We start from the raw sequence: 72,089 nt of genomic DNA, 5'->3' as shown, positions 1-72,089 counted from the left end.
CATTAATTACACCAGTTTTTTTCTTTCAAAACCATATGTGCAGATATAAACATTAAGTACAATATGTCTAATTTTTTTGCAGCTATACACATTTTTTTTGAATTCTTTCAAAACCATATATGTAGATATAAAGATTAAGTACACCATGTCCAATAGGTTTTCTCTCTAATGTTAGTGTGTATGGTGAAATGGTTATCAATGATAGATCTATAAAGTACAACCAGTTCAATAAGGGTATAAGAATAAGTTATTCTCGTGAAGAAGGATCATGTTAGATAATACAAGGGAATTTGATCAAAATAGGAAGACAATCGCTAGATTGTTGTCTAACTTTCAAAGAGAAGGTGATGACAAATGTTATTGTCCTTGCAAGAGTTGTAATGACTTAAAGACAAGAATAATCATAATCAAAATAGCTAAGAGGCATTGTAAGGATAATGGTCACATTAAAGGGGGGTTTGATTATTATCAATTGGTAAGTTGTTTGTTATATCATTTTCACAACTAATATACATATGAACTATTGGAAGGGGGTTTGATTATCACATTGATGGGGGGTTTGATTATCATCATTTTTTATATAGGTTGATCTCTTTAGGGTAGAATGTGATATGGACCACCACATCTCGAAGGAACATGGAGATGTGAGTATTAATGAAGCTAAAGATCATGATCCTATGGAACATGATGATCATGTGCCATAAATCACATTTTAAGATGATGGTACAAATGGATTGATCCATGACACATTTGGTATTGGTGTTGTTGTTGTTGTTGTTGTTGTTGATGATGATGATAATTATGATGAGGATGACATTGAGGCTGTCCATGATATACCTCTACTTGAGAAGGCAAAAATGACCCTTTACAAAGGCTCCCAATCAACTCTTCTGTCTATTTTATTATTTTTGATGAATTTCAAGGTTATGAATGGTTTATCCAACACAATAATATCACATATGCTAAGGTTTGTCATATACATCATTATAGTCAATAAAAGGTGAAACATGTACCATTAAGATTGTTTATACCAATGACTTATATTTTTTGTTGTAGATTGATAGGTGATTTTTTGTTACCACCATCAAATGTTCTCCTTCGCTCATACTGAGAATTATGTGCCACTATGAAACACATTGGAATGAAGTATCAAGCAATAGAGGCTTGTCCCAAAGATCACATTATTTATTATAAAAAATATGAATATACAATAGAATGCCCCAAATGCCATACAAGTAGATATCGAGATGATCAAGTGACAAAAAAGGTGCCTCGCAAGGTTCTTTGTTACATCCCCATTATTCCACATCTTAAATGATTGTTCAGGTGTAGTAACTTGGCACAATTTATGGATTACCATGCACACAATAGAAGTCAAGATGACATTATTTGAATGCTTATGGATGGTTCAACATTTATGGACATAGAGGAAAAGTGACCACACTTTTAAAAGAACCTTGAAATCTATGGCTTTCTTTGGCAGTTGACGGTGTCAATCTATTTGGAGAGATGCAATTTTTTAACTCAGTGTGGTCTGTTTTTGTTATCAACAATAACCTTCCTCCATGGATTTCAATAAAGATAGAACACATAATGTTGGCACTGATTGTTCCAGGTTTATAGTTAGCTACATATAATTTTAAGTCTTGAAGTGAAATGAACACAATAATTATTTGATGTTGTCCATTCAACTAGGTAAGTACCAAGTGAAAGATATGAATGTATATATTGCACCTCTTATCGATGAGTTGCTAGTGTTATGGAATGGTTTCACTATCTATGATGTCTCTAGACCAATTGGACAAAAAAAATTCAATTCTATGCAATGCTTGTGTGGACAATTCATGATGCCCTAGGGTTGATACATTTATTTGGTATGTCATGGCAAATTCTAGTTATACGCAATAATTCTAATTCTAAAAATTAACATATTTAATCCAATTGTATCATTATCTTGTAGGTCTTCAAACAAAGGGAAAATTCACATGTCTAATGTGTGGTCCAAAGATGAAATCTCGTCATTCCAAAAATTTAAGAAAGGTATTTGATGAGTATAGACACTTCCTTCACATAAATCACAAGTATCGAAGTACCAAAAAATATCTTTTCAATGGGAAAGAAGAGACTACATCAAAGCCACGAAGAATGACACCTCACCCATGTAAGTTGGAATATAATAGAACTTGAGGTAGTATCACTCCACCTCATAGTTTATGTTTGAAAATTATATATTTTGATTATGTTTTGTTGGCTAATTATGTAATTGATGAGCATAAAGGTTGTCAAGGCATCACTGACCACCTCCCAAAGGGACTAAAATGTTACCCTAGAGAATTTAATAGGCTTCCCTACTACGAGTAGCTGCAAATTGTGCATTTGTTTGATACTATGCATATTGGAAAGGGTGTAATAGAGAAATTGTGGAAAATATTGGATGGAAGGCGTGACAAAGAAAAAGTTGTCAAAATCTGTAGTGACATTCATGATTCCAATCATGCAATGAAAAATATCGTTGGATCAAATAGCAATGGAGACCAAGTAATGCAAGTGCCCTTCCTTGGTTATTAATGGAGCAACAAAGTAACGCCATAAAAGAAGTCATACGAAAAATTTGATTTCCTATAGGATTCACTGCAAATAGAAGCAATCTCATATTAAAGAAAAGTGAATTTGGGCCAGGGTTGAAAACACGTGATTGGCATACCTTCACCAAGGTAAGTCACAATATTTTGTATTTACAATATATTTGTGAAACTGCATTTAATATTCATTATATTACGTTAGAAAAGAATGAAATGGTCAGTTGACAATTGTTGCACTATGTGCTACGTAAGGAAACTTGCAACAAAAATATATAATTGTTTTCACATAATCCATAACAAATTTGAAATATATATGCAATTAAAATCCTCATGCAAGAGAATACAAAACATACTCACAAAAATGTGACACAAGATATACTTTGGGAAACCCTCATTGAGGGTAAAATTCAGCCTCCAAAAGCATTCATCACCATTTATTATTAAGCAAAAATACCATTGTGATACAACCATGGAAGCCTTCAAAGAAATAGCCACAACCAAGAAATCCATGTGAATAAGCATGAGTCCACACATCCCACGGCATGCTCCCAACCTTCGCAAATGCTCCCTTGACTAACTTGTCAAGCCTTGTCATACTAAACTCTTGTCTTTTCATCTTTTCATCTCGTCTCTACAACTACCCTTGTGGCTACTTATATAGTAGCAAGTCCCACGAAACCACCAAGTGGTATTACATAAACCATGTGCTACCTAACCCATTGAACCCACATTTAATATTGGAAATTTAATTCTTTTTCCTAATATTAAATATGTACGTCAAATATTATCACAATATTACAATACAAATCATCAAGTATATCCCATGTGAATCTTTACATGTTGCACATCCACCTAGGTGATCCTAGGTACAAAATTCCATAATAAAATAAAATGATATAATATAACAATATTATGCAATGTGTGCAACACCCATAATCTCAACAATCTCTCACTTGTTGTATACATTGCATAGGGTCAATTCATAGCCACATAAATGAAGAAGGAAACAATCTCTCCTATCACATCCACCATCATGGATCAAAGTACACTATGTGCTCCATCCTAGTACCTGCAAAAAAATCAAAGTATCCAACATCTCAAATATGAGTGGTGCCACCTCCTATTATGCCACTACCACTAGACATACATAGAAGTAACTAATTTAAACCTCTTTAAAACATTTTAATTGAAATCATTCACATGCATCTAATCCATCTAATAAACATGAAAGTAAAAAACATGCATGAAAATAGATAACACAAGATTTGGTAACCCAGAAACCCTCCAAAAATGAGAAGGTAAAACTGAGGTGGGGATGACACCCACAAAGTATCACTGTAGCAATATGTAATTGTTCAAGGTTACAAAGTTTGACCACTTCCAATGGTCTAACCTGTGAAAGGCTTGTCCTGTTAAAGACTTTACACCCTGTTAAAGTGACCTGGCTAAAAGATTTACAAGCATCCACTTGGAATGCTACCCTGTCAAAGGATTTACAATCCTGTTAAGGATCTACAATATGGATGCTAAACCAATATAGCTGCTAAGCCAACCTATCAACATAAGATTTCCATTCTCACAATACAATGGTTAGAAAGTATGGAAGAATGTCTTGACCTGATCACTTGCAATCCTCAATTGCTTATTCCAGATCCTTGTTTTGCTTTGACTGCTCTGATCCTTTCTTGATTTGATATGTCACTCTTCGTAACTCTAATACTCTATTCTTGATCAACTGGATTCTGCAATGTTGCTCTATTCTTCACTAAGTCTTTTCACCCTTATGCACTTTGCCATAAGTCACCCATACACTTCTCACTCACACACATACAATGGGGTATTGTCTTCCTTTTAAAGATTTCAAAGACTTAGGTTTAGGTATGAATCTACGATCCATATTTACTCTTCATTTCCCGCTCAATTCATGCACTTTTCCTATTGCTTGTATGCCTTCTCCACTTTTTTAATTGGCTGCATGCTAATTACATAGGTAATGTAGAAGATTTGATCTTATCTTCAAGATCCTTTGAGATTCATCCTATGTCGGCTCCAAAAATGGTTTACATCTAAGTTTGTGAAGATATAAACTCATATGTTGATTCTGTGTTTCTCAGCACTTACTAGTTACTGATGCTCGACACATATATAAATTCTGTTTCACTCGGCTCCTATAGTAATTTTGCTTCACTCGGCATCTATACTCTACTCGGCACCTATAGTGACTCGACATCTATAGTGACTCGGCACTTGAACTTCTCTCAACACCTAAAGTTCACTCGACACCTATTGAATTCTTTGGCTCAACACACACTGTAGCTCGACTTTTGTATTATACTCGACATCATCTTGAGAATTTGGTTAAGTGTGTTGACACTCAAATGTCAAAACCAATTTGAGACCAACAATATGCCCCTTTGACATGAGTGGAAAAAACACTTAACTAAGTATTATGAATTTGATCTTTATGAGTATATTATATATTTTGTTCAGCATATCTACAACTCTTCAAAAGCTTGTTCAAAATTTTGTATACCTCAAAATCTTGTAACTCCCCTTGAGCTGTTGTGCCAATTCTGTAACCAAAACTCTTATGCTAAATTTGTCTCATGCTGATGTATCTAATACTCTTTGCTTTCTTATGCTGAATTTGTCTCATGCTAATGTATCTGATACTCTTTGCCTTGTCTGCCTTATCATTCTTTTGCCTCTATTTCTATGTACCCTATTTCTGCTCTTATTTGTACTCTCCCTTTTTTTCTACTCCCCTTTCATATCTTCTTGTAGTTTTTTTTTGCATCCTTTTGGTTGTATCTCCTTATTACTTCCACAAAATGTGAGTTTGAATATCTCCCCCTTTGGATATTCATTATTACTTCATTCAAAGAATGTATTATTTTTATCTCCCTTATTCTTATTACATGCACAATGTTCATATCTCCCCCTATAGCAAAAATGTATGTCTCTCCCATGCACATGTATATCTCCCCCTTTTTGACACTTATGTCAAAGGGTCCTAAGGATGAATAGAATATTTAGCCAAAAAAAATTTATTTACCTCCATGATCATCTTCAAAGAAGCATCCAATTGTTCAATGCTATTTCCAATGATTTGTGTTGGATGGTTGTCTTTGCTGCAAGATGTACAAGGCCTTCTAGTGCAGAAAGATTGGGATCTTTCTTCAAAACATTTTTTGCATAGGCCTGTTCCTTATGTAGGACTTCTAGATGTGGAGTAATGGAGGATTGAATCTACATTAATTTGGCCTTAATATTGGCCTCTTCTGCTGTCCATACAACTAACTCTTTCTGTGTGTGAAGCGTTGTTACAAAATGCTTCTCACTCTGATCTAGATCTTTGGGTAGCTGTGTGCTAGAAATCTTGAGATTTCGTTCCAAGCTTAGTATCCTTTGGCTAGTTTCTTGTGTGAAATGTGATGAGTGACACAATTTGGAGTACAATGAGAATACATTCCCAAGTATTGTTTTCACTTTTTCAATTTTCTTAGTCAATTCAACTTGTGAAAGTGCTATTTCACTAGATATCTTTTCATTGACTTTCATTTGAGACTTCTTTTCTGACCATTCTAATAACTTAACATTAGTTTCAAGGTCTTCGTTCTATACCTGGTCCACTATGTTGGACAATTACTCCATGATGGGCTAGGTTTCATTAGGTACTTGCAAGTTGAATGCATCAAGAAATATGTCTTTGATTTCTACAAGTGCTTGCTTCTATCTATACTCATTTCTGAGCATCTCTTGTTTCTTCCTTCTCTCAAGTGCCTCTTGCACTTCATTTATCATTGCTAGGTTCATAGTTCTGGAGTCATAACTAGGTATGATTATTTCTTCATCAAGTGCAGGGTTTCCATAGTGCCCTTGCAACCTTGGTTGAGCTCGAGCTTGGTGCTAAGATTTGCAATGGTACTACATCAGTGCTCAACTTTTTGGTAGGAGTCCCCGAGGTAGGCAAGTTCACTAATGTTTGTATTGCCTCCTACTCCTTAGGGGTTTTCTCCTCTTCTCTACCACCTTGATCAATAATGACGATTTGAGGAGGTGCACCTTGGCTTTGTGCAATAGGAACACCTTGTCCACTTTGTTCCTTGGCTGGCTCCTCAGCAGTTGTTGTCACTTTTACTGTAGAATCAATCTTAGAAATTGTATCCTATGCTTCTTGCTCTTTTGGTTGATTTGTTGTAGCTGTGGGAGGTTGTGAAGGTGGTTCTTGTGTGTTCACCTTCTCCCTTGTGATTTTTGCTATAGCCTTCTGCAACTCTTCCACACTCAACAAAACTGGATTTGTACATAGTTGTGATTACAATGTAGTTTGGTGAAGGATCTTTTTGAGATCCTCTATAGTAAGTCGATTGATTTTCTGACCTGGAGTGTTAGGAACATCCTTTACAATTATTGTTTTTATAAGTGTTGTATGTGGAGGACTTGGTGGTGGCAGTTGGATGTCTTGGACACTCTGTTCTTCTTGCTGCTCTTCAACTATTGCCTCTTTACCCTGTGTCTTCTCCACTGTTTCCTCTTCTTTTTCTTTCTCTACCTCTTCATCTTTCCCATTTTCCTCTTCTTCTTCATCATTCCTTCCTTCAAATGGGTCTTCCTGCCCTTCCTTTAGAGTTGTCAATCCATAAATCAATTTCCACATTTGTGTGGACTTTTGCACAACATCTTCAATTTGGTTTTGCAAAAATCTAAAGGCTCTGTATTTTGGTGCAAATTTGCTCCCATGTTTCTTACTAGCCTTAGTTATTTGACCTTTAGTTAGGTCTGGCATCACATGAGCCAATGTTGACTTCCTTATTTCCTTTTCCATCTTAAGACAACAATGCCATTTATTTTCAACTAGTGAGGTCACCTCCTTAGGCATTGAGTTGTCTAGTTCAAGTGGGGTGGCCTTGAACTTAGCCATCATAGTGTAGATGGACTCTTCCACTATGTTTTGTTGTTCCTTTGACAACTTATTGAAATCAATGGTCTTTAGACCAATTAGGTCTACATTAACTCTAATGTTATTGCAAACACTTTCCAATTTAGATGTGGTAGAATGTCTTACCATTCTGAATTGATCTTCATCAGACTCTGTCCTTTCTTCATCTGATTTAGGAGGTGCAACATACTTTCTTCTCTTCTTTGGTTCTGTAGACCCTCCTTGCTCTTTTTCCTTTTGTTTGTCCTGTTCTTTTGCCACCTGAGTTGTAGCCCTGGTATCTGCCCTTGTAGTTGGCTTGGTTGGGCTTGGCTTGGTTGGTTTCTTCTTCCCCTTTTGCTATGCAACTAACTATTTTTGAGCTTTTCTTTTCTTTGGATGAGCCTTGGGTGCTTCTTGCTTGGCACCTTCCTCCTCTTCAACATCCTCCCCCATACCTTGGGTTAAAGCAAGTGGTCCTTGTCCTTGTTCCTATTCATCATCCTCAACATCTTCACCTTCTTCTTCTTCTGCTTCTTCCGCAATGCCCTCACCAAATTTGGCCTTTAACTTCCTAACAAGTTTATCATTTTTTTTCAACGTGGAGGTAGTCTTCAACTCCATATCCACTTTTGATCTCACCACATCATAGGTTCCAAAATGTGGTGTATCCTTGTCTATTTCATCTGCAAGTAATGTAGTTATTACTGCTACCGCTTCATCTATGTCTATTTCATAACCAAGAGGTCTTAACCATCTCACTCTTGGTATGGCAACTTGAATGTATCTGTAATGAATATCTACAAGAAAACATACATCATTTACATGTTTCTCTAGTAGGGAAACTAGTATTCTTAGCCTTTGCTTCATTGACTTCTTGAAGTCTTCAAAATAACTAGTAATTAAGGTCTCAAAATTAGCTCCCATCTGCTTTATGTATTCATTAACTTGAGCTATTATTGACCTATTAGTTTTCCACGCAACTTTTCCAAAAGAAGGAAACTCATTCTGAACATAAAAGAATATATAAATCAAAATATCACCAAATTTGCATTGGGCTCCCTTGGTTCTCCTGATAGCTACTAGATTTTCATTAATCTGTTGCAGTTGCAGTTTCGCAAGATCATAAGTATGATCCTTTTTCACCAATTTATAGCCTACATCCACTGCAATGCATGGCATGATGTTAAGTCTGCTGGATTGGTAGAATTTGTGTGCAGTAAATCTGACAACAAAATCAACTATAGGGTCTTGAATGGTATCAATTGTCATCCCTCTCTTATTCCACTTGGCACCAATATTTTTCTCAATTGTTTCCTTTGCATCACTCGTAAGTGTCTTCGACCGATCTAGGGTTGGGTACCCTATCACTCTATGCACAATTCTCTTTGTGATTTTCACAGGGCCATCCTCCTACCATAAGCTTCCATCATGTATTCTATTGAGCACTAGTTTGATCCATTCAATCTTGAACACTGTAGGGAATTCTCGAGCATGCGTTAAACCCTTGTTTTCAACAATTTTGTACTCTTCTTTCAACACTCCATTTTCACACAATCTCTCATAGGCTTCTCTCATTTCCATGTCTCCTACAACTCCAACCTTGCAATTGTAGCATCTCCTTACATCTTGAACCATAACAACCTTATGACAGATAGGGCTCTAGCTGGGTCATTTTTATATGATACTTCTAGTATTGGGAGGAAATTAGGTTGTTTCACCTCATTGGACACAAGTTGGACTTTGAATGGTTCCTTCTCCTAAGTTTTCCTAGAGCTACAAGCCATTTTTGCAATCTAGGGTTTGTACGCAAAAAAAAATGAAATTGCGTAGCTCGACACAAACATAAATACCTCAAATTTGATGAAATCATACTGAAATGCTATTGAAATCTACTTAGACACTGGATTCTCTATCGTGAGGTCATTCTGCACTCTTTCTTGTCTTCGCTCTTTGTTCGCAATGAGGAAAAATGATTGAAAATGCAATAATATACCCTATTTCCATTGCATTTAATGCATAGTGTGTTTACAGCTGTCCACTCGGCTTCTTAAGGATTTTTGCTTTACTCAGCTTCCATTAGCTTTTCAAAACTTGACATCCATAGGAGTATAACTTACTTTGACGTTAACTCGACATGTACTAGAATTTTACTCGGCTTTTGAGGGCAACTTGACAACACTTGTGACATCTTAAATTTTTTAACTTTGCATCTTTAATCATGCTGATTTCTTCTTTTCAGTACTTATTTATTCAAGAACTGATGTATGATAAAGCTTTGTAAATCAGTCCCTCATGCCTTTTCTTTTCTTAGTTTGATGAAGTGTGATCATTTGACCTATTAGGTGAAGTGATCCCTTCATTTGATGTGTTGCACCCATCTTTCTTCTTCCATGTCTTGTTCATTTCTCCTTTGATGTGTTCAACATCTACCTTCTCTTTACCTTTGTTGTTCTTTGAGTTGGGTGCCTTTAACCTTGTTGGGCAATTTTTGGTGATATGACCAGTCTTCAAGAAACTAAAACATGTGGCTTGGCTCAGTCATCTATTGTAGTTCCCTCTGAAATGTGTTCTTATGCAATTTTCAGGAATATGTCTGTATTCCTAATAGTAATGACAGTTATACCTGGTGTTGTAGTCCCAATTGCAGTGATGTCCATTATTTGCTCTTGTTGGTTGATTTGGTGTCCACGTAGGCTTTGGTCTGCACTCAAAAGCTCTATGTCCATACTTCTTACAATTGTAGTAGTGACCTTAAAATTTTGGTGTTCTAATAGTCTTAGTCCTACAATCATGTGCTTGATGTCCTTGCTTTTTGCACTTATGACAGTAACCCACATTCTTAGGTTTGTCATACTGATGGGCATTCTTGCTCCTACATACATTAGAGGTATGTCCCTTTTTTACCACATAAATGACAAGTTGGTTTAGTGTTCTTACCTTTATTGCTCCTTTCTTTTGCAGTTTTGAATGACTCTCCTTGTTCAATGCTGGTGTAACCAAGTCCTAAAGTATCATTGCTAGCCCTTGGTGATTTCAGTAGCTACTCAAAGTACTTGATGGCCTCATTGGGTTTGTTGAAACTCTCTACAATTTCCTTCTCTCTTTTCAAGTCATTTTGCAGTTGTTCATTTTGCATCTTCAATGTAGAGATCTCAATGTCCTTGACATTCAGTTTGTGATTCGCATTCATCATCTAGCTTAGGGTGTCTAGTTGCATTTTTGAAATTCTTGCAAGCTCAATGGACTTTTCTTCCAGTCTGTTGGCAAGTTTTATCTTGTCATCTTCTAGCATAGCCTTATCTTCAATGGATTTTTCTTTTGTTCAATCACTTCACAAAGCATCATGGCTTGTGACTCTTGTTCAAGCTTTAGTGTTCTGATTTCTTCTGCTTGAGCTCTATTCTTCTCCATCAGGTCTGTTATTGCTACATCAAACTCTTTGGAATCTCCATTTGAAAATAGTTTTGAGGTATCAATCTCCTCATACTGTGTATCATTCTCAACTATGGTAATGTCTCTTCTTCTCTTTAATGATTTTCTCAGTTCTTCTCTGGCTTCTTCCAAGGCATGTAAAGAAAGTTGTATATCAATTGCCTGATTCTCTATGATCTTTCCAAGTTTGTAGACTTCCATTTTCAGATATTTTCCCCAAGCTATAAGGCTCCTCCTTGCGAGAACTTGGCTTTGAGACCAATTGTTGAATTTACAAGTGGGAAGATTTACTTCTTGGGGGGGGGGGGGGTGAATCAGAAGTAACTAAGTTTAATCTCTTTAAAACCTTTTAACTAAAATCATTCACATGCATCTAATCCATCTAATAAACATGAAAGTAAAAGACATGCATGAAAATAGATAACACAAGATTTGGTAACCCAAAAACCCTCCAAAAATGAGAAGGTAAAACTAGGGTGGGGATGACACCCACAAAGTATCACTGTAGCAATATGTAACTATTCAAAGTTACAAAGTTTGACCACTTCCAATGGTCTGCCCTGTGACAGGCCTGTCCTGTTAAAGACTTTACACCTTGTTAAAAGTGACCTGGTTAAAGGATTACAAACATCCACTTGGAATGCTACCCTATTAAAGGATTTACAACCTTTTTAAGGATCTACAATAGGGCTGCTAAACCAATATAGCTGCTAAGCCAACCTATCAACATAGGATTTCCATTCTCACAATACAATGGTTAGAAAGTATGGAAGAATGTCTTGACTTGATGACTTGCAATCCTCAATTGTTGATTACAGATCCTTGTTCTACTTTGACTACTCTGATCCTTGCTTGATTTGATATGTCACTCTTCGTAACTCTGGTACTCTGTTCTTGATCAACTGGATTTTGCAATACTACTCTATTCTTCACTAAGTCTTTTTACCCTTCTGTACTTCGCTATAATTCACCCATACACTTCTCACTCACACACTATGAGGCCTCACCCCGACCCATTATAGCCTAGATGTTTTATGTATATTTTGATATTTGAGACCTTGATATTTTGACAGACTTAAACAGATGGTGGTTTTTCTTATCTATGGATTTGATACTATAGTAGTGTCTTACATTGCTATGTGCACAAAGAAACCTATTATTGCATAGGAAATGTTCGAATATATTTGGGTGTAGTTTTATGACATGATATTATCAGATTTTTATGTAATGCAAAATGCTAGTGTAAGGATGAATAGTAATTTGATTATGATGCTTATGATCTACAAATTTGGATACCTTAACATTTTGAGTGGAATAAATTGAAGGGGTAAGAAAGGATATTTAATTTGAATTATACTCATATGGATATTATTGTTATTTACATTTACGTTATGTATGTTTATTTGATTCCTTGGACTATTGATGCTCGAGTTTGATGTGTAGGAAGAGGAACCCTGGAAACTTAACAGGGAAACAAGGTATAGACACATGTTTAATGACTCTGCCAAGGTGAATCTTTGTAAGATTCGTAAACCTCGTTGTGATGTGCTTATTTCATGAACGTGTGATGTATGTGTGTGGTATGTTTTTCATGTGTAGATTTTGAATGTGTCAAGGGTGACATTTTAGTGCATTTTGTGTGTGTCACTTGACACTTGTACTTGTTATGTGAAATGACATGTTATTCGTCAATGGATCATGTGGCCACCTTGTTCCATGTTATATGCCTCAATTGAGAAATTTGATTATTGCCTTAGTTAGAAGAGGACAAGGTTATCACCTTTGGGAAAAAGTTGAAATTTGAATTACCTAGCTTAAGGAGGGTCATAAAGTAACTTTAAGGTAAATTGTGATTAAAATTAGCCCTACCCATGTTAGTACTATAGGGTAGGGAGCTATTAATGACCTCTATGGTGTCTAGTGGACCTAGGAGACCCCATGAAAATGACATTCTTCATTGAATCCGAAAATAAGAGGGTTATAAATAGAGGCATGGCTAAATTCAACCTCACTTGGCCACTCTCTACCTTTAGAGACTAATAGGGTTGGAAGAAGGAGGAGGGAGCTCTACCACAATTATTCATTGCCTTGCTTGGAGGAAGGTTGGTATCATGATCCATAAAGCTTCTTCATTCTGCATGTAGATTAGAAATGGTGTTCTTCATTTCATGATGGGATTGTGGTGTCTTGTGGTGTATTTGTGAATTGCATGTGGGCAGTGTTGTGTGAGTCTTTCTTTGATTTTGTTGTTTCATGTTATATGTCTTGTGAATTGGGTGTGAGGCATCACTCACCCTTGGGAGGGAAGAGATGCCTGGGGTGAAGGGGTTAGTTGGGCTCACACATGGAGTTGAGGAATTCCCCCTTGTGTGGAGATGATTGTATATGTTCTATGGAATGTGAGTGATCTTGCTCACTTGCATCTTGGGAGGTATAAGGAGGTATGTAGAAGGGAGGATGTTGATTGCCCCGAAAGGGCATTTTGATATTGAAAGAGATGTGTATTTTGTGAATGAAGGCTATGTAAATCCTCCTCATGTTGAGAGCGCACCTTCACCCTATTCTTGATTCATTTGTTGAATCGTTGTGCAAAGCCTTGGGATGGGATGTGTTGAGAATATATTGTGTAAATCCTATCAATTTATTGTGAATATGTATGGCATGTGAGTGTGTCGCATGAAACAGTTTATGTGTTGTTTCCCCGAGCTCGGTGGGTGGCCTCCTTGAGGCCTAGGGTGGGAGGTGAGCCTCCATGGTTCCTATTTTTGTCTTTCTTTTGTAGATTTTCATTTGAAGAGATGGAAGCTTGGTGATCATGAAGTTCATAATTTACATGGGTGAAAAGCTTTTTGGTGGTGTTGAAATGGAGAAGTGAACTCCACCTTATGATGAACATTCATTGTAATGTGATGTGTTGTTAGTGGACTCATGTATTTTCCATTAGAAAGATTTTGAGATATCTTGTTGTGAGATTTTCTATTGTGTGTAACTTGATTGAACATTTCACCACCTTTGTTCTTATTATGTTGAATAGTGAATTTTGAAAGGATCATGCAAGAGACTTTTGTTGCCTTATCTATTTTTAAAATTTGGATCTTTATAAAAAAAAAACATAATTAGTGTCATGTGATACTTAGGAAGAAGGGTTTAAACATTACCATTTGATATCTTTATTCCTTCAACTTCATGAAAGTAATGTCATGGCTTTGATGATCAGTTTGAAATTTGAATTAGTTATATGAGATGCAATTGATAGTAATGATTTGAAGTTGGCTTAAATATATGGACTTGGATGACATTTGAGCATTTGAATATTCAATGCAATGAAATTTTAGTTCAAAACTTCTTGTGTTCCTTTCTGAATATGGTTTCTGTAGCAATATGCTAGTTTGCTTCATAGTAATATTGTTTATTAGATTAGAATTTGTTAATGTATAGCATCATAATAGATTATCTTCAAATAAATATTAACAGCTATTGAGAATGCATGCTAGACAAATTAGCTAAGCTCAATAAGTCCTGTAAATGCATATTTGCATTCTGGAAACTGTATGGGTAAAGAAAAAAAAAAAACTCATCTCATTACAGTCTAATAAAATAATAAGCCCTGTATTAAACAATAATATTTTGGATTGCCAAGTCAAGAATAAGTCCCTTCAACAATCCTCCTATTTAAGAAATGTCAGAGTTAGCTTTCTTTTTTATATGACTCTATGGAAAAGGTATGTGTGTTTAATAAACAAGAAAAGCAAATGAAAATTTTTTAAAAAAAATTTAAAAATAAATAAATAAATAAATTATATATATATATATATATATATATATATATATATATATATATATATATATATATATATATATATATATATATATATTATAATCACTAACTGACCTAACATAATAATTAAGTGTCTATTACTGACTATTCCCTCTCACAAAAGCATGGAGTTAATGCAAAAACAAAAAATATCAAACATGGGTATAACTTGGACAAGACTATCACCTACCTAGCTGACCATTCTAAGCACCTTTTACCAAGCAAGTAATAATTTAAACATCTATATATGTACCCATCCCACCTAGGCAAAATATGCTTGGCAAGCATTTAAGCAACTTTTGAAAAAAACCTTGACAAGGATCTGACATGTGTCAAAAAACCCCCCACTTACTTTAGGCGCTGATATCCTTGGGAATACATATGGCATTAGATAAATATTTTCATTTACCCATGCAATTATGCCTGACAACAACCTTGGATTTTGGTGCAAATTCCCTTTCTCCTACCTAGGCGACCAAGTAGATGGTTGACTTGGGAAATACAAATCCAAGCAATAAATAAAGGTGCAGACATGTTAGATTTGGCAATTGGCATTCCTTGTGCCAAGATTTAGGAAGCTTCCTTAAGGAAGACTTAAGGGGTTGTCATTTCAGAAAAAATTAAATGCATAGCCTCTTTGGGAGTGGTGGTACCCACACCCACTTGCTCAACAAACCCTAGGCGATGGGGCTTGGAGTCCTTCCTTGTTTTATTTCATTTGATTTTATTTTTGATAGATGTGACTAGTACCTAGGCTAATTTACTAGACAAGGCTTTGAGACAAAAAAATATACAGTGGTTATTTCTAAATTAGTTATAGCTATAGATGAGTTGAGGATAGTATAGTTTCCTTAAAGATATTAGGTCAATATATAATTTATTTGTTTTCTATTTACATAAAATTAATATAAAATTCTAAGAGGTAGTAGTTAAAATAAGATATTGTTAGCAGTAGGATAAAAGATGCGTATTAAAATTAGGTGGTTAGATATAATATTTATAGTAATGATCAAGTTATAATGATAACTAACGAATGAAATAATAATAATGTCAATATCAATTTAATGATTAACTTAGCACTCGAAAGCAAAGGATTCAATGTTGAAACATAATCTTGAATTACCCCTTAGGCCCCTATCATTATGATGTCACCAAAATAAGCTCCACTTGAACATCCAATAGTTCGTGTTTAGTACAAAAGATTGAGAGCTCACAACCATTGCACCATGCATAGTGCAGCATTTAGAATCTAACATTCTTCTTTCCTCTTAGTTCAAAGTATGATTGCGTTATTTCTATCACTCTCTTAATAAAAATAAATAAAATTTATTGGTTATGTTCTCACCTTGTAAAATCTTGGCATGACACACACATACAATGGGGTATTGTCCTCCTTTTAAAGATTTCAAAGACTCAGGGTTAGGTATGAATCTATGATCCATATTTACTCTTCATTTCCTGCTCAATTCATGCACTTTTCCTATTGGTTGCATGCCTTCTCCACTTTTCTGATTGGCTACATGTTGATTACATAGGTAATGCAAAAGATTTGATCTTATCTTCAAGATCCTTCGAGATTCATCCTATGTCGACTCCAAAAATGGTTTACACTTGAGTTTGTGAAGATACAAACTCATATGTTGATTCTGTGTTACTCAGCACTTACTAGTTGTTGATGCTCAGCACATATAGAAATTTTGTTTCACTCAGCTCCTATAGTAATTCTGCTTCACTCGGCATTTATACTTTGCTCGACACCTATAGTGACTCGGCATCTATAGTGACTCGGCACTTGAACTTCACTCGGCACCTGAAGAGCACTCAGCACCTAACGTTCACTTGGCACCTATTGAATTCTTTGTCTCAACATGCACTATAGCTCGGCTTCAATATTATACTCGGCATCATCTTGAGAATTTGATTAAGTGTGTTGACACTTAAATGTCAAAACCAATCTGAGACCAACATAAATAAAACCCACGACAAGTTCCAAACCCATACAACAAGTGTTATGTTATTGACAACGAGGGTATACATGTTGACCCTAAAAATATATAACTAATTAAAGACAAGCTTGCTCTAAGGAATGTCACTGAGTTGCATGACTTCTTAGGGATGGCTAACTTTTGTCATAAATTTGTGTTTGGGTTTTCACATTTATCTTGGCCTTTGAATTAGTCTCTATGAGGAGGAGTGCAAGAAAAATTCAAGTGAACAAGTGCTCAACAATAATCATTCAAGAGGTTAAAACAAAGGTCATGTTATGCACCAATTTTATTCTTTACAAATACAAACTAATGCATCTGAATATGCCTTAGGATCAACCTCATCCTACATAGACATTTGATTGCCTACCATAGTGAGACATTTTCTAATACAATGCATAGGTATCCCACCTATGACAATGAACTATATGCCATTGTTTAAGCTCTCAAGTAATGGAAGCATTATATATTGGAAAAGGAAACAATCATCCACATATATCACAAACCTCTTTAATTTTTGCAAACACAAAGCAAATTGTAGAATGTTAGGCACCAAAGGTGGCCAACTTATCTTCAACAATTTCATCTCAACATTTGCCATAAGAAAGGAAGCACCAATAAGGTATAGAATCATGTGTTCACTAAATAGAGACTTGGGCTCACATGTATGGACATGATAATGAATTTTATGATGTATGTACTCAACTTGAAGAAGGAAAAAATGTGAATGATTACTATTTGCAAGATGGAATGATTCTCCACCTTGGCCAAATATGTGTGCTTGAGGTAGAACATAATAAATTGATATGGGAAGCTAACTATAGTAAGGTTGTAGGTCATTTTGGAATAGGTAAGACTCTATTTCAAAGATATTTTTATTCACAAAAAATGACAAAAATGATGTGATAGCATACATTCAAGCTTGTACAACATGTGCCATTACAAAGCCTGCAAATTATAATCTTGGTTTATATTTACACACTTCCTAATCCATAAAAAAACTTTAGCATTCAATTTCTATGGATTTTATGTCTGTTTTTTCTACCACTCGACATGGGTGTGATTGTGTATATGTTGTAGTAGATATATTTTCAAAAATGACAATCTTGGTGGCATGTACAAAGGAAATCTTTGCAGAAGAAATGAAAAAAAATTCTTTGAGCATGTTTGGGTTCATTTTGTGCTACCAAGAAGTGTTATTTCAAACAAGAATAGTGAGTTTCTTTGTAAATTTTGGTCTTCATTATGGACAGTGATGAACAAAACAACAACAAAGTCTATTGCATTCCATCCTCAGACATATGGTTAAACAAATGTTGTCAACTGAATGATTATTCAAATTCTATATATGTATCATTCAAAACATCCTTATACTTGTGACGAGAACCTCTCATATGTACACCATAGCTACAACAGGGAAACTCATAGTTCAATTGGCCATAGTCCAGTTGAAGTTTGTCTTAGATATTATTCTTTAGCTTTAATAAATATTTGTATACCATTTATATAACCTGGATTGGTACTATGCTTAGATAAGGAGAAGGAAAACACAACATATTTTATTAATAAAATTCATCAATTACAACAATAAGTTCATAAAATTTCAGAGTAGACCACTAAGAAGTATAAATAAAGGCACAATAAGCATTAGACTCCTCATAATTTTTTAGATTGGGGGATACGTATGGTTGCATTTTTATAAGGAACGATTGAAAGGCCCTCATAAGAAGCTTTACCTCTTTGCTATGGTTTGTATAAGATCATCAAGAAAGTTTGTGAAAATCTGTTTGAACTCAACCTGACTATATTTTTGGGTATTCATTTAGTTTTCAATGTAGAACTATTGAACTCTTATTTCCCTCCATTACTAGACATTAAAGATGTTGCTAAGTAAATCAATCACACAAAGTTGAATCCATGAGTTTTTAATCCACTTCAAAATGATCAACTTATGGATGTTATTGTGAAGAATTTGAGGAACCAAACTATCTATTTGTACCATATGATGAAAGCATGATAATTTGTTCATCAGGGCAAGTGGTTTGTGCATGAGAAAATCTAGCTTCATTTTACACATGCAAAAAAGTATGGATGAAATGGAGCCCATTTCCTATCAAGGGGGAAGGAATGATCATAATATAGTTCAGGATGATGCATAGGATGTTGGTAAAAGAAAAAATGGGAAAAAACTGAAATCTATTTTTCAGTATTTTTTGTGCTTTGGTATTTTGCATTTTTGGGGGTCTCTTTGCTTAAACCTTCTGACACTAAATGTAAAACTCTTGGAGATATTTCCAGTAAAGCTAACAGTTCACAATTTCAAGCTACAAGTAGAAAGTTGTGACTTCTACAAGTAGATCTAATTTTTTATATAATATTTCATATTTTTTTGTAGTTTTTACAATTTATTTTATAATTTAATACATGAACTTTTTCATTTTCATTTTTGGGAGATACTAGTGACCCTTGGATTGCATCAAACTTTGTATTAAGTACAATTTTAAATAGGATGGATCACTTTTTGGCTTTCAATATCTGTTGTTGAATTTTATTATTTTCAATTAAATCACAATACCATAGGTTTCATATCAGGTATTGTAGTCTACATTTTTAATTTAGATTAGTGGTATTATCTAGAGCTTGTTTTATCTTATATGTCACATCACACTTGATTAACTTGTCGAAGGTTGAGGTTCCTCAGATAATCTTCTTTTAAGATGCACACAGTTGCAAATGGGAAAAAACAAAAATTAAGGGGATAGAAGAATCCTTCAAGACACTAGTGGAAGAGGCATTAAATAAATAGTGTGAATAAATGATGGAGCAATTTTCATGGATGCTTAAAAAACAAGAGACAGAAGCCAAACGAGGGAATTCAACATTTGGCAGGCAAATCCCATCAAAACTATAGGTAAATTTTGATATCCCAACTTTTCACGGAAAAATTGATGCAAAAATTGTTAATGAGTGATTGTCCAAATTAGAGAGGCAATTTTGTGTTAATAATTTCTTGGATATTGAAAATATCACCTTTACCCTCCTCAAAGATGAGAATTATGTGAAGTTGACGTGGGAAGTTCACATAACAATTAAAGAAGCCAAAGAATCCCAATATGGACATGATCCTTTTGTGTTATTTGATGATAGACCCACATGGGAAGAATTTGTGGAGTATATAAAACAAGAATATTACCCAAAAGAAACATATGAATAGAAATATATGCAAAGGAAACTACTCCAATAGAAGAACCAATCGGTTCAAGAGTACACCAAAATGTCTCATGCTCTCTTTGTGAACCTTGGTATCAATGACTCAAAAAAAATCAAGTTTTGAAGTATCAAAGTGGTCTTCATAGATACATTCAAACCAAAATGGATTTTCTTGAATATAGAGACATTGTCTAATGCTTTCAAATATGCATAAAAAATTGATGAGAAGTTTAAACAAAAATGGAGGAGGGAGAATTCCATGAACAACGAATAGAGAGGTGAAAGTATTAAGCTTGCAAGAAAACAAACATTCAAGGAACCATCTCCAAATTTACCAAAAAAGAATGTTAGGATAAACCACAGACATAAATAAAAACTACATGCAAATATAACCAATAACAGAAAATAATAGAACACGCAGAAATGAACACAAGGCACCAAGATTTAACGTGGTTCACCCAATCCTTGGGCTACGCCCACCAAACAACAAGTCCGATCTTATTACAATCCAGTGATTACAACCTGATTACAATCTGTAATCCCTTACAGCTCAATACCGCCGCAAGAACCAATTTCGTATCACAACATTATGAAAAATACCCAACCCTAAGCCCTTTTATACAAGTATTAAACCGCTTTAGGGTTATAACATGTCGGCCATAATATGTCGGCTACCATGTCGGCTACTGCCCAATTTTTTTTTTTTTCTGATCAGTCACCACAATCTAACAATCTCCCACTTGGGGACTGATCAGGATCCACACTAAACAACAATCTCCCACTTGGAGACTGATCATGTAGCAATACCACTACCACATGGGGCTCCCACTGGATCAAACCATCCTGGACTCTACTGTTCTTTTATTCATGTTCAGTCTAAAAGACCAACCGAAGCTGAAGAGGAGTTCAACTTCTCCCTTGTTACAACCTTTGTCAACATATCTACTGGATTGTCATTGGTATGTATCTTCTCCATCTTTAACTGTCCATCCTCCAAAACTGACCGAATGAAATGGTACCGCAACTGTATGTGTTTGGTCTTAGAATGCAGAGCTGAATTCTTAGCAAGATGAATGGCACTCTGACTATCTGTGAACAAATAATTATCCTTCTGAGGATGTCCCAATTCTTCCAAGAAGAACTGAAGTCATATCATCTCTTTGGCTGCCTCTGTAGCAGCAACATACTCTGCCTCTGTAGTGGAGAGAGCATTAATCTTCTGTAACCTAGAAACCCAGCTCACGACTGCCCCACCAACAGTAAAGACATAACCTGTAGTACTCCGCCTAGTATCAATATCCCCAGCCAAATCTGAGTCAACATAGCCCTGTAAATCAGTAGTAGAGCCCCCAAAGTGTAAACACTTATTGGATGTTCCTCTCAAATATCTGAGAATCCACTTGACAACATTTCAATGCTCAAATCCTGGATGACTCATATACCTGCTAACGACTCCCACTGCATGTGCAATAACTGGCCTAGTGCATACCATAGCATACATCAAACTTCCTACAACTGAAGCATAGGGTACCTTGGACATCTTATCCTCCTTTTCTTGTGTCTTGGGACACATCTCCTTAGTCAATTTCAAATGACCAGGTAAAGGTGTGCTGACAGCTTTAGCATTCTCCATAGAGAAACGTTGCAACACCTTCTCAACATAATCAGGTTGAGATAGCGTCAATGTTCTGTTCTTTCTATCTCTGAAAATTTTCATACCAAGGATTTGTTTTGCTGCCCCCAAATCCTTCATAGCAAATGCATGTGCTAATTGGCGTTTCAACCCCTTAATATGATCCATGTTAGACCCAGCTACAAGCATATCATCAACATATAAACATAAAATAATGTAGCTATCATCATCCAACCTCTTAAAATAAACACAGTAATCTGAATGACACCTATTATATCCATGCTCATGCATAAAACTGTCAAATTTCAGATACCATTGCCGAGGTGCTTGCTTCAAGCCATATAAACTTTTCTTCAATTTGCACACTAAGTTCTCCTTACCTTTGACCTCAAAACCCTGTGGCTAAGCCATATATATTTCTTCATCCAAATCACCATGAAGAAAGGTTGTTTTAACATCCATCTGCTCTAAATGCAAATCTTTAGTAGCCACAAGACTTAAAACAGTACGAATAGAAGTCATTTTAACAACGGGAGAAAATATCTCATCAAAATCAATTCCCTTTTTCTGTGCAAATCCTTTTACAACTAACCTGGCCTTAAATCTTTTCTTACCTCCTTCCTCTTCTTTCAACCTGTAAACCCATTTATTCTGTAAAGCCTTTTTACCTGCAGGCAACTTGCACAAATCCCATGTTTTATTTTTCAGCAAAGAGTCCATTTCATCTTTCATTGCAGACTCCCACTGAATCTTAGTATCCACTTGCACAGCTTCATCATAACTTTCAAGCTCACCAACATCAGTAAGTAAAATAGAATACAAAGAGGGAGAAAACCTTTGTGGAGGTCTAATTTGCCTTGTTGACTGTCTAACATTCACTGGTGTGTGTGGTATTTGTTGTTGCAGTTGTTGCACATCATGAGGAATGGCTGGAACATCAACTTTTGGAGTATCATCCAGCACTACATAATCATCTTCTTTCTTCTCATGTTGCTACAATAGATCTTTGTACAACACTTTCTCATTGAATATGACATCTCGACTTCTAATAATTTTAAGATTTTCAAAATCCCAAAGCCTATAACCAAATTCATTAATGCCATATCCAACAAAGACACATTTCTTTGATTTAGCTTCTAGCTTGGTTCTATTTTCAGAGTCTATATGAGCAAAAGCTTCACAACCGAAGGTCTTGAGAAAAGAATAACTCACCTTCTTACCAGTCCATGCTTCCTCTGGAATACCACAGCCCAAAGGAGTAGAGGGACCTCTATTAATCAAATATACTGCAGTATTGACAGCCTCCACCCACATGTGTAAGGGCAACCCAGCATGCAACCTCATGCTCCTTGTGCGCTCCATTATAGTCCTGTTCATGCGTTCAGCCACTCCATTTTCCTTTGGAGTTCTTGGAACAATTTTTTGTCTACAAATACCATTAGTGGAGTAATAATCTTCAAATTCATGACTGCAATACTCACCACCATTATCAGATCTGAGACATTTTAATTTCTTACCAGTCTTATTTTCAACCAAGCATTTCCATTTCTTAAAAGTTTGAAATACATCAGATTTCTGTCTAAGGAAATAAACCCATACTTTTCTAGTTGCATCATCAATAAATGTAACATAATAATGAGAGCCACCAAGGGAAGATACCTGGGCTGGTCCCCATACATCTGTATGCACAAGCTCCAATTTCTCCTTTTTGTTTTCCTTCCCTGTCTATACAAAACTCACTCTCTTTTGTTTTCCATACACACAACTTTCACAGAAATCCATATTCACACATTTTAGACCTGGTAAATTTTTTTTTGAATGAAGTACTTCCATACCTTTCTCACTCATGTGCCCAAGTCTATTGTGCCACAGCGCTGTATCAGAATCTACAGCAGCTATTTGTTCTCCCTGCTCAACTGCAGTAATTGTTTCTGAATATTCATTTTTCTCTGAAACAATCAAAGTAGAAGGAACAATATGACCTGTACAAAGATATAAGGTGCCTACTTTCACACATTTTTCTACTACAAGGGAACCTTTTGAAACCTTCCAATTTTTATCATTAAAAGTAACTACACAACCCTCATCACCGAGTTGCCCTGCTGAAATTAAATTTCTACTTAGTTTTGGAACATGTCTTACCTCATGTAGTAGCCAATGATTCCCATTCTGCAACTTAATCTTAATTTTTCCCTTTCCAACAATCTGACAGGGTTCATTATCCCCCAAATAAACAAGCCCAAAATCCCCTTGGACATAATCAATGAAATAACCTCTAGGTGTAGCATGAAATGAAGCACCAGAATCTAAAACCCATGAATCATCAACACTCTCTAAAGACAGAAGCAAAGCATCCTCTTCGGATTTGTTACTTACCACATTTGCCTCCTTGTCTCCATCTGATTTATCTCCTTCATTTTTCTTTCGATTCCAGCAATCTTTCTTTTTGTGCCCTGGTTTCCCATAGTACTAGCAATCATTTGGTCCTCTCGATTGAGACCTCCTCCCCTTTGACTTTCCTCTTGATTTCCCACGATTTCCAGAGTTACTTCCTCTTTCAGTCATTCTGCCCCTGCTTTATGCATTTAAAGCACTTCCTGATGTAGATCCACTTGAGGACTTTCTACAAGTTTCCTCACTTAAAATAACACCGATCACATCATCATATTTTAGGGTACTAGATCCAGGAACAAAATTACTCACCGCCATTACCAAGCCATTCCAGCTTTCAGGCAAAGAACACAAAATCAAGAGAGCCCTAATTTCTTCATCAAAATTGATACCCACAGAAGATAATTGACTAGTAATAGTATTAAACTCATTTAAATGATCTGCAACAGATCCACCTTCTGCCATTTTCATATTAAATAAACGCTTCATGAGAAATACCTTATTTGAAGCGGAGGGCTTTTCATACAGTGTCGCTAGGGTTTTCATCAAATCTTCTGTCATCTTTGCTTTTGTAATATTAAATGCCATCGATGGTGCCAAGCATAACCGAATGCTTTCGAGTGCCTTTCTATCCAAAAGATCCCATTCAACCTCTGACATAGTTCCCTGATTCTTGGCTTTTCCTTCCAACGACTTCCATAAATCCTTCTGATATAAATAGTCTTCCATTTGCATCTTCCATAACTGGAAGTTCTGCCCATTAAACTTGTCAAACCTCAACTTACCCTCATTTGCCATCGCTCCCACTCAACTGTGAGACTCCCACTTAACTGTGAGACTTTCCTGTAGAGGATAACTGAAAGACAAGCTTGCTCTGATACCACTTGTTAGGATAAACCACAGACAGAAATAAAAACTACATGCAAATATAACCAATAATAGAAAATAATAGAACACACATAAATGAACACAAGGCACCAAGATTTAACGTGGTTCACCCAATCCCTGGGCTACGTCCACCAAACAGCAAGTCCGATCTTATTACAATCCAGTGATTACAACCTGATTACAATCCGTAATCCCTTACAGCTCAATACCGCCGCAAGAACCAATTTCGTATCACAACATTATCAAAAATACCCAACCCTAAGCCCTTTTATACAAGTATTAAATCGCTTTAGGGTTATAACATGTCGGCCATAATATGTCGGCTACTGCGCTATTTATGAAGTATGTACAGTACTTTCCTGATCAGTCACCACAATCTAACAAAGAAGACACATAGTGTGAAAAAAGAAGGGAAAGAATCATGTATGAGGTGTGAAGTCCATAAAAATCCCTCTCATAACACTAAAGGTTGCAAAACTATAAATAATTTAAAGATGGGACCCTGTGAAGAAGCTATTGAACCCAATTTTATAATTATGGTAAACAAAAGGAAGATGGACAAATTATTGAGGCTGACCCATATATCACAGTGGCTTAGGATGATGAAGATAGATTGTTTCATTCATAAATGTGGATAGGAAGAAAGGCTTTCCATTTTATTGTTGATAGTAGTAATTAAAAGAATTTGATATTTGGTGAGACTATAGAAAGATTGAATATGAAAACAACACCACACTTACAACCATATTTTATGGGATGGGTGAGCCAAGGCACAAGGATGAGATATTCAAGTAAACAAGAAATTTTGTCTATTATATTCCATAAAACCATTCAAAGATGAGGTGATATGTGGTGTAGCTCCTCTTGATGTGTGTGATATTTTATTAGGGAAGTTATGCTTGTATCAATGACATGGGGTGTATGAGTTTAGGCCACAAAGCATGGCAATCAAATTGGGTGGACAAAAGTACTAGATATCAAAGGTAAGTCATGCACACTTTTCATCTTTGATTAGCGCAAAACAATATAGAATATTTATAGCCCAAACTGGTACATTTGTGTTATTAAATTCCTGTCTTGAGAAAAAAAGAGTGTAATTCCCATTCTGTGATAAACATCACAACAAAACAACAAAGGTCAATGATGCATATTTTAACAAAATATTAGAATGTGTTTGAGTTACCAATAGGAGTACCCTCACATTGCCAATTTAGACACTATTGATTTGATACTAGGAACTCCATTGCCTAATGAGATAGTAAATTGGAGGTCAATGTTTGAAAATGATGAGATAAAAAGGAAGATACAATAATTTATTCAGAAAGGACATATCCACCCAAGTACATCTCTTTGTGGTAGGGCAATTGTTCTTGCAAAGAAAAAGTACAAAACATGGGCAAACTTTTTCACTAAAATTAATTTGAAATATGGGTACCATCAAGCACCAATTGATCCAACAAATGTATGAAATATTGGTTTTAAATCTAGGAAGGGACTATTTGAATGGTTGGTGATTCCTTCTGTCCTCACAAATGACCCAATCACATTTATAAGGATGATGAATAATGTATTGAGGTCATTTAATGATTCTTTTATAGTTCTATATCTAAATGACACTTTGCATATTCAACAAAACTTAAGAAGAACATTTGCAACGTGTGGAATAAGTATTTTCTACCTTGAAATATCGTGGACTCTATGCAAACAAGGAAAAGTGCTCTTATGGTATGTAGTGTATTAAATAATTAGGCTAAGTTATTGATAGTGTACACATTCACGTTGACCTTGAAAATATACAAGTAATTAAAGACTAGCCTACTCTAAGGAATCTTACAAAGTTGTGTACCTTCTTGGGGTTGGCTAACTTTTATCGTAGATTTATATTTGGGTTTTCACATTTTTCTTGGCCTTTAAATTAGACACTAAAAAAAGGAGTGCAAGCAAATTTCAAGTGGATAGGTGCTCAACAACAAGCACTCAAGGAGTTAAAACAAAGTTTATGTCCTACACCAATTTTATCGCTTCTTGATTTAAAACAATCTTTTGAAATACAATCTGATGCATTAGAATATGTCATAGGAGCAATCCTCATGCATCATGGACATCTGATTGCCTACCATAGTGATACCTTTTTTGATACATTGTGTAGATATCCCACCTATGATAAAGAATTACATGATATTTTTCAAGTTCGCAAGCAATGGAAGCATTTTATATTGGGAAAGGAAATTATCACCCACACATATCACAACCCTTTTAAGTTTTGCAAACACAAGGCAACTTGTAGAATGATAGGCACCAAAGGTGGTTAACTTGAATAATTTCATCTCAACATTCTCCAAAAGAAAGGAAGCACCAATAAGGTAGAAAAATGTTTGAGAAAGCCCCCAATTGCACGAATAAACATGGTGTTAGAATCTTGTGGTCACCAAATAGAAACTTGAGCTCACTTGTATGGACATGATAATGAATTTCTTGATTTATATACTCAACTTTTGGAAGGTAAACATGTGAATGATTATTATTTGCAAGATGGAACACTTTGCCACCTTGGCCAATTTTGTGTGTCTGAGGTAGAATGTAAAAAATGATATGAGAAGCTCACAATAGTAAGGTTGTAGGTCATTTTGAAATAGGTAATATTAACTCCATACTTCAAAGATAATTTTACTAGCCAAACATGAAAAATGACATGATAGCATACATTCAAGCTTGTACATCATGTATCATTGCAAAGCTTGCAAATCATAAGCTTGATTTATATTTACCACTTCCCATTCCAAAAAAGACCTTGGCATTCAATTTCTAGATTTTATGTATGGTCTCCCTAACACTGAATAACGACATGATTCTGTATATGTTATAGTAGATAGACTTTCATAAATGACAATCCTGGTGGCATGTCTAAAGGCAACCTTTGCAGAAAAAATTGCAAAACTCTTCTTTGAGCATGTTTGGGTTCATTTTGGGCTACCGAGAAGCATTATTTGAGATAGGGATAATTGGTTTCTTTGTAAATTTCGGTCTTCAATAAGGGAAATTATGGACACAGAGTTAACAAAGTTCACAACATCCCATCCTTAAACAGATGGTCAGATGGTCAAACATAGGTTGTCAATTGAATTATTATTCAAATTCTACATATGCATCACTGAAAACATCCTAAGCACCATTGCTTGTGCATATTTGTAGTAAATTCATATATTATAAGCTTTGAACAACTTGCATATTGTGGTGATTTTAAATATTAATGTAAATTTATGTAATTTTGTGCAACTTGAAGTGTATTGAATGAATGAATTTCTTTTAATAACTTCCACAAGGCCAAACAACCTATGACATCCCAAATAACCATCAAACAAAAAAATAACAAAGTCCACAACATCCTATCCTTAGACAGATGGTCAAACATAGGTTGCCAATTGAATGATTATTCAAATTCTATAGATGTATCACTCAAAACATCCTTGTACACTAGATGAGTGCCTTCTATATGTACACCATAGCTACCATAGGGAAACTCATAGCTCAAATAGCTCTACCTCATTTGAAGTTTTTCTTGGATATCACATTTTAGCACCAATAAATGTTTGTATACGATTTATGCAACATGACTTGGTACCATGCTTGGAAAAGGAGAAGGACAAAGAGATGAAGTTCATTGACAAAATCCATCATTCACAGCAACTAGTCATGATATTTTGGAGTAGACCACTAGGAAGTATAAATAGAGGCATGGCGAGCATCAAACCCCTCATAATTTTTAGGTCGACGATAAGGTATGGTTGCATTTCATAAGGAACAATTGTAAAGATCTCACAGGAAGCTTCGACCTCTTCACCATGGTTTGTATAAAGGTTGGCTTTGTAAGGTTTGAATTTCGTAGAGGATATTTAATGAAAACAATTTTTTTTTTTTAATGAAAATGATGTTGGAAATTACCTCTTATAAGATCATTTGATTTTGGAAAATGAATCTATCGATCTGTGGTTGTTGATTTTAAATTTGAATATGCACGGGAAAGAATTGATCATTTCATTGATGTTGATTTCTATGATGACATGAATGCATTCAATTTTTTGTTTTTGTTTTGTTCAATGATGAAACTTATACCATTTACCACTTGTTGACAAGGTTTGTGTATGAAGATATCAAAGGAAGACTGGGAGGATGTCTAATTGAAAGCACATAAAACTTTTACTTATTTTTACTATAACATATTAGGCGCCATTGCTTCTGCATATTTGTACTAAATACATATATTATAAGCTTTGAAACACTTGCATATGGTGGTAATTGTAAATATTGATGTATTTTTAAAAATGTAAATTTATGTAATTTTGTGCAACTTGAAGTGTTTTGAATGAATGAATTGCTTTTAATAACTTCCATGAGGCCAAACAACCTATGACATCCCAAATAACCATCAAACACAAAAGAAAGAGAAACCCATAATAGAGAGCCCCTACCAACTAGATCTAGTGTTGGTTGTGCAACTTGATCTTTTATCGTGTCTTGATGAGGAAATCTTCAATGCTTGTTATCTTCTCTTCTTCAAACAACTTATTCAAAGTTTGCACATTTAATGTATCAATGTAATTGATCTAAATATCCTTTTAGGCTGAACACTCTATGATGTAATGCCATTATGTCTTTGACGCTTGTTGTGTGCAATAACATTATCTTTTGTTTTTCATTCTTCTCTAAGTTTAGTTCATCTTTCGGTTTCACATCTAAGCTAGTACAAACTAGTTCTTAATCAGGCACTTAACATTTTTGTTTTCATGCCTCTGCAATTCTTTTAAAAAATGTTTGATATAATACTCCTTTGTCCTCCCAAAATGCCCTATCCATATGCTTTGTTTGAATTTGTATTTAACTTACCTTTTTTTATTTCCTCATTGATACATGTATGCTTTCATATTTTATATCTCACTTATTCATCCACTTTTTCTTTTGCTTCATCCACATATTATTTTATTAATCAATTGTACATAATATAATGAACAAGTTTTAATATTTCTTTATTGAATTATTTATTATTTATTAATTAATTAGTTACTAAAAGATAAAAGTTCGTGAACATAGAATGCGGTTATTAGAATGTGGGCAACAAGCTTGGAATTTGATGGTTGCATTGGCCATTTTCCACTTTTTAGCCGTATATGACAGAATAAAAATTTGTGGGACCATATTGATTAACATGTTATTTTTTTTATAAAATCGTCTATATGATACTTAATAAATAAACTGTCAAAATTCATTATAGATAATATTTTTAAAATATACTATATAAATTTGTTTTACCTATTTGAAATATTAGTATGCAAAATATAAACATAGAAAGTTTCTTAAGTTGCATATATTGTTGATTTATAATTACTTTTCAGATTTTTATATAATATTTTAGAATGTATAAATTAAAAAAAAAATTAAATATATTTTTTGTTGTAAATATTACTAATTTATACGTATATTATATTGATTTTTGACAATCAAAATGTAAAATGAAAGACATTAATACGACCAAACCATTATAAAACTGGTAGTCACAAGCTTTTGTGCTTGCAACGATGAGCTGATAGGTGTTTACTATTAAAAAAAAAATAATAATTTTGTAATAAACCAAATAAATACTAGCAGTCACATGCTTTTGTACATGCAATGAGTGCGCCGATAGGAAATGAGATTTAAGATAAAAATGTAGAATGAACATTAAATAATGTAAATATAAGTTTTTTAAAAATGAAAAATATAAAAATAAAAATAATTTAGGATTAAAACATAGATATAAAATTTACAATATTTAGAAAATTTGAATATTGCTTAAGAAACTATTCAATAATTTAAAGATCTTACAATTAAATTCAATTTATCAAATATGAAAAAAATAATCATTTAAAAAAAAACTCATCGAAAAATTTATTATGAAAAAGTAATAAGAGAAATACAAAAAATAATATGAAAAATAGTTGAAAAATAATATTTAAAGAAAAAACCAAACTAATAAAAATTTGTTTTTAAGTAATTTAAAAACTAAAACCTAAATCAATTAAATAAATCAGAAGTTTAATGGAGATTACAAGTAATTATTTTTAAATAAATAAGAAAAGAAAAACAATAGTTAAAAGTGGATATTTAAAATATAATCTTATGTGAACAAGTTAGATTATTAATAATTTTAAATTTAAATAACATAATATTTACTAAAATCTTTTAAATAGATTAATAAATATTATTTATTTAAATTAAATTTATCAAATATGAAAAAAATAGTGATTTAAAAAAACCCATTAAAAAATCTATTGTGAAAAATTAATAAGAAAAATACAAAAAAAAATGTCTAACAAATATTCTATTAACTAAATAAATAATAAAAACTAAAAAATAATATTTAAAAAAGAAATTAAACTAATATAAAAATAAATTAAAATAATTTAAAAACTAAAATCTAAATCAATTTAAAAAATCAAAAGTTAAATGAATAGAGCACAACATGAGCTAATGTGGAGATAACTAATAAAATAGAAAAAGAAAAACAATACTTAAAAGTGGAGATAACAACTAATAAATATCAAAACAAGAGTTAAAAGTGGAGGGAGATCGGTAAATAATTAATGAAAAAGATTTTCAATTTTCTAGTCAAATTGTCAACTTTCCCGGCCAACTTGCAAATTTTTCGTCAAAATTTTAATTTTTAAGAACAAAGTTCCCACAAATAGCCTATCGGCTAAAATATTTACTTATTTAATTTATTATATACTAATAAATTATCATCTAAAAAAAATTTCCATAAATATCTATTATGAAAATCTAACAAAAAACTAATATGAAAAAAATAACACGTATAAAATGGAGCAAAAAATATAAGCTGAAATAATTATAAAAACTAGAAACTAAACTAAGAGAAGTCTCAGTGCTTCGCCTCTGTGAGCATCACCTAGATCCAATGACTATTATGTGTTCTATTTATTATCATGAGTGATGAATTTTTGTAAATCACTACTCATTAAACATAAGTCAATGATTTTGACTCAAAAGCTACATAGTTAAACCCCAATAACAATATCACAATTTAACTTGATGTGAAAAAATATCTTCTCCTTATTAATTTATAGTCTATTAGCTTATATATATGAATAGAATCATTTAAAAAAATTAAAAACAAAGTTGATTTAAAATCTATCCACTTAAATATATGAAAAAAAAAATCATTTAAAAACACTCTTCGTAAAAAAAAACTATTATGAAAAATTAATACGAGAAATATTAAAAAATAGCAACTCCCACAAATATCATATTGGCTAAACTAAAAATCAACATTTAGATGAAAAAAAATACTAATTTAAAATAATTTAAAAAATAGCAGTCGCATGCTTTTGTACATGCAACGAGTGCGCTAATAGGAAATGAGATTTAAGAGAAAAATGTAGAATGGACATTAAATAATATAAATATAAGTTTTAAAAAAATGAAAAATACAAAAATAAAATAAAATTAAGATTAAAACATAGATATAAAATTTACAATATTTAGAAAATTTGAATATTGCTTAAGAAACTATTCAATAATTTTAAGATCTTACAATTAAATTCAATTTATCAAATATGGAAAAAAAACTCATTGAAAAATTTATTACGAAAAAGTAATAAGAGAAATACAAAAAATAATATGAAAAATAGCTGAAAAATAATATTTAAAGAAAAAATCAAACTAATGAAAATTTGTTTTTAAGTAATTTAAAAACTAATACTTAAATCAATTAAAAAAATTAGAAGTTTAATGGAGATCACAAGTAATTATTTTTAAATAAATAAGAAAAGAAAAACAATAGTTAAAAGTGGATATTTAAAATATAATCTTATGTGAACAAATTAGATTATTAATAATTTTAAATTTAAATAACATAATATTTACTAAAATCTTTTAAATAGATTAATAAATATTATTTATTCAAATTAAATTTATCAAATATGAAAAAAAAATGATTTAAAAAAACTCATAAAAAAATCTATTATGAAAAATTAATAAGAGAAATAAAATTAAAAAATGTTTAACAAATATTCTATCAACTAAATAAATAATAAAAACTAAAAAATAATATTTCAAGAAAAAATTAAACTAATATAAAAACAAATTAAAATAATTTAAAAACTAAAATCTAAATCAATTTAAAAAATCAAAAGTTAAATAAATAGATATAGAAAAAGAAAAAGAATATTTTAAAGTCGAGATAACAACTAATAAATATCAAAACAAGAGTTAAAAGTGGAGGGAGATCGGTAAAAGTTTTCAATTTTCTAGTCAAATTGACAACTTTCCCTACCAACTTGCAAATTTTGCGTCAAAATTTTAATTTCCGGAAACAAAGTTCTCACAAATAGCCTATCGACTAAATTAAAACTTCAATCATACAAATATCCTAATAGCTAATCCTATTCACTAAACTCAAAATCAATATTTAAAGTGTAAAACTAAACTGATTTAATAAATAAATTAAAAAGTAAAATTTTAAAAAAGAATTATAAATTCTAAAAACTTAAAAAATAATTATTCTAAAAAATTTTCAAAAATTATTATAAAAATATTTTAAAATATAGTTAAAAAATAGAGCTCCTCGCACAAATAAGATTTTATTGACTAAACTAAAAATTAATATTTAAAGTAAAACACTATATTAATTAAAATAATTTAAAAACTAAAACTTCAATCAATTTTAAAAATTGGAAAAAAAATGTATATATGAATTAAAAGTGGAGATATTAATTAATTAATTTTTGAAATAAATAAAAATAAAAAATATAAATAAATTAATTTATAAATTAAATACACGAATTCAAAATGGAGTAACTAATTAAATTAAATAAATAGAAAAAAAAAAAAAATTAAAGTTGAAGTAAGATAACCTATTAAAAAATAATCAAGGACGAAAGAACTACTCCAAAACTGTCAATTTTTCGACCAAGAAGCTAATGTGACGCCCACATATAGCCTATCGAATACAGACAAGGTGACCGTCAAATTCCAGTCGTGGTGAGCAGTAGCTTAAACCAGCGCTCTTCCTTAGAAACCAAGGGCCACTCACAACTAATTCCCGTGACGCAAGGTGGAGGCGCTATATTCTCCGTTTCAAGAACTTAGTCCAGCAAATCCTATGGTTGATGGGTGTCAAAGCAATAATCAAATAATGGAAACAATCGGTCACGAATACTGATCGGCTTCCTCATTTCGACGATGGTTGGATGTTGTTGCGACTTCGCTGAAACATTTTTATTGGCCGTATCGAAATTTATGTCCGATCAACCCAATTCTGCACCTAATCAGGTAAAAATCGTTTACCCTATCGCCCATTTTTATATTTTGCCCGGGAGACGAACTTGTGACAGTGCCGATGTGTATATACTCACGGAGGCCAAATCCCGAATGTATATTTACTTAGTCGTACACGGGCTAAACCCTTGCTAGAATTTGGTGCGTGGAGAGTGTATGAGATTTGGGCTTTTCTTTGATTTGTGTGTAATTTTTCAAACGATGACGTCAAAAGACAATATAGGTAGAATGGTTCCTTTAATAGGAATGTTAGCAGTGCTTTATGAAATTGGGAACTTGAACTCGCCTTCTACAACGGACGTATCTTTAGAGCAATTGATAAAGCTTGTGAAATTGATTTAATGTGAGATATGATACTACATTTCACTGCGAAAAAGTCCAATGGTACCGGTGGAGCAATTGCCTAGATGATGACCTCGGTTTAAACTTCAGTGGGGTTTCTTTTGCCGCTGAAGTTCGTAAAACTCCTGGAAGTATCGCTCATCTTCTCTTTAAGATTGGTTGCTGCAAGAATTTGTAAGTATTATTAGCAATTATATACCTTATTCAAATATTAGGAACCAGAACTGTGATTATTCTCTGAACCATTCGTCCTGGTATAGCATTTATCTTTAGAATCCAAAATACATGTACCTGTTTTTCATTTTTACAGTTAGTCCACAAACTATGACAGTGATGGTGTTCATGGTGCATAGCTATCGAGACTTATGCTTCCTGTTTTGTCTGCTCTTGGTTATGGGCGAGTCATGGACAGCACCTGTTTAGATAGTTTTAGACCTATAAGTTGATCAGATTTATGTTTGCACCTTTGGTGTTTGTATGGCAGGAAACGAGATACGTGTGAAATTCTAGATTGAGCCGTGTCCTAGGTTATAAACATTGTCTATTAAAATGAAAATGGCAACTATCAGGGTAGCTTAGTTTGAAATATTTTTGTTATTTCAGTTGCATGATCTTGCCTAATATGCATGCCAGGACAATCATTGAGGATTTGTTTATTTTATGTTTCTGCATTCCATAGCTTCCTTGATTTCGAAGTGACTATGAAGACTGTCTACCTGCTTCCGGCCCAGACAATATGTGAGGGATATTAGGGGCATCCATTCAAAATCAAGATGGGATCTATATATGTTAATTGGACTGTGACAGTTGAGAATAAGAAATATACTAGATGCATTTAGGCCTATATATTAGCGAAGAGCCTTTTAGCTCAATATTTTTGTCGGGGCTCTTGCTACCAATCCTATGTAACGTTTTTGGTCTTCTTTCTTGTGGACATAACTATCATTGTCTGAGCTTTGAGAAGATAAATTGAGTTTGACATACTTCTACACAGTACATCTCTTATTTTTTAACTTGACACATTTAATGCAAATTAGAACACTTGTATCTACTTTGAATATGTCACCATATACAGTTTGAGGTTGCTTATGCCAAGTTCCAACTAAACATAACTAATTGCTTGATGAATCGGTTTTAGCATTTATATGCACCATATCTATAAAACAATATTTCATATAGAAATTTAGTAAATGTTAATAAAAGTAGATAAAAATGTCATGCTCATTTTATTAAAAAAAAAAAAAACTGTCATGCTCATAACTCTGTTTGTAACTTTGTACCTTTTAGAAAAGAGTCATCCACTTGTTAAGTCTGAATTTGATGTAGGAACATCCTTGGCTGTACATCACATCTTGCATGTTGTGGACCATTCCTTAATTGGAGATGGCTGTGGTTTCTTCATTTTTTCGATTTAAGGGAAGAAAGTGAGTCTTTCTTTTCGAGATTAAAGATTGTGAATTTCAAACCAGCTTTTGCTCATTGGAAGAAGTAGCTGACCTTGTCCCTGGTTAGTTGAAGACTAAAAGTTTATTAGACGAATGCCAATCTTGAATTGTAGGTTCCACCTTTGAGGTTGAGTCAATCTTTGCTGCAGTGAAGGTAGGACGAGAAGGGACAAAGGGTGATCATCCCATTCCGGGATTAGCACACCTTCTGCTTTTTCAATTGTGAAGTTTAGATGTGAAGTATTTGAAGGAATGACCACCCTTTCCTATAATGGAAATGGGTATGGAAGGGATGGTGGGCCTGTCTCTCATCAAAGTTCAAATCTGATGGCAGAGCAGGAAACTCAGAAGGCAGTGTTGATTTTCGAAGGCATCTCTAGGCCGGAGGATGGATGGTTGTTCTTTCTTTTGACAACTGAAACTTGGAGTTTCTTTTCTAAGTAGGGAAATTGAAGGAGCAATCATCCTGATCTTATCCCACTCAGAATTAAGTAGTGGAAAAAGACAGGTGCCTTCTGCATGCTCAAGAATGTGAGAAGTTTAGAAGTTAAGCATTTAATGAAAGGGATGACTGGCATTTTTCCCAGGGAAATGAAAATGGAAGTAGGTATAGAATGGATAGTGGTCTCGTCTCCCACCAACATTCAGATTTGGTGGCAGATCTGAAAAGCTAGAAGGCAGGGTTGACTTTCAAAGTCATTTGTAGGTTAGAACAGACGATTGTTTCTTCTTTCACCACTTGAGAACTGGAGTTGCTTTGCTAAGAGGGGGAACATGCAGCAAGTTGAACTGTAACTGACAATGACTAAAACATGTTGACATTTGGACATATGCTGCCAGGGCATTTAAGTCAACCTATTAGTAATTTTGTAGCTTGGATCTTATTTCAACAACAATAATGTTTTAATTGGCGAAAGGTGAATTAATATATCTATCTTGGTTTTGGCCTTTCCAACAACAACTACCAAGAATATTTAAGCTAAATATACAGGCTGGGACAATGGAGAGGGTTTTTGAACTTGAAAGGATGAACTTCGCAAAGATGGTAGCTTGAACGGAAGTGACTAAGTGTAATTTCTAAGAGAGATAATTAGAACTCCCAATAGTCAACATAATGTAGTATTTGAGTTTGAGTTTAAGAACAGAGAGTAGAATTTTGGGTTTGTTAAAGTATTTTTCCAGATAGCTTATATATTAGATTTATGATAAGTCAATGAAGAATGCCATATTTTCTAGTACATGGCAGAGTAGTGATGCGGATTTGAATTTGAAAGTGAGGGAAAGTGTAGCTTGTAGTGTAGTTAGAGTAGATCCAAGAAATCATAAAATAGTCAAGAGAGGAATTCTACTAACCAGAGGTAGAATATGAAGAAGATAAATGATTATAAAGAAATGTTGAGAGTTGTGTAAGAGAGACTGGATACCATAGATTTAGCCTATATAGGAGAGTAAAATCGGGAGTGGTGATGTTGAAGACGAGTAACAAGAGGATCACCCAAGCAAGGCAAAATGAAAGCTTGGATTTGAAGAGACAATAAATGCCAGACTGGGAAGGATGTGTAAAATTAATGCCTAGAAGGATGGAGTTATTGAATGATGATATTGAGGAAAACTGCATATGATCTGATAGAAGATCTCTATTAGGGTAAAATTCATGTGCACCATTTTGAAAGGTCATGCATATCTATGATGAGGTTATTTATAGATGAAGTTAATAATCAAGAAAAGAGACGAAATAAAGACCCAAAGTGGGATGATGTCCAAAGTGTGAAGAAAATATTGGGCCTGAAACAAGAGGAGCTGATTGTAAAGTAGTGTGCGATGGAATCTTACAATCTGACCTTAGATTTGATCATGTGTGGGAAGCTGGCAAGTTATCTAGGTATGGTAATGGTTTGAGGTTTTCAATCCAAAATGAATTGGTTTTGTGAATATTGCTTCAAAGAAAAGATGTGTCTGTTAGGCTTGAGGTATAAGAAAATCAAGTAAGAAAACTACAAAGTGAAAGATGAGCTGAAAGATGGCAAGGACCAAGAATTCAGGTGGAGTAATGAGCTTCTCAACAGAAGAGTCGGAGAGTTGATTCTTACATCTGTACAGGAAGTTGATACAGGAGTACATGCTTTTTTAATATAAAAGCAAAAAAACAATGAAATAAAAACAGAATACGGAACAAATCTGCCAGTCCAACAAAGATTTATTGCGCACTGACTTGAGAAGTTTGTGAAAATGCAGACATATAGATAATAAACCATCAGCAAAAATGGAAGCATATATCAGGGATTTTGTTTAAAATCTGTCTTGCATGGTCATGAAAATTGGATTGCCCAGAAGTAAAGACTTAAATGCTTAAGGGAAAAATTAAGTGTTCGAAAAGCATGTCCAAGTTGAGGCCAAGCATAGCGAGAACTCGATGTTGTGTAGAGTGTGGTTAAAGCCACAAGAGAAAGATGGAGGTTTGTGTTAGAGGAAGAGCATTATCAAAACCAATGCATATTGGGAAAAGTGTGACGTAGGTGGATTTTTTTATGGTAGCAATGAAATACTTGTGCCTCTATAGAGATGGCACAAAAGTTGTGGATAAAGTTTATGTTGGCAGTGGGTTAGTGTCCCGCGTAGGGTTCATGACATGGCTTAACTGCCTCTTGTGGATCTATAAGACTATTGGTTGTATTAGACATTGATAGGCCGATCTTTTGGTGCAACAACAACCTTGGCCTTTCTAACAATTGGCATCAGAGCTTGGTCACAGGTTCGAATCTTGCAAGCCATGGCGAGTGATGCTAGGAGGGGGATTGTTGGCAGTGGGCTAGCATCCCTCGTAGGGTTTGCGACATGGCTTAACCGCCCTTGTAGATCTATAAGACTATTGGTTGTATTGAACATTAACAGGTCAATCTTTTGGTGCAACGACAACCCTGGCCTTTCTAACAATTTACTTGGCACTCATGTACATGAAAGTTAGATGGCTAGATAAAGGCCTTCAATTTGAAAGGGGAATTTCAACAAGTGATTGTTTACTACTGTACCTGGTAAATTACATATATGACATAATAATACAGATGGTAGTGCATACCAGATATAGGAGTAAAATATATCTTTATTAGCTCATCTATTCGGTATAAAGAAGGACAACACAGATGGTCAACAAGGATTACATTTCATGCCACACTCCATTGCTATCTTCATTGGCGGTAAACAATATATTTAAAGGATTTGATGGTTGCCAAGAGGAATGCAATCGTCAACCAACCAACAGTTACAACCACTCGAGAGTAACAACCAATGACAATTAATACACTAATGGATAACAAATATTATCAATTCCAATAATAAACACTGTATGACAACTACAGTTCTATCAAGATTAAGTGGTGTGTAATGGATATGTTTTCGTGCTACATGTTGTTGGCAAGGCCCTGATAGTGTGATAAAATTGAATTTCATGATCGTAGACAAAATAATTATATTATTTTCAAGGAAAGAAGAATTTGAAGTTCTAGTCTCTTAAAAAAAATGAAAGAAAAAATTTCAGTTAATGTTAGTCTCACCAAGGAATTATGCAAGTTGAGAAACACAATGGGTGTTGTTAAAATAGGAGTTTTAAGGGTAGAGTCATGTGAAACCATTGTTGGGGGTGAGTTGACTAACACCTTCCATAGTCAAGCTATAAGATTTGCTTGGGGAAGGATTTGTGGAGAAAGTGATCAATGAAAGATTGGCCTTCTCGAGAAGTGGATCTAGAAGAGACTGATGATAGATTCGGCAAGGATTATAGAGGATTGTTAACTGATTTTGAAAGGGCTAAAAACCCTGGAATGATCTAACACGAAGAATGTTGTAAAACTGTTGCTTGATGCACTTGTGGATCAATCATTGAAGTTCTAAATATGCAGTCAACTTCAAGAGAGGAGAAAACATTAAATCTGTTTGTGCTAGATAAGCTTACTATGCTGTGCTTGGTGCAGCAACTATTGGAAATTTTCTATACGACAATATTACAAAAGTTCAGTATGATGCATTTGAAACAGCTAGCGAATTTGTGTTGAATCTAAGATAGAATTTACAGAACCTTACATTAATAATGATAATGAGAAAAATAAAAAAGAACTGGGTTGGTCCCACACAACAATTGTGGGAGGACATCAGCTTTTAAGGCACTACATGTGCCAATCTTTGTTGAAGGGGAAGGAGGCTAGAGAATGAAAAATTGAGGTGAAATGCTTTTATACAAGGTTGCATGGTTATGCATGCCCACAGCCCTAGGACGAATACCCAAGTACTGGGTACATGTACCCACATAACCAATTACCGGGTACACATACCCACATAACCAATTACCGGGTACATGTACCCACGTACCCAAGTACCGGGTACACTTACCCACAGACCCAAGTACTAGGCACTCAGTGGAGAGCATCATAGCTAAGGACCTTGATCAAGATTTTTTTTTTTTTTTACAGTTTTTTGTTCGCATATCAGCTTGTTGCTTATCAAGGTTAATTCAATACGTCAACAGTTTGAAAGTTTGATATAATACTGATTACCAGTAAACTTTACACTGTTCAAGGCAGAAGCTTATCATTTGCAATATGTCATTGTTATATGATTTATCATCTTCTTGTTCATGTTTAAATTTTGTCTTCTCTGTTATGCATCTAAACACTTAGCATGTATTATTGTTACAAACATGTTGCAATCTGAAATTGAAAATGATACATTACATCTGCAAACTTTATCATTGTTCTTGTTTTGAAAAACCATTATTATGATTCAGTTTTTTCAGATTTTCTCTAAATATTAAATTATATTTAAAAAAAATTGATATACCCAAGTACCCTGTCCCCTATTTTCGAGAATAGCTGTGTACCCGTACCTTTTCCCAAAGTACCCAAGTACCCCTGTCCCCATGCAACTTTGATTGGTGATTGTGTGTTTTGCCGTCATCACCTTACTTTGTGTTTCTAGGTGTTCCTGTGCTTTTCAGTCATCACGTTTGCCTGTGTTTCTAGGTATTTGTGTGCTTTGTGGCCATCCTGGCATGTGTTTATCACCGGCATGCATGTAAAAAAGTAACCACGGTAGTAACTGCTAACAGAAATTAGTCCTTGTAGAGGTGGCATTACATATCAAGCCCCCCCAAAAATTACATATAATTAAAAATGATCTTGGAACCTCCAATTATTTAAGAAAATGAAGTTTATACCAAAGGTGTATGAGCATTTGTAGAGTACTCAAAAATGTAAACAGAGAAAATAAAGTAGATGAAGTGATAGTATATGCCTTTAAATACTCATAATTGGCATGCATGAAAAGAACAAGTTTTACATTTGTAATTGGGAGGATTATCCTCAAAATCAATATCTTAAGGGATTAATCCATTAGCCACCTCAAATACTCTTAGTCAATTTACCAATTACGCTAGGCAGCTAGAAACTCAAAACAAGTTCCATTTGGAAGAAACCAATTTTAGAATCCTTGTAAATATGGAATAGTCTTGGATATTCAACAAAACATTTTATGATTTTACCAAAGCAATTAAAAGCATGAAAATGAAGCAACATACTCTAGACAATGACTGAAACATGGAAATTCGTTCTAGAGAAGCAAATCACTCTTCAAATCAACTTTCAACAGTCAAAGTACACAACAAGGGTGAATGTTGGTCTGAACATGAACTTTGTGACTCCTCAACATGAGTCAAGGGTCATAATATCTGGTCTTTATGCCGCACTGCTCCATATGTTGCTCCAACAGTGGCTGGGAATGCGCAAACCAACATTCTTAAGCATATGTCGGTTTGTCCCAAGAAGTTGGAAGCATGAACCCAAATGCCTGGGAGATGAAATAAACAGCCCAAATCCTTAGTGTTCTCTGCCCTGGCGTGTTCAAAGTGAACTCATTTTCTATTATAGCATAAATTCATTTGCCTCTTGTTGAATGTGTTTGCCTAGGTGAATGTGGTGCTCATTGGGTTGAATGTCACATATACTGCTTGTTGAACTGCCAAACTAGTCATTATAAGCAACAAAATATCAATTTAAAAATTGCACAAGACTGTCTTCTTTCCTAGGATTTTCTAGATGACTTTGAGTCTTCAACAATCAGACATACTGTACACACCTAAAATTGGTCTCTTACATTTGGTCCATTCATCTGTATTTTATCTAATCTCCTGTCATTTAATAGTAATTAAATAATATTTTATTATTCAATTAACAATCCTTATTTTCTTCCAGGTATTGTAAGTATTAGCCTAAGGTAATGAGCTATTTTAATTACATTTCCTATGCTACCTTTTGTATCCTCCTCCACTAAATTTCATAAATATTACAATTTATTTAATTTAAGCCCTTTCTCTCGTGGTAATTAAATAAAAAAAAAATCTCTCATTTTCTCTCCCTGGTCACATCTTCCAACTTTTTCCACTCATCTCTAATCCTAATCCTAATACTCACTTATTCCCTCTCCTAATATTATGCACGTTTGCTTATCCATGATGAAGTGAGAGTCATCTTTTACCTTAAATTCACTGCCCATCTTGCCCTTCCTCCTCAAATTATTTTCCCCTTTTGGGAAGGAACTCAACATGAATCTCTCTTCCGAAGTATGATACTTCCAAGGAATTCAAACTTCCAGTATTCTACTTCATCCTCACACCTTTTAAGTGTAAGGAGAAGCTCACCATTATGACAGGATCCTACCCATACTCCAAAACAATCTCCCTCTCATTCATTCTCTGAGTGACACTTGGCATCATCTCATGCCTTCAGAGAACTAATCCATCCTCCAACCCCATTTCTTTTCCTCTCATCCTAATCCTCCATTGATTCTCATCCAAAATCTATATAATGTACACTTAACCATTTCATCTCCATCTCACTTATTTCTTTTTGAGTGTCATTATGCTGACTGATTTTCACTATGAGCAAACATCCAATCGATTATTATGGGCATATCTATGCAACAAAAGGTTTGATTAGTTTCATTTTGTTAAATTTTATGCTTTTTTTATCTCGTTTCGTCCAATCTGAGTGTTTATTTGGGTTTTATTGCGATTTCCATTGGTGCTAAGTGCATTTTCATGTACACATACATTTCCTCAATTTACCAAACTGACAAAAACCAAGTCTTTCTTATGAAGGAACACGTTGATGGAAAGGGGGAAAGGTTGATCCTTCAATTGTAGCCAAGACCTACTTTTCAGATTACTCTTACCCAATCAGGAGGCAATTGGTCCCCAAACCTCATGGATTCATAAGATGTGAAAATTTCTTGCCAGCATCTTCCTAAGGGTAACATTTTGTGATGGTTGTTTTGACTCTTCAACCTAGCCAATTATGTTGCTTGTAGCCCCCGGCATGTTTGCCTTCCCTTTTTATGAAGATCCATACTCCCCTCAAGCTTCCTCGAATGGACTTTAATTGAGATCTTCCATGGATGGTAAATCAATTCTTCTTCCTCATCCAACATTGGAAGCTCAACATCAAATGAAAATAATCCTAAATTTTCTGGTTCACTCATTGAATACACATCCATGTATGTGGCGTATCAAGTTGGAAGGAATTATTATTGACTTTTTCTCGAATTGAAAAAGGTCCATTCAGATTTTCAACGTTTCTTGTTGCTTCCTCTTGAATTTGTGTTCAGTGTGTTGTTGGTAACATAAATTCTTAACTTTTCTTGGCTGTCCCTAAGCTTCTCTTGCTCTTTGAGCTCCACTTGTCTGAGACTCTGATACACTCAACAAATTTCAAGCCCTATCAGTATCAACCTCTGAATCAACATGTTTACTCTTCTCACATGGCTGTACTGCAAGTTCATCAAGCAGGCTAGCAGGTAGAAAGTCATAACATGTCTCAATCATGAAAGGTTCATAGACAAATGTATTGCCAAGTTGTGGTAATGTTGATTGTATGCTATGCTCTCATCCCATGTTTTTGGATGCTTCATGTTATACCTATGAAGTAGTTCCATCAATGTCCAATGAACCACTTTAGTTTCTCCATCTGTTTGTGGATGGAAAGCAGCATCTCTTGTCAATCTGGTATCCATTTTGTGCCAAAGAATTAAGCCCTATCAGTATCAACCTCTGAATCAACATGTTTACTTTTCTCACATGGCTACGCTGCAAGTTCATCAAGCAGGCTAGCAGGTAGAAAGCCATAACATGTCTAAATCATGAAAGGTTCATAGACAAATGTATTGCCAAGTTGTAGTAATGTTGAATGTATGCTATGCTTTCATCCCATGTTTTTGTATGCTTCATGTTATACCTATGAAGTAGTTCTATCAATGTTCAACAAACCACTTTAGTTTCTCCATCTGTTTGTGGATGGAAAGCTGCATCTCTTGTCAATCTGGTATCCATTTTGTGCCCAAGAATGCACTCAAGCTTCCCAAGAAACCTCAAACTTGTCTGAACTGATGCTTTGAGGCAAATCAAAGTGAATCCAAGTATTAACAAATAATAGTTCAGCTGCATCCACACCTGTCTGTGTCTTCTTTCATGGAATTGTGGTACACTTGTCAATAAATCTGTCAACCACAACAAATAAATAATCATTGACACCTCACCAACAAAATCCATTGAAATGCCCTCCCATGGAGACACGATGGAGGTAGAAGTGACTAATACAGTCCCAATTCCCACTTATGAAGCTTGCTTATGCTGCATAGTTTACAACTACTAACAAATTTCTCAACATCTTTTTGCATACAGGGCCAATTAAAATGCCGCGTCAAATTTGAAACCGTTTATAATAAATTCAAAATAATCAGCTACACCAGAAGTATGTGCTTCCTTAAGTATGAATCAATTGTCTTTTGAAATGCATGCCAAGTTACACTCAAGAGATAAACCATCCCTTGCACAGAAATCCAGTCTTGGCTAGAAATTACGAGATGTATCTTCATTTAGTTGCTGATGTTTCTCCCCATGTCATTTCCATAACATCTGCTCAAATCTACTTCCCAAATTGCTCAATAAGAGACAAAGTAGAAATAGCTGAAACTAAAGTTGGCCTGAACAGTAAACCAGCAAGTTGATTTTCTGTTTCTTTTAAAAAAAAATTAATAACCTTGTGAATCTGTTATAAAAAGCTCAGCTTCTTCTATTGTCTTTCTCGCTCAAGGTTTGTTTGACCTTGAAGCCATTGGGGTGGCCGATGATCTATCTGCACTGTAGTTTCTTTGCCAATAAAGAATGCTTTGACATGTTAACCATTTACCCCAATTCACATGACTCCTTTTCATGAGTGCAATACTCAAGGATGAACCCCCAAAACACAACAATGTAGGATGGTTACAAATAGGTTTTCTACCTTGCATAGGAAAAATCTGTATAGCATTATTACTTGCATCCATTTCCATCCCCTGATGAAATTCCTAATTGAGTGAAGCCCATATGGGTGCATTGCTGATTTTCTTCTTTAATTAATTAAAAGCCCTCTGCTGTATATTATCCCATAGAAAGCTCTTCCGATGCCATATTATAGCAGCTGCTATAGAAGAAAATGCTTTTACACAGTTTTGCAAGTACTGAGCTGCCCCAACAAAGTTTCTTGTTTCAGTTATGCAGGTGGGCTTGGTCCAATTCACAATGGCCTCAGCTTTTGTTTGTTCAAACTTAACTAGACCGTCACTTATCAAACGACCAAGATAAGTGAATTTTTTAAAAAAAATTTACATTCTTACAATTTAACTGAAGCATGTTCTTCTTTAAAACTTTCAGACCTTTTCCAAATGTTTACCATACTTTTTGTATGTCTAGTTGAAAACAAGAATGTTGTCCAAGTAATACACACTCATCAATATGAGGGAATAGCATTCATCAACCTCATACAGGTTGCTGAAGCATTACACAACTCAAACGGAAGCGTCAACCTTTTGAATATGTCAGCATTTTAATTTGCACCTTTTGGTATGACACAAAATAGAAGAGGGATGTGGTAGAACAACTATTCAAATTAGAAGAGGAGGATCTTTATAACAAACATTAACTTAAATTGAACAATATGTACTTTCTATTTACAGTTTGTGCTGTGTTTTGGGGTTAGTTCACACATAATGAACAAAGGCAATGGTATGTCTTTTTGGATTCATTTAGAGCAAAATATTGAAACACTTCAACTCAAGTCTAAAAGGTTTTCTTTGCTATTGCCTGAAAGTATATCCTTCAACAATGCTTATCATGTTCAAGTAAAGACACAGATTGTACAATGCAAGGGCAGTACTACACACAATGATTTAATAGGTTTATATTATGATAACAGATAGTTTCTATTATCATAATTAATTATTTAATGGTTATCTATTGTAGTCTCCTCTAATTTTAGAATGTTTCTAATATTTAGTTTCTTCTATCTAGAATAGAATGTTTCTATTCTTGAAACATCTTTCATTCTTTTGTATATATTGATCTCTTGATCATTGTTAATATCAAGCAAATATTTACCAGTTACTTTGTAATACATTATCAAAGCCAATTTTTTGATTTTTTTCAAAAAATATTATAATTTCTTCTTCAAAATTATCAGAGCAATATTTCTTGAAATTATTTTCTGTGATATTTGCTTCATCTAAGGCTTTCTTTGTTTGCAACTTAGGGTCATTTTTCTGCAACTGTCATATGATATTCTCTGGTAAAATTGCACCTAGTTTCATGTGTTTTTTTTGTAGTCTTTTTGTGGTCATTTTTACCTGCAAAAATGACCATTTTTGCCTGTTTTATGGTTTTTTTTGCCTATTTTGGATGCGTCTAGGGCTTTTACAAACCTCTGTTGTTGATTTGCGCCTAGAATCTGTTGATTTTGCAAACCATTATTTTGAAGCTTTTTTCAGCCCAAGCCGTTTTTGTTTGAAACCGTAATTTTCTGTACTGGATCAAAAGAAAATTATAGTCTTGGTGGATTTTTTTGAGAGCTCAACTAGGTTGTCATCTATTTTTTTGGGTGCCTCAATTTTTGAGCCAACAAATCTAGAATCTAACAACATATTCCTTTTTGGGTTTCTCGAGCTCTTTTTTAGGTACCTCTTCATTTTTTTGGGGTCTTTCGCTTTTTTGCCTCGAAGTATGTGCCTTAACGTCTTTTCATTGAAAAAGCGTGCTATAGCATTTGTTGGCCAATTTTGCCCCCCATTCAGCCCATCATTGATAACCGATCTGAGAGATCTTCAATGGGCTGGATTCTTTGATGTGGGTTAACACGCTTTTTGGTTGGGTTAACATTTCATGTTAACTCGGTCTCTTCATAAGCCGAGTTGGCTCGGTTCCTTCATTGGCCGAGCTAGTTCAGTTTGTTCATTGATCGAGTTGGCTCATTTTCCTTCATGTGTTCTGTTGCAAGTTAACATGCCTTTTTTGCGGAGGTTAACGTTTTGCGTTAACCATTTTTGCCATTTTGGAGAATGACCTTGCTGCAAATCGTGAAATCACTATTGCCTCTTCAACTGTGCATTCAAGAAATGTGTTGACCAACAGTTTCATGCCACATGGTGGATCCTTCTTGTGCTAGGCTACTTTTCATCGGACAGTTCTCGTATTTTCGCATTGTTGCCCTTTGCTCTTGTGAAGATACGATTGTTGTTGGATTTGGAAGCACCTTGGATATTTTTTAGTACATCTCCGCCGTCCGTTGGAGAGTGAAGAAGATATGCATCTACGGTTGGGCTTTATTCATCTATTGAGGAGATTTCACAGCATCTGGGCCATCCATATTCAAATGAAGATCTACATTGACGGTTCACACCTTTTTGGGCAAATCAGATTTATTTCACGCTGGTCAACTTTGTAATTTTTGCAATGGGTTAAGATTGCGTGTTATCCCATCCCATGTTTTTTTGATAGCAGTGCAGATTTATTTGTTGTGGCCATGACACATTACAGGGACTATTCTTTAATGCTGAACGACATTCTTGGGCCTTGTTTGCATGACATCTATGCATCTCAAGGCCTCATCAATGATTGTAATGATCAATTCTCATGGAATTTGATTTCTTATTGTTGGGTGCATTTGTTTTGTCCTGCCTGTCACTTGATTACAATAGATTGATTTCATGATCAGATTTAGTTTTGATATTCATTTATTGCTGCTCTCTGCAACTTGACTCCACCTTGGGTTGGGGTTTGAACTTCATAGTTTAGATCTGAGTTGTGCTTGAACTCTAAAAAAGACAGTTGTAAATACTTTTTTTGGGTTCTTCTCCGTTTGTATTTTGCAGCAGCATTATGTTCTACATTTTTTGCTTTCCATTAATGAAATATTTATGTTCTTACCTCTTCTTGCCATTCATTAATCTGTGCATGTTTATTGCCTTGTTTTGAATGTTTCTTTTCTATTTTCTCAGAATTATGTGTTGTTTTAAGTCTGTTAGCAGTTGCTGTATAGTGAAATTCCTTTCCTTTCAGCACTTCAACCAGTCCCAAACCTGCATGTGGTTTCTTAGAAGGCAAAATAGAGTTAAGACTAGTGTAGTTGGGTGTTTTATTGATGTGTAGTGCATCTACAGGCAAAGTTGTAACCACTATATCTATCTTGATGCATCACCCCCTTTCCCTTTCTGCAATTTCTTTTTCTGCATTCCTTCCCCCTTTTCCTTTCAAGTGGTAGTGTAGGTGCATCTTGATAGTAAGGAAGTTGGCCTTCTCCGGAGATTCAACCTCAGAGCGCAAGTCCCACACTTAGAGGCTATTTCCATGTTACACAAGGTCGCCTGAGAAGTAGTTCCTCAAGCAAGGGTGCAGAGCTTTGTGTCAACAGTTTCTCTGACTACTATTTTTCTCGAGGGAAATCAAAAGTTCAACGGTTGCAATTATGGCATGTGGAAACAGTGGATGCTAACCATCCTTCGAATATCGTGGCAACAATCAGGTGGTATTGGATACTACAACTCAACCTACTCAAGCTGGTCTTGATAATATTGCATATGATCTGTATAATCGAGAGGCGGTGATGCTTCTCAAATCATCCGTAGCTAATGATCAGCTCCCTCATATTCCATCCCGCAAGACAACTGCCAAGATATGGGAGCATCTCAAGGCATTTTATGAAACTTAAGACAAAAGCAGAGCCCCCTTTCTCAAGAACACTCTGTTTTCTATTGTCATGGTTTAGCAGAAATCGCTTCGTGAACATTTGAATAGGATTCAGGAAACCCGTGATCAATTGCTTGCCATTGGACACAAGAGGGAGGAAGAGGACATTGCGGTCATAACCCTTAGGAGTTTATTTGAGTCCTACAAGCTTTTTATCAAGACTTCCAACATCACTTCTATTGGTGTTGCTCTGAAGTTCATAGATCTCTACACACTTTTGTTTCAGCAAGATCGGTGGAAAGAACAGTTTGGTAGCAGTTCTAGCTCCACCTCCATAGAGCAAGCCATTGTTGCTAAATCCTTTTAGAAGGATAAAGACAAGTTTCATTCTCAACAATCTTCTCAACGGAAGTCCTCTGCTCTAGCTTCAAAAGGCTCCAGGAAAAAAACATTGAATGCAAGTATTGTCACGAGTATGGTCACATGAAGGTTGAATGTCGGAAATGCGTAGCTGCCTAATCTAAGCAGTCTAGTTTGCAGCCCAAAGTGAATAGTGTAGAGCACACTGAGCAGACACAATCTGTCTTTTACGCCTTCATGGGTAAAAGACCCGCTGATCATGTGAAGTCATCTACCTGGTATATTGATTCAGGTGCCTCTTGTCATTTTACCCACCATAGAGATTGGTTCATTGACTACCAACCATATTTAGGTTCTGTTATTTTTGGAGGGGAAGAGTACATCGTTTTTGACAAAGGCAACATTCAGGGTCAATCTGCTAGGAGAAATTTCATTTTCCTCAATGTGTACCACGTTCCAGGGATGGGACTAAATCTACTCTCAATCAGTTGCTACGACACTCTCCATTGTTGGATGTCACCTTCAATTCACATCACCATCACTGATAGGGCGACTCAATCTATTATTGCAGTGCATCTTGAGGATCATGGTCTTTTCAAACATACCAATTCTGGTGATTCTCGAGACTTCACTATGGCTGCTCGGCAGTCTTCTACTAGCACAATTTGGCATCAATGGTGCACTTAAATGTGCACTCTCTCTTAGTTTGCTCAAGAAGAACTTGTCCTTTGATTGCTAGAGATTTAGACTGAACAACTTGGAGTTTGTGATGTATGACAGATTGGGAAACAACATTGCACACCTTTCACCAATAGCGATTCATGACGAGCTTCTCAGGTACTTCAGCTTCTTCATGCCAATATTTGCGACCCTATGGCCACTCCTTTTGTTCTTTGGTCTATGGATTTTTTGTTGTTTGTTGATGATTTCAGTAGAAAAATATGTGTATTATTTCTTAAAAAGAACTCAGAAGCATTTACTGCATCTCAAAACTTTAAACCTTTAGTTAGAAAAGAGTTTGAGAAATTGTGTTCTAATGAATTCTCGAGCTTCTATGATACTCATGGCATCAAGCGCCAGTTACCACACCCCACAGGCCACAACAAAACAGTGTAGTTGAACGTCGGAACAAAACAATCACTAAGATGGCTATATCCGAGCTCAAACACAAACATGTTCCAAAGAAGTTTTGGGTAGTAGTTAATGCTACAGTTTATCTTTTGAACCGATCACCCACAGTGGTGGTTAAATGTAAGACTCTGGAAGAGGCCTGGTTAGGTCACAAGCCCATAATTAGCCACTTGAAGTTTTTTGTGCTATCTTGTTTTTGTTTGGATCCCTGATGCGTCACGTACCAAGTTGGATGCCAAGAGTCAAAAACTCATGCTTGTTGGATACAGTAGTCTTCACAAAGCCTACCGCTTGATCGACATTGAGACATCTCGTCTCCTATAAAGTCATGATGTAGTCTTTGATGAGCAGTGAGGACCATTCATGCATGTTTCTCCTATTCCTGATCCAACGGACCAGCCTATGAAGGGTCATGATTTGGGAGTTTAGCTTCCATTAGATCCACCTGATGGGAGGGCTCCAAAAACTCTTGCAGCTCCAATTATACCAGTGATTCCTGTACAAACACCTCTGGCTTCTCCTACAGAATCACCTAGATATGCAAAGGCTTCACCTGAATTTGATCCCGATTCTTCTGATGAGGAACTTGATCATAGAGCATCTCGTGATACTAATGTTGGTCATTCTCCTCTCTGGCCTAAGTGGTGGGCTAAGATGCTTGCTGATTTTCGAGATGATGAGCTCGTTGATGAGAGAACTGCTCGGAAAAAGAGCAAACCTACAGAGTCAGTTTACTTTGCTCTCATGGCCAACATTCACAATGTGTTTGAACCTCAAACATATTCCAAGGCTAAAGAAGTTCCAGAGTGGGAACAAGCCATGCCATCTGAACACCAGAGCTTGTTGAAGAATAACACCTCGGTCCTTTTTGATCTTCCACCAGGGAAGAAACCCATTGGTTGCAAATGAATTCACAAAATCAAATACAAGTCTAATGGTACTTTGGATAAATACAAACGTCATTTAGTATATAGTGATCTCTTGATCATTGTTAATATCAAGCAAATATTTACCAATTACTTTGCAATAGTTTAAACACAAGGACAAATGCTTTGGTAGATTGAATGAAGAAATTAGTACAGCAATGATTGTCCTCCTAAATGAAATACAACTGTACATTTCATTAAAAAGAAAAAAATAAGACGGGTGGGGTAGATAAATGTACAATGCTACAATATACTAGAGGGGAATGCATAGTGTTTAATGTATGCTGCTACCTTTTCATTACAAATATAATACACAGTAAATTGGGCATTCTTGAGATCACATTTTACATGTGATCATTTATTACTTTGAGTATGCTTGAGCAAATGTAAGTTAAAGCGGGGTGGATGAAAATGTCAAAGCAGACATTGCGAGCCTTGCTCCACACATCATCCATTTACATAACCATTCCTTTTACCTGCAATGAACATTACTCTTTGGTGGGGAGGTGATGCCAAACTAGAAGCCTCATCAAAACCTTCAATCCTCTCTACTTGCCATGCCAGCTTCTTTCCCAATGATCTACTCACCTGCTTGATCATGTCAATAGCATTTATCATCCCCACTTGAATTTGACAATTTCACTTTAATAGTACGATTGGGACTGCTTTGAACTTTCCCCTTTTTGAATTAGGAAAAGCATTTATCAAAAAGTTAAGCCGTGTACTTTAAGATATTATGACAACTTCCATGCTGAAACATACCCTCTTACTAAACAATGAATTTTTCTTCATTGTGTAAAATTTAACCTTATAATATTTGAAATCTCCTACATTATTGAACTTTCACCATTTTTTTAGTTGCTGTTCCCTGCCATCTCTTAATAAAAGGCCTCCCATTCCTCTTACTGTCTTGGAAATGCATTTCCATTTCCATTGTTTTGAAACACTGGAAAGTTTAGGGTAATTTTGATTGGGGACAATTGGTGGTTGCATTGAAGGTAATCGGCTTCTTAGGTTTCTATGGAGGTAGTCGTCATTTTTAAATGAATGTAGTCTTCATTCTTCAATTTTTATTGTTGCATTATGAAGGTAATCTTCATTTTTGAAATTGTACCCTCTATGACAGTGACACTACTATAAGCCTTGCAAATAAGCATTGGTTTTTTACTCGTTTAGTTGAATATCAGTTATAAGGTAATAAATGCTGCACATTTTTTGCATACTGATAAGATATTTCTACTTGTTTTTGTTTTTGCGCTGTTTTTTAAATTTTTTTCAAGATGTTTAAATAGTATTGAATTTTTTAATTTGATCAGGGAGATTGACTCTGGGTCTCTTAATCCTAGCCAGGAGGCAAGAATGGGGAAGAAAAAGAGTCATCGCAAGACATTTTCAGAAAAGTCCATATCAGATCAGCCTGATGGACCTGACACTTCTTCATTTACTGCTTTTCTTTTTTCTCTGTTTAAATGTACCAAAGAATGTGATCAGTGCACAGATGATGATGAGGGCAAGCATGTTGAGATGGATGAGATACACTCAATGAAAGGTCCAAAGAATGTTGGTGGCAGGAAGCATCGCAATGCTAAGGCCAAGCACTCCTCAGGCAAATCTCTCAATCCAACAACAAGCACATCAAAATACGAGCATCAAAATTCTAGCCAAGATCCTGGTGAACATGTAGGAAATAACCATGAAGCTGATTGGCAACTGGTTACAGAGAATGATCTCAACTCTGAAGCAGGCTTATGTGAAAGCATGCAAGAAGGCATGTTTCCAGAAATGACTGAACCTTCATTTCTTCTTTCAAAGTCTTTCAGCAGTTTATTATCTTCTGCACTCCCAACAGTTGCACAAGGACAGAAATGGATGTTGCTGTATAGGTAGGAATCTAGGATTACATTACAATTATTATTACATCCATGTTGTAGCTAAAGTAGGTTGTTTGGTTATTAACTTTAAAGTACAGGTTGTTTTCTCTTTTGAAACAGTACACGGAAGCATGGAATATCCCTCCTTACACTTTACCGGAGAAGCACACAATGTCCTGGTCCATGTCTTCTGGTATGTTTCTGTCTTATTTATGGTAGGCTTAAGTTTATAATTCTTGGTATATTTTTTACAACATCATAATGTAGGAAACAATTATAGTTGATTTGTTTGCAATGGTTGACTGGTCCTCACCTTGATTAGAATTGAGATTAACATTTATTAATTCACAAGGTTAGCTGGAGACTACTTGGAAGTTTCCGGTACTGTTACCAGTACCCGTACCGGTATTGGTATGCTTATTTTTCAAAAATAGGAGACAAGCGTACTTGGAGACTGCAATTTTTTTTGTTTAAATAATTTAATAATTTCTATGAAATACCATAGACTCATAAGATATTGTTTAAAAAACAAGAACAATGGAAAGTTACAAGTATGAACATTGAACATTAAAAGTTTAAAGAGTCAAAAGACAAATACTAAATAGTAATGTCATATTAATATAGAGTCAAATAGTTCAAATCTTACATTGCATATCTCATGGTCATATCTGATTTGTGAATATCACATATGATCATCATTATATCAGATTAATAATCACTGAGATTATCATTACATATTGAAATTTAAATATAAAAATATATAGTTTGATACTATATCACTGATATGCAAACAAAAAAACTTCGATTTCTAAAAAATAATTAGAAATCTATTTAGTATCATCTACTCCACAAGGCTGTGATCATCCATCTCAAGGTCTTCAGCTATGATGTTTTCTAGAAAATCATCACTCGCCAATGCAGGTTCCTCTGATGGTAGTACAACTGGGGGAATTCATTAAGACCATCTGGTTCAACCACTTCTTCCACTATAGTTGCAGCATTTCCATCATGTGCAATTTAGTCCCATTTGGTCAAAAATCATAAAATGACTTAATGTTGTACTTAAAATTGTTTTTTAATTAGGAGATGGGTGGGAGACTTTATCTTTTGGAATCAGAGACTCAGATTCATTGGGAGACTTCGCCATGACAGTGATTTTTGAATACTCTGGAGACATGTCACCATCTCCGAGATGTGTCTAGAGGGGGTGAGATGGGTCTCTTGGTAACACTGTTAATTTAAGTATTTTGTCTGAGTTATGATAGTAGATTTTTATGTTGACTCCTAACAAATAAAGTTATGTGTGCTAATTTCTGATTAAGCTACTTTAATTGCAATGTTATGAAAAATTTTGGACTTCTACTTTGGGGTCAAATCTTTAAATGGGATTGCTTCGCATGTAGTAAACCTCTCCTTACTGTACCTGTAGGAACCTTGGGCATGAGGTGAAATTTTTTGGACTTCTACTTTGGGGTCAAATCTTTAAATGGGATTGCTTTGCATGTAGTAAACCTCTCTTTACTGTACCTGTAGGAACCTTGGGCATGAGGTGACTTGGCCTTTGTTTGGCTTCTTGATTGCATTTAAGCGAGCTCTATTGCTTACCCTTCTAGAAGGTTGTGACACAGTAGTGTAATATCTGATTATCAAGCAATTTTGAGTAATATGCATGAGAGAATGTCATATATATGTTGCCACCATAATAGTTTGTGATATTAGCAAAATCAATGTGCTGGTCATATCTAGTGTTACTGCACCCATAACATCAAATACCCTTTTCTAATACCCATTACATCAAATTGCCTTTTCTAACTATCATTGAATGGTTACGTTTGCTCCTATTTTTATCTGAATTCATTGCGTCAGTGGAATGAACTGTTTGTCTCTACTCTATAGAAAAGACATCCCATTTAAAAGTCTTGAAATGAGTAACAAGTAATGTAACAACATAAGTTATTTTCAATGAGGAAAATAAATGTGAACCAATTGGACAGTTGACTTTTCCGGCATTCTTAAGTCTTGGTTTGATAAACAGATTATTTTCAAACTTATTTTAATCTGGATTTCTTATTATGTTTGCTTTAAGATAAGAAAAAATGATATAATGATAATGTCATTGAATGCTTGTGAAGTCACTCTGGTATCCGGGATTTATTGACAGGTAGTTGGGGATCACCAGGGTGCTGTTTTTGGTGGTTTATTAGCAGCGCCTTTACTACCAACTAGCAGCAAAAAGTATTCGGTATGAAGATTTCTTGCCACGCAAAGTTTGTCTTTGCCGTATAATTTTATTTTCTATGTGGAACTATTTCAATCCTAACTCTAATAGTGAAATGTAACCAGGGCTCGAATGATAATTTTGTATTTACAAATGTTTCTGGCAGACCAATTTTGTTTCGTCCAACAGGTACTTTCCTCTTCCTTTTTTATCCGCAAGTAAATATTTTCCCCATACTTTTTAATATTTGCTCAGCCTTGCACAGGTATTTATGATGGTATACCAGAGATTTTACCTGACTACCATATGTTAAAAAGTATGATTAGTTAGTCTTGATCAGCCGTGTGGAATGTCTTTTTGCACTTAACATGGCTGAAAATTCCGGGACTTGAAAATTGCAATTATAAAGTGAAAAGATATTGTGATAGTCTGGTATGACAATTACCACAGAGAAATGGTATAATTAATTGTGATATTTGCAAGCCATATATTATTCTCCATGCTTGAACGGATGTGTTGTGTGATTCCATTGGTGAGTGTCTTGGATTCAAATATCAGTAGTTACTTTTGTACTTTGAATCTTTTTTAGTCTTGTCATAACTTGCAAAATAATGAGGCATATTTCTGCCCTCGGGTGTCTTTAGTTAATTAATGCCGGTAGGCATTTTACAATGTTAGAATGGGTGGAGTGTGATGGTGTGAGCGTGTTAATGTTAACAATTACCTTTTTAGTTTAAATTTGACAACTATATGCACGTCAACATTTTAAAATTATTATAAACGTAATATACTTTTAAAAATAATTTAATAAACACCACACAAAAAATGATTTGCTAAAATTATAATTTTTTAAGACATAAATAATCATTTTTTTAAGAAATTAAAACAAAAAACAGAACTCAGTCCTGAAAAACAAATATAGATACAACGAATTTTAAGTATTTTATAATTGATATCTGTCAGCATTTCTTTAGATAGATTTATTTAAGATATCTAGACTAGTAGGTTATGATGGCGTCATGGCATGCAAGGTATTGCGACATTAAAATTTAAGCAGTTGGATGAAAAGAAAATGTTAATGGAAGGGTTATAATTGAACTGAATAATGAACTTGATAGATTACATAAATTCATGAAGTGAAGAAGATCCATAGCCAGCCGTTATTTTTATAATGAGAGGTTCAAGAATTGGTCATGTAATAAATAAGCATCTTGAGTCGAGAATATATTTACTTTGTTAATTTGGCTGCATACTGTCCTTTAGTGACGATAGAAGGTACAATCTCTAATCATGGATAATAGTGGTGGTATTAGAGGGTGTTGATCAACAAAATTATATATATATATATGTGTGTGTGTGTGTGTTGAGGAAAATGGACATTATGTGGAAGGCAGTTATTGGGGATTGAATCCTTAATAGAGAAAGTTATGTTTCCTACCCCTTTTGTCTTAGTTACTGGGTTTGTGCATCCTGCACACGAATCCGGATGCTGGTGCACTATGGTGCGGGTTCTGGTGTGTTCAGATGCTCACAAGGAGCTCTTTTTCTCCCTGTGGGTGCATCTGGATGCTCATGTGAGCATCCAATTGCACCCAAGTGGATCTGGATGCACCCAGACGCCCAGCACTCAGAAAGTTGTATCTTTTAGATAGGGCGCATCACAAAAAACTTGTTGAAAACTTGTCTCCTTTGACTGTTTACTGCTTGAGTATTCATTTTAAACAAAAACTGCAGGTCCTTAGCTACTTGCTGAAAACTAGTCTTCTTTGACCTATGAGTTTACTTTGTGAGTCTCATTTTGAGCAATAACAGCAAGTATTTAGCTACTCATGTATTCAGTAAGCTTTCCAACTATTGTTCTAAGTTCTAACTATAGTTCCTAGACTCTCCAAGACTCTCCTAGTCCTCTTCGAGTTCTGGGGAGTTCTGAGTCCAGTCACCCTGGCCAAGTCCAAGTGACCTGCAACACTCCAGAAACTCAGCACAGGCAAAACTCCCCAGAAACCTAGTTTATGCCGAGTCTTGCTGAGTTTTAGCTGAGTCTCGAGTTGAGTCAGCCTTGCCGAGTGCACACCCGGGAACTATGGTTCTAAGTTCTAACCATTGAATTCATCAATGTTATACCTTGACATGTTCCCCATTGATCTAATATTAGACTTGCTTTGTATTCTCACAAGACCCTTGGAAAACCCCACTGAAACCAGTTATGCACACACTACAACATACTGTTGTTCTAGTCTTTCAAAATTGTCAAAAGGTTATACCACAAAACACAAGAAGCTATGACAACAAACAAATTGGCCCTTGGCCAAATAACAAGTCTGATGCCAATGTTGGGAACTTAAAAATTGTTACATTTGACCTTGACACATTTCCATCCCTTTATCAGAAGGTCCCATAAAGTGAAGTTTCACTCAAGACTATGAGCTATCGCTTGGTTTACTATTATAATATTTACACTTCCAGATATGCCTGACTTCTTGGAGCCTCTGAAATTCTTGTGGTAGGTTTCCATAAAGGAGATTCTATATCAATTTTGAATTTATTGGTTCCTTTCCCACCAACTGAATTCTCACTACTGGCCATCTTGCAATCTGATTTTTTGCTATTATAAGAAATTAAATAAAATTAATTAGAAAAAACTAAGAAATGTAAGCATAAAAGTGGAATCAAAAAGGTATAAAAACATTAGAACAAAGAGCTAAACTTGTTCCTTTATTTTAAAAAAATGAATTTGGATTTTTTTTTAAAAATTAATCAAAATCTTTAAAAAAATTGTTAAAAGACTCAAGGATAGGGCAAAATGCTCATTGTAGATGCTTAGATCTCCTTTGTGGAAGCTATTTAGCACTTGACGAACAATCCTCTTCAGAAATAATCACTTGCCCTTCAAAATGCCAAAATGGAGACCAAATGAGAAGAGAACAACATAGCAAACAAATGATGTTTTAACAATGAATCGCCTCATAAAGGCCCGTTTTAGGGTTTTGTGGAAAATAATAATAAAAAGCTTTGTTTTTGAGCACATGCTATTAGTGAAATTTCACTTTTAAATTCTTTCAAGTGGAAATCTAGGCGTTGGGCATCCGGATGTGCCTAATTGTGTGTGGATACTCACAAGGAGCACAACCACTAGTAGGATAATATCTTCCAAGATAGAATGTTTCTTTAATGGTCATTTAGTCATCTTTAGTCTGTATAGGAAAGTTTCCCATTCTATCTTTTGTCAATGTATGTTTATTTTTAGAAACATCTTGTTTGTACATTCTATAAGAACGTTTCCGTTCTTTGTTAATAATCCTCCCATTATTCTATCATCTGTTTTGTGTAACATGGTATCAGAGCTTAGGTTTTTTTCCAAAACAATTAAGAATTTCATTATGAAATCTTATGTTATTTAATTTTTTCGAAATAAATCTGTTCAAATCTGCTTGTTAGTAGACCCATCTAGGGTTTCTGTTCAAAAATCAGTTTGCAGCATTTTTGTGGGTTTGTTTTTATTAAGAAAGTAATTGGTAAAATACTTGCTTGTTATTAACAGAGACCGAAAGGTCAATAAATACAAAAGAATAAAACAATGTTTCCTTAGGAAACGATCATAAAAAATAGAAACATTCTATTCTAATAGAGAAAGCTGAAAAAGCGAAAGCCAACTAGATATTTATAATAGATTACCATTAACTAATAATAAACGATTATCTATTATCGTAATACCCTCCCCTAATGGTTAATCTATCTATAACACCAAGCTGTCCTATGAATGACAAACTTAGTAGGACCAAGAGGCTTGGTGAGAATGTTTGCAGTTTGATCTGTGGTAGAAACATACTGCAGATCTATAGTCCCATCTTCAACCAACTGTCCCATGTAATGACAATGAACATCCACATGCTTGGTTCGTTCATGGAAGATTGGATTTCAAGCTAACTTGATAACGTCTCCGTTATCAACAAGCAGAGTAGTTGGTCTTGCTAGTGACATCTGCATATCCCCAAGCATCTGACGAAGCCAAACAACTTCATATCCTTCCTTAACAATCCCTCTGTATTCGGCCTTTGTAGAGGAGAGATAAACTGCCTGTTGCTTCTTACTAGGCCATGTGACTGCACCGGATCCCAAACTGAACACATATCTAGAAGTTGACTTTTTATCATTATCAAAGCTTGCCCAATTTGAATCTGTGAACTGTTGATGCGAGTTTTGTACCACTTACATAACATATTAGGATTTGAATATTCGATACGGGATATCAAACATGCAACTCCTCTCTTGAAAAGTTATTACTCATGAAGACATAAGCAATAGCTCCAATGTTCCTTACACCATTGGATACTTGCTCAATTTTATCGATGTGATTTGCTAGTAATCACGTAGGCGGCCTTACGCTATTCATTCAAAGATGACTTGGACTTTGGTGGGATGAGGGTGATGGCGGCTCAGTTTGTGAAATGTGCGGGTGGCAGATAATGTTGATGGTAGTGATGATGGAGGGTGTGTCTGCCAATGATGATGTTGATGGGAAAGCGATGGTGGTGGAAGGTGAGTGGATGTGTTCTAATGCTTAACTTACTCCTCTAACTTGCTTCTTTAAGCTTCGACTACCCAGCTACTTACTATTCTACTCCTACTCTTATGAATGGAAGGTTAGCAAATGGACGGGGATCGAACCTAATGAGAGCTGACCAGCGGCCTCACTTCCACAGGTGCAATGATTCAAAGGAATAATAAACTAGCTTACCATACAAAGCTTCCCAACCAGCCGCTAGGATGCTAATGGCCTAGTATTGATCCCTATCAAACATTTACCAATGCTACCATACAACTATCCATCTACTTTAACTTTCACTTAAACAACTTAAACAACTTGAAATGAAATCTAAGTGGAAGTAGAAAACATGCAATAACACCCAATGTTCTTGATCAACCTGCCAATCGCAACAATGAAAAAGAGAGCATTTTGGTATTCTCTTCGCAACAATTTCTCCGACACTCTACAAATGAGAGCAAATGGCCTTTTATAGGGGCTAAAAATACAACGGACGGTGGAGATCAAAACAAGATCAACCATCCAGATTGGATCCTCAAAACCCTAATTAGGGTTGCCACCCCATTGGCCAATGTGAAGCTGCCACCTCATCAATGGACCAATGAAAAAAGTGCAAAAAGTGGCAACCAATGAGAAGGCACCAAAATGGTGGCCAATCAGAAATAGACACTTGTCCTATTCTAGAAGAAAGGGAAATTGCCACTTGGGCTTACATCAAATGATCTTCTAATATAACTCTTCCCTTTTCTTTCATCTTCTTAGCTAAGGCAATGAACTTAGCTAGCCTTTCGTTAACTTCTTCCATAGGAGGACAAGGTGCGTGCTTCGCCTTGAGTTCCACTGACTTTTGTACAATCTAGCAATTAGGTAGAACATATAGGAGCTCATGTAGAATTGCCTTGGGTTTTGCACGGTGAGGAGTTGCAATTCTAAGTTCTCGCTTATGATCTTGGCCCAATCAAACCTTCTTTTTCCTTTCTCAATCTCATCAATGAAGAAGTACATCCAGTTTTCAAATCTCAATCCTTGAGCTAGGCCCATGATCCGACTGAGTAGAACAACAAGATCACAATATTCTGGTTTGAAATCTGCCATTGTAAGCCTCGATGATCTGTTAACTCCTTTTCTTCCCTCGCGTATCGAATTTTGCTTTAGATGCATGTAATAGGCTCCTTGGTTATCTTGAAATGACTTAGTTGCTTGATCCATCATTACAATCGTCATGCCCTTGTACTGGGGAATGTTAAATGTTTCTTCAATCGCTTGTTCGCCAATGCTGGCCAACCCTCTCTTCCCTTTATCAAAAATAATGGAATTATTGTTTAGATCAAATCTGGATGCACATTCCATAATCGATTCTAGACAAGGCAATGTGGGAGGAAAGGCCGTTGCGTGTACAATTCCACTCTTGTAAATCCTTTTTGCCAAGGGGGATTGTCCTTCCTTCAGTCTGTCCCTCATCAGTATCATGTCCACTATACAGATATTGGTGTCAGTTATTCTCTTCATTTTCGAGAAGAAGGAAGTATTGGGCATCATATCCTCTTTTTCTTTCTTAGTGTTCGCTCGCTTGGGATTCTTACTTGCACTATCATCCTCCATGCTCGTCGCCCTATTACGGGATGGTAGAGTGGTGGACCAAAAGGCAAGAAGAACCAAGCGGAGCAATCCTTAGACTAGAACGAAAGATGAATGTCAGCTTAAGCACTCCTTGCAACTCTAGATGATGAAAATACACCTTAACCGATAAACTTATAGCGACTTTTCGAAACCTAGGATATGACTTTCAAGTAGTTCAAATCCCTTTGCAAATAGAAATTTACACTCCTAAAACTATCCAACACTTGCCTTCTATGCAAAAATCAAACTTTCATATGTATCTCTTCTCCCAACAAAATTGCCAAAATCTGGTATAAAAAATGCAGTCCAAAAGAGGAAAAAATCAGACCTTCACCATGAATTGCTCAAAAATCAGAATCAGATCTGCCTCAATAAAATGCCAAGAATGGAAAATTTTGCCTTTGTCTCAAATTCGCCCATGCATGAAGTCTGAAATCTGCCCAAAATGCTACCTAGGGCACAAATCGCAGCCCACAAATGGAGGAGAAAACCACCAAAATATGCAAGAATCTGCCCACAAGAAAAATCGCCAAGGTCTGAAAATGGAGAAATGCAAGCAAAAATTGCCTAAGCATGCTAAAAACTGCCCTCCACTAAATTTGCCTCCACAAAATTCGCCCAAGTCTGGAAAAAATCTGCTCCTCCACAAAATTCGCCCACATGGAGAGGAAGAAATGATTTGTGAAAATGAAATGGGGATGAGACTTTCTTTATAGCGAATTTTCTTTCTCCATAAAGCTGGCCTACATGGTCTAGGAGAAAACAAAAAATAAAAATTAAATTCAAGTTAAGGCCCACAATTAAATATTTAGCTCAAAAAAATTAATTTTGCCAAAAGAAAATTGCACTTTTAAATTTACCAATTAGCTTGCAAAACGAAATTAAATGGCCTTGAGGGTGTTAAATATTCCATTTAATGAGGGTTTAGTAATTAATACGTCATTAAATTTGGATTTTGGCTAATCAAAAGCCATTTTTTCAATATTAAATTACTAAATTCGTTAAAAACTTAAAAGTTTTCAAGGCAAATTAATCCAATTAAAGTCAATTTTTGCAATTTTCTCCCAAATCGATTTTGCCAAGCTAAAAATTTAAAAAAATAAAAATAAAATTGCATTTAGAACCAAAAAATCGATTTTTTGCAATTTTCCTCATTTCAACAAAATTTAAAAAATTTCACCAAAGAAAAATTTGAGATTTTCCAAAAACTTAAGTCTAAAAAATTTCTCTTTTGAAAATTATCCAAATTTTCAGAGTTACAACCAAATTTTCAAAAAAAACGTCTAAGTACAAAATTCACAACTTTATCCTGCCAAGTTGAAATTAAATTAGAAAATTATTCGGCCTAAGGACAAAATTGATAGCTCTGGAAAATCAAGTTGAAACCGGGTGAAAATAAATGTAACTTTCTCCCCACTGGCCCTGAAGGTGTCCAAGGCTCAAAATTTTCAAAACTCAAAAATTTTGGGCAATCCAAAAATTTGCCAAAGCGATTAGAAAAAAGGGGGTCCCCAAAAATTTTGGGGTGATGGTGTGAAAACTTCACAACATGAACCCACTAAGTTTAGGATTAGAACTTTGAGAGTACAGAAGTCCATAATCTAAAGTGCCCTTCACATAACGAAGCACATGCTTTGCTGCCATCCAATGATCAACCTTAGGAGCTGTCATAAAGCATGAAATATAGTTGACTGCAAAGCTGATATTAGGCCTAGTAGCAGAGTTGTAGATGACCTTGTCTACCAGTTGCCTGTATGTAGTATTATCAACGGAAGGAGAATCAAACTTTGTGGATAATTTGGGACCTTTCTTAACTGAAGGAGAATCGGACTTTGTGGATAACTTGAGACCTTTCTCCATAGGTGTAGATGCAAGCTTGCAATCTTGCATACGAAATTTGTCTAATCGGGCACTAACATATTTGGATTGAGAGATGAATATACCAGAATACTATTACATGAGCCCAAGGTCAGTTATATCAAAAGACTGACATAAATTCTATTTGATTCTCTGAATCAAAGATGTCGAACTGCCAGTGATGATCAGATCATCCACGTAAATAACTAGAAGGATGATGTCACTGTCAGTAGTCTTGATGTACAGTTTTGAGTTTGAAGAACTCTTGGCCTTGATCACTGAGCTACTTATCAATTTTTATGTACCATGCCCAAGGGGCATGCTTAAAGCCATAGAGAGCTTTTACCAATATGAGAACCTGATTTTTTTTACTAGCAACCCTGAAATCAGGAGGATGCATCATGTAGACCTCTTTATGAAGATCACCACTCAAGAAACCACTCTTGACGTCCATGTGATGGACCTTCCAGCCAAACTGTGCAACCATGGCTAGGACTAATCTGATGGTGCTCATCTTTGCAGTAGGAGGAAAGGTCTCCTCATAATCAATGCCCTGATGCTGAGAAAAGCCCTTCACCACTAAATGAGTTTTGTATTTATCCAAAGTACCATCTGATTTGTATTTGATTTTGTAAACCCATTTGTAGCCCATGGGTTTCTTCCTTGGTGGAAGATCAGAAACGGCCCAAGTGTTGTTCTTTAGTAGGCTCTGGTGTTCAGATGTCATGGCTTGTTCCCACTTCGGAATTCCTTTAGGTTCAAACACATTATGAATGTTGGCCATGAGAGCAAAGTTAATAGAATCTATAGTTTTGCTCTTTTTTCGAGCAGTTCTCCCATCAGTGAGAGCTCATCAGCAAGTGTCTTAGCCCACCACTTAGGCTGAAGAGGATAACGACCTACATGAGTATCAGGAGATGTGTGATGATCAGGTTCCTCATTAGAAGAATCTTAATCAAACTTAGGTGAAGCATCTACAAAGCGAGGTGATCCTGCAGGAGAAGCTTGAGTGTCTATATAGGTATCACTAGTATAATTGGAGCTGCAGGAGCTACTGGAGCCGTCCCATCAAGTGGACCATGGAAGCCGAACTCCCAAATCATGAGCCTTCATAGGATTGTCTACTAGATTAGGAACAAGAGAAACAAGCATGAAAGGTCCTCGTTGCTCATCAAAAACTACATCACGACTGTAGATGAGACGAGATGTCTGAAAATCAATTAGGCGGTAGGCTTTGTGAAGACTACTATATCCAACAAGCATGAGTTTCTAACTCTTGGCATCCAACTTGGTGCGTGAGGCATCAAGAATCCAAACAAAAGCAAGAGAGCCAAAAACCTTTAGGTAACTAACTCTGGGCTTGCGACCTGACCAGGCCTCTTTCGGAGTTTTACCTTTGATCGCCACAGTGGGTGACCAGTTCAACAGATAAACTACAATATTAACTGCTTCTGCCCAAAACCTTCTTCGGAACATGTCTGTGTTCAAGAATGGATTGAGCCATCTCGGTGATTGTCCTGTTCCAATTATCAACTACACTGTTCTGTTATGGCGTGTGAGGTGTGGTTAATTGGTGTTTGATGCCATGTGTATCCAAGAAGCTGGAGAAAACATTAGAACAAAATTCCCCCCCATTGTTTGATCTAAGAGTAATAATAGATTTTCCAGACCTTTTTTCAACTAAAGGTTTAAACTTCTGAAATACAGGAAATGCATCTGATTTCTTTTTAAGGAAATACTCCCACATTTTTTTGCTAAAATCATCAACAAACAATAGAAAATACCTAGACCCAAGAATAGGAGTGGCCATAGGGCTGCAAATATCGGCATGAATAAATTGAAGTACCTGAGAAGCTCGCCATGAATCACCACTGGTAATAGGTGTGCAATGTTGCTTCCCAACCTGACATGCATCACAAACTCCAAGCTATTGAGTTTGAATATCTAGCAATCCAAGAACAAGCTCATCTTGAGCAAGTTGTGAGAGATAATGCACATTCAAGTGCCCATATTGTTGATGCCAAAGTGTGCTGACAAAAGATTGCCGAGCAGCCATAGCTAAGTCGCGAGAATCATTAGAATTAGTAAGTCTGAAAAGACCATGATCCTCAAGACCCATTGCAACAGTAGACTAAGTCGCCCGATCAATGATGATGCACTGATATGAACTGAAGGTGACATTCAAGTGTGGAGAATGTCGCAACAATTGACTAATTGAGAGTAGATTTAGTTCCATCCCTGGAATGTAGTAGACATCAAGGAATATGAGATTCCTCCCAGTAGACTGAATCTGAGTGTTGTCTTTGTCGACAACTGTGTACTCTTCTCCACCACCAAAAATAATAGAGTCTGAATAAGGCTGGTAGTCGGTAAAGCAGTCTCTGTGGTGAGTGGAATAATGAGAGGCACCTGAATCAATGTACCAGGTAGACAACTTCACATGATCTACAGGTCTTTTAGCCATGAAGGTGTAAAAGGCAAATTCTGCTTGCTCAGTGTGCTCTACACTATTTGCTTTGGGTTGCGAACTTGATTACGTAGATTGTGTAGCTTAGCGTTTTCAACATTCAACCTTCATGTGTCCAAACTTGTGGCAGTAGTTGCATTGAATGTTTTTCTTTCAGGAACCATCTGATGCTGGAGTAGAAGACTTTTGTTGAGATGGTTGCCGAAACTTGCCTTTATCCTTCTGAAAGGATTTCGCAGCAAAGGCTTGCTTTGTGGAAGTGGAATTGGAGTTGCTACCGAACTGTTGTTTCCATTGATCTTGCTGAAACAACAATGTGTAGAGATCAGTGAACTTCAAAACAACACTAGAAGATGTGATGTTGAGAGTCTTGATAAAATGCTCACAAGACTTTGGTAAACTCTGAAGATTGATAATCACAATATTCTCTTCTTCCATCTTGCGATCGATGGCAATTAATTGATCATGGATTTCCCGAATCCGATTCAGGTGTGCTTGGAGCGAGGTGTGCTCATTCTTGACAATAGAAAACAGGGTGTTTTCAGAAAGAAGGCTTTGCTTTTGTCAGAAGTCTCATGAAGACCTTTGAGATGTGTCCAGATCTTGGCAGCTGTCTTGGCACATGGAATTTGAGGAAGTTGATCATTAACCACAGATAGTTTGAGAAGCATCACCGACTCTCGATTATTCAGATCCCATGTATTTAGATCAGAACCAAGAGCAGTCAAACGCTTCGTAACACCCAGTACAAGTTGATCGATGTTCCAATATTAAAAAATGGCGATGATCCGCTACTTCCAAGTGCCATAATTTCGACCATTGAATTTGGAGTTGTGCTCAAGTAGAATGTTTGTCAGTGATGCCATGGCTCATTTTTCAATAAAAAGCTATAAAGCTCTGTGAAGGCACGTTCTTGAAGGCAAAAAATGGAAGACCCAGAAAAATCAGAGAGTGACGTAGAAGGAATATGGAGTCATCTTCTTGATCTGTTGGCTCAAAAATCGAAACACCCAGAAAAATTTGACGACGACCCAGTCGAGCTCTCAAAAAACCCACCAAGAATCTGAAATCAAAATATTTTTTAGCACTCAGAAATTAAGGTTTCGAAAAAATATAGTCGGTAGCCATGAATGGTCGAAAATTTGACAAATACTGAGGTTTTCTAATAAAATCGTCGAGTTTACTTCAAGGATGGATGAACAGGGTTGAATACTGCTGAACAAACACCAAAGAAATGGCGTAGCAGGCGTGACAAGGAGGACTTGAAGGTAGAAACCCGTCTGCAGAAAAAATGGCCCATTTTTTGCAAAAAACGGGATGCAAAACACAGATTTCTGCGGTTTGTAGCAGCGTTGAGCCCTTCACAAACAAGAGCAGTAGGTTTGTAGCAGCATCGAGTTTCTCGACAAATGAAAACAGGAGCAGTAAACAAAAACACAAGTTTCCAAAAATCGCAATTTTTGGAGGGCGGACTGCTCTTAAAAAAAAAGGCAAAATCACACGGGATGCATGCTTGTTTACATTCACGAACTAGAGATCATTGAAAAATTTGGACAAATTCGGAGATTTGTTTTTGACGATTCTCCAAAATTTGAACAGAAACCCTAGTTGGGTTTTTTTTTTTTTTTTTCCTAAAACAAGAAAACTCTGAAATTAAATCAAAAAAATTTAACAAATAATTTCAAAAAGAAATTATAAATTTTTTGAAAAAAATTGAAGTATTGGCTCTAATAACATATTATGGAAGTAATTTGTAAAATACTTGTTATTAACAGAGACTGAAAGGTCAATAGATACAAAAGAATAACACAATGTCTACTTAGGAAACAATCATAAAGAATAGAAACATTCTATTCTAACAGAGAAAGCTAACTAGATATTTACAATAGATTAATATTAATTAATAATAGACTATTATCTGTTATTGTAATAGTTTTTTCTACCTCCATTCAACGTGTCTACGGTTGTCTGCAACTCGCGAGGCCATCTTCACTTGCAGCATCTTTTTTATGCTCGTCTACAATTTTTTTGAGGTTTTTCCAGCCAGCGAGGGTTTCCTTCAAAACTTCCTGTTTTCTTGCCGGTTCAAGAATCTACTTGCAGGTTCCTGATGGGTTTTTGCAAAACTTCAACTGGGTCGTCATCAGATTTTTCTAGGTACCTCAGTTTCTCTGTCTTGAAGTCCGGACCAATCAGACTTTTATTCTGATTTCAGATTCTTTTTGGGTTGCTTGAGATCTCATTTGGGTTTTCCTCGGATTTTTTTGGGTCTCCACTCCCTTGTGAACATTCAAAAGCACCTCACCTCCGCATAGGTGCATAGACGCACCTGCATCCGAGGGGGGGTAGGGATACACAACTCCGATAACATAGGTTGGAATCCTAGTTACTAGGGTAATTGTTTTGAGGCACAGGTTTTGTGTTGGTTTTGGCAAGCAAGCAAATAGATCGAAAAGGTTGCAAAAACAGCAATTGTTTAGGTGTGTAGCTCTTCACTTGTACTGTTTTGAGGTCTTTGGGGGGTAGGGATACACAATTCCGATAACATAGGTTGGAATCCTAGTTACTAGGGTAATTGTTTTGAGGCACAGGTTTGTGCTGGTTTTGGCAGGCAGGCAAATAGATGAAAAGGTTGCAAAAACAGCAATTGTTTAGGTTTGTAGCTCTTGACTTGTACTGTTTTGAGGTCTTTGGAAAGATAATAGCAGACACAAACACATTTATTTATTTTAATTTTATTTTTTGATCGGTAAGAGGCTGAAGCCGAGATTAATTATTATTATGTGTTATGATTAATTATTTTTATTATTTATTTATTAAGCTCGAGTAGACTCGAATCCAAGACCTCCCAAACAAGAGGTTCACAATTTATCGTTGCGTTGTAGGTTCTTGCCTAAACACATTTATTACACTTTGCTTAAATACTTTTTTCAAGCTTACCTGCTGGTTCTCAAGGTATTTATCAAAAATGTCTCCTGGTTCTGAGACGTGTCTCTGTTTCTAAGATGTTAAATTCGAGAGCTACTGTCAAATTGTTGTGCATCTATAAATAGGTTAGGGCTCCAAAAAGATGCCATAGTGTAATTGGTAGAGAATAGTGTAAAAATAAGTTAGATATCTAAGGACCATAGTCTTTTTGTCTAGTGGTAGTATAGTGCACAATCTCCCTAGGAGATGATTGATAATAATATATTAGTTCTGAATCATCTGCCTTGGCATAAATTTAAATTGATGAATGAACTAAAGTTCACAGCCCTTATTTTGCAGAGTCATTTGCATTTTGTTTTGTTGAATCTCACGAGGTAACAGACATTTTCCTCTTTTCTTTTCCTATTTTGTGTGGGTGTCTTTTATATATAGTAATTGGAACTCATCATCAACAAATAATGGGATAAAAAGAATTGTTCAAGAATTGAAATTTATTACAGAAGTAAACATATTGGATTAAAATCTTGTTCAGATTTTAAAAACATAACAAAAATGATAATTAACAAACTGAAAAGATAAATAGACAGTAAAAAAATGCATCTTGTAAAATAGAGTAGACCTGCACAAACTATCTAAGCAGGGAAAATACATGTAGGCAAGATTAATTGCTTGTACAACATATTCAAGATGGCCTTTTAAAGGTCTCTAGACATTGAAGAACCCTGAACAAAAAGGAATCATTTCTCCATGGCTATAGCTAACTGTTTTATCAGGAGTATAATGTAGTTTTTTTGGAAATGGGGCTTAAAAAGTGGGTTCATCTTTCTAACTTGGGCAATCTGCTTGATCAGAACTTTATTCCTTCGGTATGATTGTTTAGTTGTGCCGTGACTTCACAGGTGTAAATCGCTATTTTGTTTTATGTTCAAATGATTCACTAGCACTTGGTGGGGGTGGGCACTTTGCTCTTTACTTGGATGGAGATCTGTAAGTTTTATTTTAAAATTACTCATCCTTTCTTCTGAATCAAGAAAGATCTTGTATAAAGTTGTCATCTATTTCTAGGAAGGAGACAAAGGTGAAATATCTTAACTCATGTTAACTGAATATTTTAAGGCTGCGTGGATCAAGTGGATACTGTGAGACATTTGGCAACTCTTGCTTGGCACACACAGAAGATTTTGAGTTGAAGGATGTGGAGGTGCTTTTTCTTTCTTCTATACTTATTCTTTGAGTTATTCAAGGCTTACACATTCTCTATTTTTTCACACGCTAATATTTATTACCTAACAGCTATGGGGCTTTGCATATGCTTCAAAATATTTATCAACAGTGACCCCATACAGTGAAACTCGGGAAGCTCCAGGAATCTTTAGATGGTAGCATTAATTATACTGTAAATGGTTTAACCGTTATGTGGTGTTTTCATCTTGTGGATATGGTGCCGAATGTAATTATGTAGTCTGAATCATTTCTAGAAATTACCAAAATGCCGAGTCTTGTACAGCCAATGTTAAGTGGACCATTCAACTTTCTTCACACAATTCATTGTAAATTTTTAAACCAAGACGTTTTTCATGGCATGAATTTGTGAACTGCCAAACTCTAATACCTTGAATCTAGATTTCTATAACATTTGATCCTGTCCGGAAGATGTTTAAATGTTAATTATAACATTCTATCAGACAAGGAGCTGAATAATTTTAGTCATTGTAATCTGATACCTTTTCGGTATCTATTTATACGTGTATTTCTATGCTATTTTAAGCAGAATCTAATTTGGAGTTGTTACAATTCAGGCATTCATCTTAAATTGTGGAAAACTTTGCATACCAATTGGGTTAGGTTTATTGGATTAAAAATATTGTTCTTCAAATCATAGGAATACTATTTTAGTATATACGTGGCTTTACCCTGGCATACTTTATCATGATTATGTGTGTTTTTTTTGTTTTTTTCCCCTTTGGTTTTGTAATCAGTTTTGAAAAATTCAACCGTATACTTGTGCATGTTTGGAAAAATATACAAATTTTCTATAGTATATGCTACAGTACACAAGTCATCCTAATTATATTTTATATGCTAGACCTAAGTTATTGCAATAAGAGTATATGTTGCAATATCGAATGCAATAAACTCTTGCACGACAGTTAAATAGTTTCCCTACTGCTATAAGGTTTCACTTTAATTACAGACAATTACATGTGGAACCTATTCAAGAATAATCTATTTTTATGTCTTCTAAAATTTCTTATTTATTTATTATTTTTAATTAATTTTAAAAGTTATATCTATATAGAAGTTTATATATATATTTTTTAAATAATATGATTTGTTAGTTTTTTTAGTTAAAAGAATGGAAGTGTGAAACTTTTAGTATAATTGGTCATGTTAGATGACACATCTTTCCAAGTGATATGTTTTTTACTTGAAGCTATGAACATGAGGGGACCACAATCTAGGAAATGTGGATGTCATATCTAAAGATGGTACGGGACGGAAATCGTCAAAGAGAATCCTATGATAGGTAGTGTGAAGCAAGGGGATGGGAAGGATGTCTTGTTGGAACAAGTGCCGAGTGTTGAGGAATTTGTCCAACACTCGGTGACCCCAGGAAAAGAAGAATCATAAATCAACCTCCCAAATGTGGTCATAGATAATATTGATTATGCACTCCACTTAGCACTTGTGGGTAGACTCTTAACTTTTAGACCCACCATAGACATTGATGAAGGGTACTCCCTTTATTAACACACACAACATAATATAGAAATAACAACAAATGCAAGAACAAGAAACTTGCTTTTTATTATCTCCAATGAAATAGAATTATAATATTCTAGAATATGACATGTAAAGCCACATGGCCATTTTCCTTGCAATATTCTACAAGCCAAAGCTACCATATACATCCCCAAATTTACCCTAGGTAACCTTGCGAGCCTTCTTTATATAGGCAATTTTAATTGCATAAGGAGGTTTTTGAAATTTTGACCCTAAACTTTGAGGCAAACTATCTCTAATATTTTATTGTTCATATTTTTCTTGCTCGGTAATAGGCATTTGCCTTTAATTTTATTAATAAATATTATATTTTATTTTTGTTCAAAGTATAGGCATTGAGGTGCAAAGAACTTGGAAGATAACCCC

General features: G+C 35.1%; 1 protein-coding gene across 10 annotated transcripts; it reads left to right on the top strand.

Moving 5' to 3' along the window:
• Positions 1–33,874: 33,874 nt before the first annotated feature.
• LOC149532447 (uncharacterized) lies at positions 33,875–70,733 on the top strand. Of its 10 annotated transcripts, none has more exons than XM_089806647.1 (8): positions 33,875–34,186; positions 52,783–53,315; positions 53,424–53,496; positions 55,465–55,545; positions 55,647–55,710; positions 69,839–69,926; positions 70,056–70,140; positions 70,273–70,733. In XM_089806647.1, the coding sequence occupies exons 1-8, from the start codon at positions 34,097–34,099 to the stop codon at positions 70,273–70,275; spliced, it is 1,017 nt and encodes a 338-aa protein (XP_089662773.1). In that variant the 5' UTR covers positions 33,875–34,096; the 3' UTR covers positions 70,276–70,733. The 10 variants fall into 10 exon arrangements, with proteins under 10 accessions (XP_089662773.1, XP_089662772.1, XP_089662779.1 ...); XM_089806646.1 differs by having other exon boundaries at positions 70,233–70,733; XM_089806653.1 differs by having other exon boundaries at positions 52,779–53,315.
• Positions 70,734–72,089: the final 1,356 nt, after the last annotated feature.

Source organism: Cupressus sempervirens, chromosome 10, assembly GCF_028749045.1.
Source record: "Cupressus sempervirens isolate cs-2001-9-10 chromosome 10, ASM2874904v1, whole genome shotgun sequence".
In the NCBI taxonomy this organism is placed as follows: Eukaryota; Viridiplantae; Streptophyta; class Pinopsida; order Cupressales; family Cupressaceae; genus Cupressus; species Cupressus sempervirens.
The sequence above is the reverse complement of the archived record's forward strand: the minus strand, read 5'-3'. Positions and strand labels throughout refer to the sequence as shown.

Excerpts from the sequence above, each read along its gene's own strand:
- LOC149532447 (XM_089806646.1), top strand. The coding sequence starts at position 34,097 with ATGGTTGGATGTTGTTGCGACTTCGCTGAAACATTTTTATTGGCCGTA. Across the intron at positions 55,711-69,838 it reads AATTTTGTTTCGTCCAACAG|GTGTAAATCGCTATTTTGTT; the intron begins GTACTTTCCTCT and ends GTGACTTCACAG. Across the intron at positions 69,927-70,055 it reads CTTTACTTGGATGGAGATCT|GCTGCGTGGATCAAGTGGAT; the intron begins GTAAGTTTTATT and ends GAATATTTTAAG.